Consider the following 61,074-nt stretch of genomic DNA (forward strand, 5'->3'; position numbering starts at 1 on the left):
CCCAGCTCTTTTGAGGACTGAGAGACACAGGGTTCTATCATGACCCCTCTCCTGGAGTGCGGGCACCAGATAACAAATAGAGTCCTTGGCCAAAGTCTGTCTGTCTTTGGGTCCAATGGTCCACAGACCCACCTAGTGGTCATTTCCCCTTCTTTTAATACATAATTAGGATCCACACACTTGAAAATGATAGAAACCCCAAAAATGGGTCCTCAGTCTGTGGTAGTGGAGCCTTTAAGGAACAGTGGAGTGTGAATTATTTTGTGTCACACCAGGTGGCAAAACACTATGTGGTTTATGTAATGACGCTGTAGTTGTGGCCAGAGAGTATTGGTCACATAGGCAGATCACACAGTCATGACAGCAATCCCAACCCACAGGAGAGCAAAGGTCAAAAAAATCGGAAAATTTAAAATGGTATTCCATCACAGCAGAATTTCCTTGGTTTCAACCAAATACTTTTCAGGACATCTAGGTGGCTGAGTCAGTTAAAAGGCGGACTCTTTATTTTGGTTCAGGTCAAGATCTCATGGTTGGTGAGACGGAGCCCCATGTCGAGCCTGCTTGGGATTCTTTCTCCCCTTCTCTCTCTCTGCCCCTTCCCTGTGCATGCTCTTTCTCTCTCAAAATAAATAAATGAATATTAAAAAAAATGTGTTTCTGAGTGGTTCATTTGTTAACCAATCAAGGAAAGCATTTACGAAGGATGAGTTAATTAAATCCTATTTGCTTGCAGCAGCTGATTAAGGAAAAGTACCCCCAAAATAAACTAGCCTTTTGGCAAGAACAGCTGTTCAAAGAGTCGGAGATATTGGGAACAACATTAATACTCGAAAAATGAGGTGAATTATTCAGGTGGCTTCTTGCGCCATTTTGCTCTGAAGTCTACTTTGATTATTAATAAAGTCACTCCAGCTTTCTCCTGATTAGTATCTGGTTTTGGTTTTGTTTTTAACATCTTTGTTATTTATTTTCTCCTGATTGGTATATGTATGGCATCTCTTTTTATATACCTGTACTTTTTTTATTGTGGTCAGAAAAACCCATAACATATAATTTAGCATCTTAATCATTTTTTTTATAGGGTTAAGTACCTTCGCATTGTGTTGAGACAGATCTCTAGAACTTTTGCATCTTGGAGAACTAAAACTATACCTAGGAAACAGATGCTCTTTTCCTCTTCCCTCTGGTCCTGGGAAACACCATTCTACTTTGTGCTTCTCTGAATTTGACGGCCTTTGGGACCTCATGTAAGTATAGACTCATAGAGTGTGGAAGCTGCAGGTGAAGTCCCAAAAACTTGTCCTTCTACATCTCCATGGCATGAAAGTTTCACCTGAGGCTGATAAGGCAATGTTCTGGAGGAGGATTCAACACACTTTTTCTCCAGAGAGCTAGATATGGGGCGCCCGGGTGGCTCAGTCAGTTGAGCATCAGACTTCAGCTCAGGTCATGATCTAACGTTTCCTGGTTCCAACCGCAAGTGGGGCTCTGTGCTGACAGCTCAGAGCCTGGAGCCTGTGTCTCCCTCTCTCTCTCTGACCCTCCCCTGCTCATACTCTCTCTCTCTCAAAAATAAACATTAAAAATTTTTTAAAAAAATAAAGAGCCAGATAGTACGTATTTTAGGCTTTGCAGACCAAGAGGCAAAATTGAGAATATTTAGTTACTTATGTGATAAAAGGGAAATTTCCTGATTTCTTATTGATAAAATTAAAAATATAATAATGAAGTACACAATACCACCTAACTAGCATAAAATAATCAAACTTAAATCTACTCAGCTGTTAGATCTATCAGTTTAAAGGCAATTTGAGTGATATGGGAATGAGTTCAATCATCCTATGAGGAGGAAATCAACCAAATTCAGAATGTGGGATATTCCAAAGCACAAATGACCCAATGTTCTCCTGAATCGATGGGTTGGGGAAAATTGGGGCGGGGATGTCTTTTAAACAAATATATGTAAGGGTTATAACAGCTGCCTGAGGTACTAGATTTAGTTTTGATCCTAATTCTAGAAAACCACTATGGGGACAATGGGGAATTTGAATAGGACTGGGTATTAGATGATATAAAGGAATACTAATTTTGTTGAATTATTAATTTTGCTAGGTATAAACTGAAGATCTCTTCATTTTTTTCTTCTTTTTTGGTTTAAAATTTTTAAAAATTATTTTGCTGGCCTTTTTCTTAAAAATTATTTTTAATGTTTATTTATTCTTGAGGGAGAAAGAGACAAACTGTGAGTGGGGGAGGGTCAGAGAGAGAGGGAGACACAGAATCAGAAGCAGGCTCCAGGCTCTGAGCTGTCAGCACAGAGCCCGACACAGGGCTCGAACCACAAGCCATGAGATCATGATCTGAGCTGAAGTCGGAGGCTTAACCAACTGAGCCACCCGGGTGCCCCATGGCCTTTTTCTAATAATACAAGTAACATGTGATCTTTGTAGAAAAATTAGAAAATATACAACAACAATAAGAACATGAAGGACAATTATCTAATTCCACCATTTGAAAATAATCATTGTTTACATTTAGGGGTATTTCCTTCTAGTTATGAATGTTTTGTTTTACTTCAGGTACTCAGGATTGGGTTAGTCATAATTTTAGTTCAAGCCATATGCTCACTGTTGTTCCTCTTTTATTTCATTATTTATAATTTGCCTTTAAATGTATATTCAGGGGTGCCTGGGTGGCTCAGTCGGTTAAGCATCCGGCTTTGGTTCAGGTCATGATCTCACGGTTCATGGGTTCGAGTCCCGCGTCGGGCTCTGTGCTGGCAGCTAGCTCAGAGCCTGCAGCCTGTTTCAGATTCTTTGTCTCCCTCTCCCTCTGACCCTCCCCTGCTCACGCTGTCTCTGTCTCTCAAAAATAAATAAAAAGCATAAAAATTTTTTAAAAGTATATTTATTTGGGGCACCTGGGTGCTCAGTCAGTTAAGCATCTGGTTTCGGCTCAGGTCATGATCTTGCGGTTCGTGGGTTTGAGCCCCACATTGGGTTCTGTGCTGACAGCTAGCTCAGAGCCTGGAGCCTGCTTCGGATTCTGTGCCTCCCTCTCTCTGTCTGACCCTCCCTGCTCGCGCTGTCTCTCTCTCTTAAAAATAAATGAAACATTTTAAAAAATGTATATTTATAATTTTTTTAATTAAGGCATAAACTTTTGTGGCTCACCACCTAACATGCAGACTAGAACCCCAACAAAAACAGTGTGCGTGGTGTCTTCTCTACCCCAGCCCCCGTCTCCCCACTCCTGGTAACCCCACCCTGCACTCCTTGTGTATCTTTCCCCGCCTCCCTTTGGATTGTGTGTTGATATTTGTCTTTACTTCATAAAAAGCCGCTGCTGTCAGCAATATATTGCTAGGATTCATCCACATTGTGGCAAGAGGCTGTAGTTCATTTTTTTTGTGTAATTTTCCGTATTGGTGTTAGCACAGTTTACCCGCTCTCCAGTCGGAGGGTATTATTGGGATGTTTCCAGGTTTTTTCTGGGGACAGTGTATGAGGATCATTCTTTTTTTTTTTTTTAATTTTTTTAAATGAGATCATGACCTGAGCCGAGGCCGGAGGCTTAACCGACTGAGCCACCCCGGTGCCCCAATGAGGATCATTCTTGAGCAGATCTCCTGTTATACACGTACAGGAGTTTCTCCTGTGGAATTGTCCATAGTATGAAACTACAAGTTTACAAATAAGGTTATATTGTTGTTCATAGAACAAAAATAGGCAAATTGAAACTAAGACTAACCATCTGTAAATATTCTTCTTTTATGCTTCATCTGACACAATTGTTTATTCTCTACTTAAATTTTATACAAGTTTTCACTTCCCCATGTAGCCTTGTCTATTTAACCTTCTCCACAGTGTCTCCCTGTTGAATCTCCTCAGTGAATGTGTCAACTACACTGTCCTTTCACTTCACTGCTTTTCCAGTGCCTTGTAATTATCCTCGAGGCCACTGTTACCCACATTTTCATCCCAACAAACACTGGTAATTTTATTTTTTTAATTTTAAGTAGGCCCCATGCCCAACATGGGACTTGAACTCACGATCAGGAGATGAAGAGTTGCGTACTCCACAGATTGAGCCAGTCAGGCGCTCCCATTTGTAATTTTAAAAACTTGAATAACATGTCTCAGCTCCACCATATTAATGACTACTCCTCAGTCAAAACTGGCAAAGGAGAGTATAATTATGTTTATGGAGGAAATTAAAAACAGAAGCGCAAGTGTAATTATTTAATTGTACATGAGGAATGACCTGTACACGTGTAGGGAAGCAATAAGATTCCCTTGAAATTTTCATTAAGCAGATAGTTATGTGTAAGTTACAGTGCAGAAAACCTAATTCAGCACCCCCAGAACAATCACTGAGAATCCAGTTTTTTCCTCCTATTAGGGAGTTCATTCACATAGATGAGCTGTGAATTTTGTATCTGGTTATATTTCACCCTTTGCTTTGGTTGGTAGGAAGCTTGAAGGTGAACTCCTGGCCCATCTTTAGTAACTCTGGTATGTACTTTGGTGTATGAACTTTTACTCTTGGCTTTTTTTATTCTTAAATGCCTTTTTTTTTTTTGTATTCTGTCATATGTATTTTGGTAATTTATCTCAAATCTTTTCTGGGCCACAGTGTGGTATAAGTAAGTGACCAAATAAATACATGAATTCACGAATGAATGTACAAAAACTAGGAGGCATAAAATGTACCCAGAGCCGATGCACAGTTCAGGTTCCCTGACTCATCCCTAGTTCTGAGCTCTGTGAAGCGTGTTGCCCTGAGAGGTGCAGCCTGAGCGGTGGGCCTGCTGCTCGGCTGCTTTCCCTCCCTCCCCCTCCACCCACCAGGATGGTCCCTAGTTGTATGTGGCATCTTGATTTTATTTAAAGGGTTCTGATGCAACAAAGCACGAATGAGTCCATACACTACACAGTCCATGCGCACCCAGAGGCTGGCTGTATTCTTCTAGTGTCTTATGGTCCTGCCTTACGTTCTTCACGCGTCCAGAGTTAAGGCAGGTGATGGGCACTGAGTCTCTGACAGCATCTCTAAATAGGCAGAGTACTGTTTGAACATGATCATAAAATACCCACCAACCTCAGGAGTATTTTATAGGATGAAGAAGACGAATGACTACTTATCTGAGTCAAATGAAGGGAGGCCTAAATCTAGGGACTAATAAACCATGAGTTCAGTTTTGTCGTTAGAAAGCAGGCATGACTTTTGTGAGACAGCAACGCCCACTTGCTCTCGACTGAGTGTGCGACGCCTTTAGGAGAGGAGAGCGGGCCTCCGGCTCCCGTGTACTTGGACCCACGCTGCACGGCTGCACACACGGGGAAGCCTGGCGTTTCAGGATCCATTCCGACTGCTTGTCCCAAATGAGGCAGGAGGTGTCCATGTACAAGGGATGCAAGCGTTCCCACTGCCTCATTTCCTCCTGACACTTTGCTCCTACGGACACCAAAAACCATGCACGATGGTGGGCAGCTGTACATACTTCCGCTAGACTGAGTTCCGCACGGGTCAGGGCTGTGCACTGTTCATCTTTGCATCCTTAGCCCCCAGTATATGCTTGGCACGCAATAAAACGATAATTAGATGGGAACCAGAGTGATCAGAGGTCAGTTCTCACAGGCCCTCTGTGCTACCAGCTACGATACATTTAATTATTCAGTAAACAAGTTCTTGAGACACCCTGAGTGTGAGGTGTCGTGCTGTGCGCTGGCCAGAACACTTCTGAAACGAGCTGTGATTCGGCAAAGAGCCAGACCTAATATGACTAAGCATGAGCCACAGCCTTAGTGGGCAGGGTTTCTAGAAATATCTACTTTCCTTTCTCATAAAGAGTTAACTGTGGAGCCTCAAACTTGTTTTATCCCCTCCACTCTGGGGTCAAGAGAGACGGCACATGGCGTACGCAGGACCCACGTTCGCCACACTCAACAGAATACTGTAATAAGAACAAATAATAAACTTTAATTTGAATATACTACAGAATATAATTTTTTGAATTACAAAAATAGTTAAAATTTTTTTCCATTTGCAAGTAATATTTGCTACCAACTATAAATAGTACATCGATGCGCTGAACCGTACACGTGACCCTACATCCCTAAGCCTGCACCTTCTTCTCTCCTGCATCACAAAGCACACGCAAGAGAAGCAGCCACGCGACAGGACTCTGCAATCCTGAGACCTCGCCAAGACACTCCAGAAGGATCCTTAATAATAAATGGATGGTATCTCTTTAAAACTAGTCTTTATGCTTTTGTGGCTCAATTCTATAGATTAAAAACTTTTTTTAAAAAACTAGTTTAAAATTCCAGGAATTGCTATTTTTGGAGTATCTGCCTTCCCCCAAAGACAGTAAAATGACAGGGAAAAGCTAGAGTGTTAAATTCAACAAAAGCTCATTTAAAAGTAAGTCGCCATCAGTGGAAACGCTTATGGAGTACATAAGAGATGTGACATTAACAGAAATTAACTGGAAGACAAGTTCCATTGACAAAAGCCACTGAGGACTCCCATCTGTCTTTTCCCACTACTATGTTTCCTAATGTTTTATGTGAGCTGAAGTAAGAATCACAAGATAATTCTAAAACTCATCCTGGGTTCTGTCCAAATCTGATCCACCTTGTACCTCAGATGCTGAGAACCAACTATTGAAAAAGTAGGAACAACATGAGAAGGTAGAGCCTTTGGCATATGAGAAATGATATAATTTTGTTTTCTAAAATGCAGTTGTTCGGGCCAGTCTAGTTTGACCTGTGCTCCAAACTGATCTGACGTGGGTCTAAGATACGAAAGAACTTCAAGTGTCCGGACGCGGACGGCGAGGGCCACCTGCAGCCCCCCTGTGTGTTCCCACCTCCTCCTTGCTCAGCCCCAGCCGGGCGGGGACGCAGGGACAAACAACACGCACTGTCTGCCGGCTGCTTAGGACAGAGTTCTCAGGTGGGGGAGGAATGGCTCTGCACTTTCTACACCTGCAATGCTGGGCACCTTGAGCTAACAGAAACAAAATACACAGGGTAGAAACAAAGGTAATTTGCTACATAAAAACATGTATGTCTATTTTCTGAAAATCAGGTGTGAGTCTAAAAGTGCTCGGTTGTAGGACAGGTCTATGTTACAAGAGCTCAGAAACATGGGGCTAGAATATGACTTGGGGTCCAGCTACTCGGAGGCCCCCCAAAGGGCCCTGCACAACCTGTGCTTTGTCACCATTACGTTAAGAAGCGGCCACACTGCATATATATTGTAGCCCTGCATTCAAAACTGATGCTTCTTCAGCAAAATATACGAAAAAGATTCTTAACCTGTTTAGTTCCCTAAAATATAACAGAGACATGACTAATGAGATTTGCACACTACTTCCTGAATACTTTTAAGTGTACCCCACAGACTTTTTTCATAGTGTGCACCTTTTAAACAGCTGCAACACCTCTGTTTATTTGATGATAAATAACAGGTTATTTGTTTATCATCAAAATTACCGCAAGGGTAATCCCCGAGGTCCATTATCTAGTAATGACTGGACGGTCTGATAAAGGGTCTTCCTGCCCCTCTTCGGATCATATCGTGTTTACACCCTGCGCTCTCCTAAGACCCAGAAAGCGTGACGAAATTCTTTACGGAATGCCCCGGGGAAATGGGACACCCTGCAGATGACTAACACGGAGAGGACAGGCTGACGGTGGCTCTTGGGCAGGAAGGGCGTTGGTTATTGCAGCTCAGGGAAATGCCATGGAATGCCAATATTAAAAAAATAATGCCATTTTCCTTAAAGTCAGCAAGTTACATAAGAGTTCTCTGAGGATTTCTGGAAGAAAAGCACCAGGCGAGTCCAAAGCCTTACTGCGCGTCGGATCGCACACGGGGCCACAGCCCGGACCACGGGGCTCAGTTCAGCCGGGAGGCTGGGTCTCAGCGAGTCAGTCACCCATCTTGAGGCTCAAAGAGCAAGGAAGGAAATGTCAAAAAAATAGAGCAAAGTGGTGACCGGTTAGGCCTCGGGGGCTCCTTTAGACAGGCACTCTGTTTTCTTTGGCCCATTTCTTCATGATCCGGATGATGTACTCCACCTGGGTGTTCCCTGTGCTTCTCAGTAAATGGAGTACTTCTCGAAGGGTCTCTCTGGGGAAAGATTTGAAGAGACAAAGCGTTGCAATAAAGTACCTAAATTAACAGATATAATCAACTCACCCTTGTCCCTCACTAGCTCCAGTGAGGCAGTTTTGGTAACAGACTATTTTACTGTGTATTCACAAACCAGTTAGGGACTCCCAAGCCTTCATTTTTTTTAAATGTCTATTTATTTATTTTGAGAGAGAGGGAGAGAGAGAGAGAATGTATGAGCAGGGGAAGGGCAAAGAGAAAGGAAAGAGAGAATCCCAAGCGGGCTTTGCATGTCAGCACAGACAGCCCAACGTGGGGCTTGATCCCATGGACCAGGAGATCTTGATCTGAGCCAAAGCCAAGAGCTAGATGCTTAACTGACTGAGCCACCAAGGCGCCCCCGAGCCTTCTATTTTTATGATGGCATAGCAAAATGGAAATTCTCTGAAATCCTTCTTACCAACCCAACCCAAGTATCACCAGATACTTACACTATCTATACACATGCTATTAATCTTTCTGGCCTAACATGATGTATTTCTATTTCTATGCCTATTCTGTATGACCAAGTAGAAATAGGGTTGGGTTCAAAGAATTTAAATTCTAGCTCCATGCTAACAAGTTGCGTCTCTGAGTCCGAGATCTCTCTCTCTCTCATTTTAAGATTTTATTTTATTTTTATTTATTTTAATTCGAGTTAGTTAACACGCAGTGTAGTCTTGGCTTCAGGAGTAGAACCCAGTGATTCATCTCTTACATATGACACCCAGTGCTCATCCCAAAGATTTTATTTGTAATGTTTGTTTGTTAGTTTGTTTAATTTTTTAAGTGTTTCTTTATTCTTGAGAGAGAGACAGAGACAGTGTGAGCAGTGGAAGGGCAGAAAGAGAGGAGACACAGAATTCTAAGTAGGCTCCAGGCCTTGAGCTGTCAGCACAGATCCTGACACGGGACTTGAATTCACAAACTATGAGATGATGACCTGAGCCAAAGTCAGCCACTTAATTGACTGAGCCACCCAGGCACCCCGATGTTTATTTATTTTTGAGAGAAACAGTAAGAATATGAGTGGGGTAGGGGCAGAAAGAGAGGGAGACAGAGGATCCAAAGCAAGTTTTGTGCTGGCAGCTGAGAGCCTAATGAGGGGCTCAAACTCATGAAACATAAGATCATGACCTGAGCTGAAGTTAGAAGCTTAACTGACTGAGCCACCCAGGTGCCCCCATGTTCTCTTTTGTTTAAGATGGTAATCACCTTAAACTGGGTGTCACTGCCATATTGTAAAACCTTATAAAGCCAGAGTAATGAATGATTTCTTCAAGAAAATTAATGTATTAGGGTCGCTCAGTCAGTTAAGTGTCCAGTTCTTGATTTTGGCTCAGGTCATGATCTCACAGTTCATGGGATTGAGTCCCATGTCATGCTCTGCACTGACAGCACGGAGCCTACTTGGGATCCTCTCTTTCCCTCTCTCTCTGCCTCTCCGCTGCTCATGCTCTCTCCCTCTCTCTCAAAATAAATAAATAAACTTAAACAAATTTTTAAAAATAAAATTAATATATTAATAAATATGGAAGAGAAGAAAGCTCAGGGCTAAGATTTGGCAAATACCCAATATTTGTTTTATGTAATTTAAATTTAATTAAAATTAAAACTCATGTTTTAAGTAATGCATACTAGGGGCTCCTGGGTGGCTCAGTAGGTTAAGCATCCAACTTCAGTTGAGGTCATGATCTTGCGGTTCATGGGTTCAAGCCCCATATTGGGCTCTGTGCTGACAGCTCAGAGCCTGGAGCCTGCTTCCAATTCTGTGTCTCCCTCTCTCTCTGCCCCTCCCCTGCTCACCCTCTGTCTCTGTCACTCTCAAAAATTAATAAACATTAAAAACATTTTAAGTAATGCATACCAAAACTTCCTTATTACCTTATCAAATGTACAGGTGACCGCCTATTGATCTTCCCCAAAAGTTCACTCATATTTTCTATTTCTGTTTTCTATTTCAGGCATCTTCGTTCACCTAATCAAATTATTTTTATTTTAAGTTCATTTATTTATTTTGATAGAGAAAGGGAGGGAGGGGCAGAGAGAGGCAGAGACAGAATCTCAATCAGGCTTTTCATGGCCAGTGCAGAGCCTGATGTGGGGTTTGAACTCATGAACTGTGAGATCATGACCTGAACCGAGATTAACAGTCCCATGATTAACCGACTGAGCCACCCAGGCACCCCATCATAATCAATTTTTAGAAATGGAATTTAGGATTGGAATCAGATACAAGGCAGAAAGCAATTTTTGAAAGATTATTTATTTATAAAATAATCACATCTCCTAGTCATATATCAGTAACAAATATATTCCATAAAGTTTTTCTTAGAAAACCAAATTTAGTTTTAAGTTTTAAAATTTTTTGTTACAAATGGAGCTGTATGCTACTTAATTTTATGTAATCTACTGTCTCAGTATTTCCTGGAATATAGGAAGGCAAAAAAAAAAAATGTATCAACCATACCCACTCCATTCCTAAATCTTTTTTTAAATGTTTATTTATTTTTGAGAGAGAGGGAAGCAGAGTGTGAGCAGGGAGGGGGCAGAGAGAGGAGACACAGAATCCGAAGCAGGCTCCAGGCTCTGAGCTGTCAGCACAGAGCCCGACGAGGGGCTCAAACTTACAAACCGCAAGATCGTGACCTGATCTGAAGTCAGACGCTCAACTGACTAAGCCACCCAGGTGCCCTCATTTCTAAATCTTTGAAGCCCAAAGTAAAGGCACAAGAAAAAGCCAATAGGCAAAGAAAAGAATAGAAGAGATGGAAAGAGACTGTTTAAATAAAAATGACAATTCATTTGGAGCCTAATATATATCTTGCTCTTCCATTTGAAAGCTATAGTACACTCAATGTTCCCAGTACAAATGATTTAGAACATAAAAAAATTTCTGGAGAGAAAACATCAGATAGACATATAAAACAACTTAATCTTCTATTCATCACAAAACATCATTATAGTTTTGGGTTTTCAGAAGATGTAATACAAGGAGATAATTCTTTTCCCTTACAAACCCCAAAAGAATAGAGCTAGGGTCCCTTGTCAGATTACTTACTTGGGTTCTCGTCCAGCTAAGATCATCTGGAAAATGCCCACACAGGCACCCCTCTTGCCTTCCCAATATTCAGGGTTAGGATCCAGCCTCTCTAAGACGTCAAACGCTTTGGCAGAATAGTAGAACTGGCCCATCTGATTAAAAGAAAGTATTGTGATAATATTTGTATCCAAAAGATTGCACTGAATGAAACAAAATGTAAAGATAGCATGAAACAGAACTGAATTAGAAGATATATGGGTATTAATAACATTTTCAACTAGCAAATTAGATAAATTTCAATTCCTTACCAAAACTAAAGAAGGAAAATCACAAGTTGAGTACATGGTTCAAGTTCTATTAGTTTTCAACAATATAACATTTTTCCTATATATAGTCAAGTTATGCCATAATCAACACATCTGTCATTTCTGCTGATTATAGTGTAAATATTTATTTTGAGAGAGACAGAGACAAGCACAAGTGGGGAAGGGGCAGCGAGAGAGGGAGAGAGAATTCCAAGCAGGCTCCACATATCCAGGTTTCCTCAATACATTCTGTACGTGATTATTATCATTTATTTTATGCTAACTTGATCATTTTCAACCCAAGAGAATATTACTTTCCCTGAGTTCCTAAATTCTTAAAATGCCTAGATGGATACTGACTACTACTCTAAACATCAAATCTAAACATTTCATTCATTTTGACAGATGTCTTTCCTAAATGTCTTACACATTTCCTCGGCCATGTAGAGCATGCCAAATACTATTAAACCGTGGTTAGGTGAGTTTTCTTATTTTTTTTATTAATTTTTTTAACATTTATTTATTTTTGAGAGACGGAGAGAGACAGATCATGAACAGGGGAGGGGCAAAGAGAGACGGACACACAGAATCTGAAGAAGCTCCAGGCTCTGAGCTGTCAGCACAGAACCCAACATGGGGCTCAAACCCATGAACCATGAGATCATGACTTGAGCCAAAGTCAGACACTCAACCGACTGAGCCACCCAGGCACCCCAGGTGAGTTTTCTTGACTGGCAGTCATAAACGTATAGTGTTGCCATTTTGTTGAAGTCTTCAGCCTGTGGGGCAATCCCTCTCACTCGGTGTTGTGCTGTTCCTTCTCCATTCCTATAAGCTGCTGTCCTAAACCTTTGCTAATTCCCTTAAGATCTCTATTGCAATCTTAGCTTAGCATTTTTCTAGCCTTCAGGGAAAACACAACTTTCTTCCCTTCAGTTCAAATTATACTGGTACTTTCATTCATCCTTCCCTCATGTCTGTACATTTCACAGAAAGAAGTGTTCTTATTCCTTCACAAGGTTATTCCTTCTTCCTGTGTTCTCTTCTGAAAATTGTTTTTGGTGAAATAAGAGAGATACAGAATGGTGCATGAAACATTCATGTATAATTTAACACACATAACACAAACACACGTGTAATCCCCGCCCAGGTCAAGAAACAAGACGCTGACAGCTGTTTAGTTCTCTCTGTCTCATTCCCAGACCACAGCCCTCTCCTTCCCTCCAGAAGCAACTACTATTCCAACTTTCTGGTCATCAGTTCTTTGACTTTTTATTTATAGTTTTATTGCCTATGTGTATACTTTTAGACAATACAATTAAACTTTGCCTTTCAAAACTTTATGAAAATCATAAATATGCTTCTGTGTCTTGCATATGTTAAGATGCACCTACATTGCTGGATATAGCTCTAATTGGTTGATTTAAAAAATACTTATTTTGAAAGAATTCTAGACTAATAGGATGTTACAGAGATAGTATAAAGAGGCCCCATGTACCTTTTTCTCTCCCTTTTTTTTTAAGAGAGATTTTATTTTTAAGTAATCTCTACACCCAACGTAGGGCTCAAACTCACACCCCCAAGATCCAGAGTCACATGCTCTACCAACTGAGCCAGCCGGGCACTCCAAAACTTCAGGGTTTTTTGTTTTGTCCCATGTGTACTTTCACTCACATCCCCCAGTTCCAGCTTACTATAGTGTGATATTATAGTACCTAAACCCAGGACATTGACATTGCTATCATGTGTGTCTAGTTCTGTCGTCTCATCAGATGTGCAGATTCATGTAACTATCAAGATACAGAACTATTCCACAGCCCTTCACAGTCATACACGCCCCCTCCCTGTTCATCATCCTTAATCCCCAGCAAGGACTAATTTGTTCTCCATCTCTCTACTTCTCCTCTCATGGATGTTACGTATATGAAATCAAGCAGTATGGGACTCTTTGAGATTGGCTCTTTTCACTCCGCATAATGTCCTTCTTATTCTTTATTAATTCAAGTTATTCTGGTGCAGTATAGGGAATATAGTCAATGGTTCCTAAGAGCACTGTATGGTGACAGATAGTAGCCACCCTTGTGATGACAGCATAACATGTAAAGTTGTTGAATCACTGTGTTATACACCCGAAACTAATGTAACATTGTGTCAATTATCCTTCAATTTAAAAAAAAACCAAGGTGGGGGCACCTGGGTGGCTCAGTCGGTTAAGCGTCCAACTTTGGCTTAGGTCATGATCTCACGGTTCATGGGTTCGAGCCCCGCATCAGGCTCTGTACTGACAGCTAGCTCAGAGCCTGGAGTCTGCTTCAGATTCTGTGTCTCCCTGTCTCTGCCCTTCCCCTGCTCATGTTATCTCTCTCTCTGTCTCAAAAATAAATAAAAACTTTTTTTAAAACGTTAAAAGAAAAAACCAAGGCACTGTGAGTGTCAGTAGATTGTTCCTATTACATGACCTTGAAAAAGCAGGAGGCACCTCCACCCAAAGTCTGGTTTGGATGATGCCATACACACACCAAGAGAGCAGGGAAAGACTGTTTGCTTATCTCTGGGACTCTGGGACGAGCAGGGCAGGCCTCTCCAGGAGAGCTGGGTTTTTATTGCGATTGGGGGTGGGGCTGGGCGAGGGCTCCTGAGCACAAGGAAGGGTCCGTGTGGTCTGAATCACCTGATGGCGCCAGAAAAGGGAGCACCTAGCATTTCTTAGCATTTGTTCAGATGTGGGGCACAGGGAGCAAACGGAAGGGGAAAGCTTAAAAGTTGTCAGCAGGGGTGCCTGGGTGGCTCAGTCGGTTAAGCCTCCGATTTCGGCTCAGGTCAGATCTCACATTCATGGGTTTGAGCCCCGCGTCGGGCTCTGTGCTGACAGCTAGCTCAGAGCCTGGAACCTGCTTCCTGTTGTGTGTCTTCTTCTCTCTCTACCCCTCCCCCTCTCATGTTATGTCTCTCTCTGTATCAAAAATAAATAAAACATTAAAAAAAATTTTTTTTAAAGTTGTCAGCAAACATCAACAAAGGGATGAATGGGCTGTCATCACCATTCCTGCTTATTAATGAGCAGCAGTCCAGGCCAAACCGGTTTGTTTAACCATTCGCTACAGAGGACACTTGGATTTTTTCCAGTTTTGGTTTGTTACAAATAAAGCTGCTACTGACATTGGGAATAGGTATTTGTATGGACACAGGTTTCACTTCTGAGCTAAATGCCCAGGAGTGTGATTGCTGAGTCATATGGTAAGCATGTGTTCGTTTGTTAAAGAAACTGCTTCATTCATGGTATATATTTTTTCTGTCCTTTTACTTTCAATCTACCTACATCATTATATTTAAAATGAGTTTCTTGTAAAAAGTACATAGTCGGGTCATGGTTTCCTATTCACTTTGTCCATGTCTCTCTTTTAATTAGCATATTAAGACCACTTACGTTTAATGTGATTGACATAGTAGAGGACTTAATGCTGCCATTTTCCCCCTATTTGCCCTATTTTTCCTGGACATCTCATACATGTCTCTGTAATTTGCAGCCGGAGAAAGAGATGATTGTGCAATTAGCACAGAGGGAGGACAAAAAAGCCTGGACTTGACCTCTCCAGTCTCCTATACGTATCTCTTTCCTGCTTTTTCGATAGTGTAGTAAACCTTAGCCATGAGCGTCACTTTGAGTCCTCTAAACCCTTCCAGTGACTCCCCCAACTAATGGGTGGTCGTGGGACCACTGAGCCAGCAGGTAAGACTGAACTGTTTTTCAAAGTCATTATCTTCTTTGATTTTAGCCCCATCCACCGCTCATCTCCTTTAGGGCTTTCTTCCATCGGAAATGTTCCCATTCTTTTGAATCTCTAACCTCCCTGTTCAGTAGCTCCTCTGCCTATGCATACTCTTGCTCCCTCATCTAAAAACAACAAAAAACCAAAAATCCTCTCCCTCTACCTGGAAAAATACTCCCCCACCCCATGACCCTAACCCTGCTTTTCCTTTTAATTTAGTGTCACATTTTCCCCCTTATCCTCAGCATCGATTTCTTTGACTGTGGTCTACACTCACTGAGTCTGCTTTCTAGTCTCATTCTCTTCTCTACCCACTACTGTTTTCTCAAGTCTCATGCAGTTCTCTCGGGCTGCAGATTTGACATGCCCCTCCCGTGGCTTTTGATAAAATTGAAACAAGAAAAAGAGGAGTGAAAAGCCCTTCCCCCCACTCCTGGTTCTTTTCTTTCCTTTATGTCCATCTTCATCCTGTCTCTTACACTGATTCTTCTGTCCCTTAAACACTTACGTCCATGTGGCTCCTCACCCCATTCACTGGGTAACCTCACTGTCGTCCACACTCTGCCCCTACTGCTGCTACCACTACCACCACCACCACCAGCACCACCACCAGCACTGACAATTGTCAACTTCTAAAACTGGATCTTCTGGGGCGCCCAAGTGGCTCAGTTGGTTGAGCATCCAACTTCGGCTCAGGTCATGATGTCACGGTTTGTGGGTTCAAGCCCTGCGTGGGGCTCTGTGCTGACAGCTAGCTCAGAGCCTAGAGCCTGCTTCAGATTCTGTATCTCCCTTTCTCTCTGACCCTCTTCTGCTTGCTCTCTCTCTCTCAAAAATAAAAATAAAAAACATAAAAGAAAAGTTTCAAACTGGATCTCTAATCCTGACCTCTTACATGAGTACCTGAACTCCAGGCTCGCCATGATAATCTCCCACCGGTGATCTCTCTAGCGGGAGCCCCAGGCACACTTCGGATTTAATACATCTACAATCGAACGAAATTCCTGTCTGAATGTTTTCTTTCCCTCTGCCTCCCCTAACTCAACGTCATTGCCATCTACAAAGTCATGTTAAACATTTTCAAGTTTCCTATGTTTTAAAACCTTTTCATTGGTGGTGATTCACTTTATTTTTGTAATGATTCATTTTGAAATGAACTATTATTAATTTAACACTAGGCTCTTCTTACCTAAATATTCCCCAATAGGAATTTCCATAATGTGAGACTACTTTGTTAAAAAGCTTCTAATCTATAGGATAGAGCCCTAAAGTTCTCCCTCCCTCTCCCTGCCTTTCCAGCTCTCCACCCACCCACACACAGGCCCCCCCCCCCACAGAACCAGTCCTTTAGAGAATCTGATTGCTTTTTTATTCTCTTTCAACGGTTCCTTTGTCTCTCCAGTCCAGTATTGGCTCCTAAGTATTCTCTAAGGTTGGGTTTGCAACTCTCTACTCTTCTCACTTTACTTCATTACCTGGGTAATCCTGTTTTATCAGGGCTTCAATTACTATTGCAACTGGGCTGATTTCTCCAAATTTATGTCTCTAGATGTCAGAAGACATTTTTCCCGAGCCTCAGAACCAAGTTTCCAACTTCTACATGAATATCTGCCTGGATGATATCTACAGATTCAGAGTCTTTAGAAATCTAAAACAACCTCTCTAAATCATTGTTTCATATATATTATTTCATTTATATGCATACATACTTGATATGTATATAAAATCATAAATACAATCTATCTCTGCATTCATATGTTCATAAAGGGGATGATATTTCTTTTCTTTTCTTTCCTTTTTTAAGATTTTATTTTTAAGTATTCTCCACACCCAATGTGGGGCTTGAACTCACAACCCTGAGATCAAGATTTGCATGCTCCTCTGACTGAGCCAGCCAGGTGCCCCAGGGATGGATGACATTTCTGGTATCACTATGTGAATCTTTTCACCATTTAACCTCTAGGCCATTTCACCTCTAGGACACCCTCCCCTAACACTTGGTGAGTGTAGGACTGTGTGACTGACCTTCCGTTTTCCCGTTAGGTCTCACTCGGACTCACCTTGTAGCAGTCATTAGCAATGAGCTGTAAGAGGCTAAAGGACTCGCCAGAAGTTTCCATCTTGAGATACAGTTCCCAGGCCAGTCTTGGTTTCTTATTCATTATATCTACAAAAAACAATATTTTTGGCTTTTATTTATTTATTGATTAGAGAGAGAAAGAGAGAGAGTGTGGAAGCAGGGGAGAGAGAGAAAGAGAGAAAGAGACAAAAAAAAAATCTTAAGCAGACTCCATGCTCAACACAGAAGCTGACATGGGGCCTGACCCCATGACCCTGAGATCATAACCTGAGCCAAAATCAAGAGCTGGACACTCAGATGACTGAGCCACCAGGTGCCCCAGAGTTTTGCCTTTTAAACCTGCAGGAAATACAATTCTGCATCTTGTTATTCTTTGGTTTTGGTTCTATGTTCCAAACAGACAAAGAAATGTAAACAGCCCTTATGCAGAAAGCTTACAGCGTCCTCATTAAGTTGGTTCTCCATCAGAACTCTACCATACATAAGACATTTAAGTCAGGATTCACATAATTATGTCTTTTTAAAATTGGGTCGATTTCCAGTCCTTCCCACTTTGCTCATCGACTTAAAAGTCCATCTCATTCATTAAATCCTGCTCAGACAGTTTCAGTCTCACTGAGAATATGTGATTGCTGAAAATTTCCCTTGACTTCAAAAACTCTGTGAACGCTTTAAGTCCAAGTGAGAAAAAGGAGCAAGAAAAGATAATGAAGAGGGGGAGGCAGATGGACAAAGGTAGGAGGCTACATAATATTAAAAAAAATTAGGGTTTGTGGGATTGAGTCCATGCTGTAGGCACAGAGCCCACTTGGCATCTTTCTCTCCCTTTCTCTCTCCCCAGCTCACCTGCACGTACACTTTCTCAAAAGAAAGAAACTTAAAAAAATGTTTCCAACATTTTACCACTTTTCAGGCCTTCATCATAATGAAAAGGTAAAATTACCATATTTAACACAGGACACTGTAAGCTGAGATTCTGGAAACTTGAACAGGGCTGAGGGAAGAACCGGCCAATGTTGTATGGCAGAACCAACTACAGGAAAAGGTACGTAATACATGTACATGGCCACCCTTGCTGAGTAGCATTCATGATGCTTAATTTCAGTGCTTATTCATTCTACAAAACAAAATTAGAAATTTCACTGTAGGGGCACCTGGGTGATTCAGTTGGTTGAGTATCTGACTCTTGATTTCAGCTCAGGTCATAATCCTGGGGTCACAGGATCGGGCTCCATGTCAGGCTCTATGCTGGGCATGAAGCCAGCTTGGGGTTCTCGCTCGCTCTCTCTCTCTCTCTCTCTCTCTCCAGCTGCCCCTCTCCCCTGCTCTTTCTCTCTTTAAAATAAAAAAATAAAACAAGGGGCACCTGGGTACCTCACTCGGTTGAACATCCAACTCTTGATTGTGGCTCAGGTCATGATCTCATGGTCATGATCTCCTGAATCAGCCTCTGCACTGACAGCCTGGAGCCTGCTTGGGATTCTTTCTCTCCCCTCTCTCTGTCCCTCCCCTGCTTGTGCTCTCTTTTTCTCTCTCAAAATAAATAATTAAACTGAAAAATAAATAAACAAATGTTAAATAAATAAATATTGACTATAATTTCCATCTAGAAGATTATGCAACAGAGAAGAAAAAGAGAATTCCTCTACAACATTTAAAACAAGACTCACAGGGGCACCTGGGTGGCTCAGTTGGTTAAGTGTCTGACTTCATGATCTCACGGTTTGTGAGTTTGAGCCCCACGTTGGACTCTGTGCTAACAGCTCAGAGCCTGGAGCCTCCTTCAGATTCTGTGTCTCCCCCTCTCTCTGCCCCTCCCATGCTCATGCTCTGTCTCTCTCTGTCTCTCAATAATGAAAATATTAAAAACATTTTTTAAAGAAATACAAAATAAAAAATAAAAGAAGACTCACAGCACCGAGCTAACCAACTAAGGTAAACGTAATCATTTTTCATCTTCTCACTTTGGATTAAAAGAAAAACCTGCAAGAAAAGGAATAAACATGAAAATTTTTTGCAATTAAAGTACGTACATGGGCTTGCCTTAGGTCAATACTTAGTGTAGCCTTACAGAGGATCAAATGCTATACAGGCTGTTAAGAAAAGTAAAGGACAAACCCAGGGTGATGTTAACACACTTCTTTCAGTTATTGATCTCACAAGCTGGCACAAGGTTGGTAAGGATATATAGGATTTGAACAGAATAATTAATAATTGCATTGTACATATTTGTTTAAGAACACATGACCGTGTTACTGGGCAGTAAGACAAGTCTCAACAAATTTGGAAGGACTGGTGTCATACAGGCCACGGTGGATGACCACAATACGATTGAGTTAGAAATCAAAATAAAAAGTCTGGGAAAGATAATATACATATTTGAAAATCATGAAACACATTTTAAATAAAATTTCACAAAGAAGGGGCACCTGGGTGGCTCAGTTGGTTGAGCATCTGACTTCGGCTTAGGTCATGATCTCATGGCATGTGAGTTTGAGCCCCATGTAGGGCTCTGTGCTGACAGCTCAGAACCTGGAGGCCGCTTCAGATCCTGTGTCTCCCTCTCTCTGCCCCTCCCCTGCTCATGCTCTGTCTTTTTCTCTGTCTCTTTCTCACTTGATCTTAGCCAAAAGGCTGAGAAGCAATATCTCTCTTTCTCAAAAATAAGTAAAAGCATTTGAAAAAAATTTCACAAAGAAGACATCATAATGGAAGTTAGGAAATAATTAGAATTTTAATAATAAGTGGAATAATTTGCTAAATAATAACAAAATTGAATTGAATAATTCAACTGAAGTGCTTTGAATGATTCAGACAAATTCTATAGAGTTTGAAGTCAAAATAGTGGTTAGTCTCAGGGGAAAGAGATGGACTCAAACAAGTAGATGAAGGGATTTCTATGGGGCTGGGTGATACTGTTCCATGGTCTGAGTACTGATATTCTGGTATGTTCACTTGAAGAATTCACCAAGCTGTACACTTTGACTTGTATACTTTTCTCAATGTATGTTATGCTCTCATACACTTTATTAAAAAAAGGAAAACAGTTATATAGTTATAAAAATCTATGTCTATTCACATTTTACTTTTTAACAGCCTAAGAACAAAAGAATTTTTATAATCCTTTGCCCTTGAACATTTTATTTCAGTGACAAAAAGATAGCAATGTTTTTATTTCTATCATTTATTTTCAAGTTTTTACTTAAATTCCAGATAGTTAACATATCGTGTTGTAGTGGTTTCGGGTGTAGAACTTAGTGATTCATCATGTCCATCCAACACGCATGCTTACTGCGTGCCCTCCTTAATACCCATCAGGCATTTAGCCCATCCCTGCCCACCTCCCCTCCGGCAGCCCTCAGTTTGTGGTCTATAGTTAAGAGTCCGTTTTATGGTTTGCTTCTCTTTCTTTTTCTTTCCCCTATGTTTATCTGTTTTGTTTCACTCTGGAAAACAGTACGGAGGCTCCTTAAAACGTTACAGATAACAATAATATTTATAAATTGAATCATTCGAATGCATCAAAAGCAGGTACCCACCTCTTCACCCTCGCTGGTGTTGCCTGTTGCAGCTTTGGCTTGGGCGTAATTAAAGTTAAAGATGTCATCATTGTAGAAGTAACTCTGAAAAACATCCCAAAAGTAGGTCACGTTGAGTATTAACATACACAAAACATAAAAACATCAGTTATACCAGATAAACTCAGAGATCTCTTTAAGGCATGAGCTGACACCACCAATGTCACCATTGTAGAAGGGCCATCTCTAAGAGCGTCATACCTCTGACACATTATATTTAGTATTCTGTATAAAACTCATCTAGAAAATTCTATACTGACCTTAAAAGAGTTGAGGTAAATCAAGACATCATCGAATTGCTTCAGCAGAAAGAAGCAGGAAGCCATGCACTGCCTCCCAGGTATTGTATCTGAAACGGAAGGGAGAAGGAACCAGCTATATTCAGGAAACCGAAAGTTCTTTAGCTGAGATTTGAGTTACTTTATAGTTTAGAGATAGGAATGTATTCCAAGACCTCCTTATAGACTCTGAGATTACAGACTGGTCAGTGGACAAGACCCCAGCATAACAAAGGTGACACAGTACTTGAGAGTGACCAATACTGTCGCTCAGGCCTAAGTCACAGACTCCAGAATGAACACACTGCCTGCAGCCTACGGTATTCCTCGGAAGCTCTTCCAGGCCTTTGCGTCTCTCACTCACTCCAACACGTGCACATCAACTAACACGGCTTAGTCTCCATCATTACCGATCTATAAGACAGCCTAGCACTTCCATACCAAACGGAGAAGTGTTTTGTCATGGAACCATCTGGTCCTGATCCTGAACAGCCTTCTGTCTGATATCAGATGCCTGTTTGAGATGGTAGAGAATTAGTATGGCCCCCTCCCTTGACACTGGCACTCCTATTCGCTCTTGCCTGGTTCCATTTCTCCCCCACAGCACTTGTCACAGTCAACATACCATATGATCTGTTTCTCTACTGTGTTTATTGTCTGTCCCACTAGGCTGTACACTCTACAAGGAAGGAGGACTTGTTAGTTTTGTTTCCTGCTATATCTCCAGTACCTCAACAAATTTTTGTTGTATAAATGAATGAAATGAGGAAAGGAAGTATTATACGACAAATGGTTTTGGTGAAACATTTGAAAGAAAATGAATACTCAGGGGTGATAAATATTTAACAACTAGTTCACTACGAAAACCATCCATCAGAATAGACGCTGGTGCACACAGCCCTCTCAGCTCATCTGGCTAAGCCAGCCCTTTTTATAGCCTTTCTCAAACCTTACATCCAATCTTGACTGATGAAATCAATACTTCAATTAAAAAAATGAAGTAACAAAACTACTAGTGGGAAATATAAGTGAATATTATATAACTGTGTGGTACAAAGGTATTTTCTAAGCTAGATAGCCATGAATAACATCATCATAAAAAGATAAACTTAATTAAATGAGATTTAAATATTTTTATATGTGAAAAAATACCATGGGCAAATTAAAAGGCAAATGACCCACCAGAAAAAATACCTATGACATGATAAAAGTTGAATACATAGGGAGCCCTTGAAAAATCAATGGATGTTAACATTTCAAATCAAAATCAGAATTGGGGCTCCTGTGTGGCTTGTCGGTTAGGCATCCAACTCTTGATTTCAGCGCAGGTAATGACCTGTTTGTGGGTTTGAACCCCACATCAGGCTCTGGGCTAACATCATGGAGCCTGCTTGGGATTCTCTCTCCCGCTCTCTCCGCCCCTCCCTTGCTCACACTCTCCTTGTCTGTCTCAAAAGAAATAAGAACTAAACATTAAAGAAAAACAATCGAATTTTAATAACTCTCATGAACTAAAGATTACATTTATTCTCCTCTCCTTATTTATTCTCTTATCCCACTTTAGCTGAGATGTTGGGAAGAGCTAACCCAATATTCCCTCCCGTGTCCCTTCCACAGGACTTCCTACTTAATTCTTTTTATTCAAGCCTGACAGATATATCCCCGGACAGAAACTCAAACTTCACCAGGCAATATATGACCAATTCCAACAAGCACGAGTCACGTGAATGAGTACAGATTTCAGCCATACATACCACACTCACTCGCTGACCCTCCCACCAGCTGGAAGAACTGCTGGGCGATCTTAATATGGTCCCTCTGAAAAACAAAGCAGAGCTGAGAGAACTGATATGAGCTGAAAATATTTTATTTGTATTACATGTTATGGTTTTAAAATATTTGCCAGGATTTAATATATACCCTTCTTTTAAATCCTCTCGTAAACTAATTCTTACTAGCATAAGCAACTAGAGACTCATTCCCTGAAACTGAATTAAAATCTACCCAGGGTGAGATAAAAAAGAAAAAAAAATTCCAATCCCCAAACTCTATCCCAAAAGTACCTTCATTAAATGAACTCATTCATTTAGTCGTTCATTCACACGCTGAACAGATATTTACTGCTCTTTTATCTTATATCAGACGGTGTGGTAGGAGCCATGGATATAGCAAGGGGTATTAATTAAATACACTCATTCATTTTGTTCAGTAACTATTTAATGCCTATCCACCATCGGAGGCATTGTAGAGTGAGCCAGAGATAAAAAGATTTATTTATATCCATTTTGTTCCAAAAGGAACATAATGTGCCATATGCATATGAATAAGAACTTGATTTTAGACAGTGTTTATAAAAAATCTTTGTCAAAGAAACAAGTATCCCCATCTTACAGATGTCAATATTACAGCTCAGAGGTGTGCAAGGTTAATGCAGCTCACTGAAAATAAGAATGAAGATGTGCGATGATTTGTGGTTGTTATTAGCTATAAACATTGCTTTAAAATTGAGTTTTTAAAAGATGAAGCGGCAATACTTGGGTTAAAGCTTTCTTTTTTTTGGTCTTTAAATAACAGAATTCTTTTCACAGTGAAATCTTGGCTGGGGGGGTATGGAGGAATTAAAGGAACTACAGGTGAGCCTAATCGTAAGCTTATTGCTGGCTGAACTAGAACATTCATTTTGGTCTTTCCCAAGACACTGTAACCGCAATCCATAGATTACCAGTGATTTCCTACTTACCGAACCCATTTCCTGGCCAAGGGCCGCATTGACCACTCCCTTGAGGATATACTCCTGGCAACATGGAATAACACTAATTACTGTTAAAAGAATGTGTAGCTATGAGAAGTCTTCCAAATTAATTTCAACTTAATACTTTATGTATATTATCAGAAGTTACCCGGAATCACTTTTCTCTTTTCCATCCTTGGCTTGAATGAAAGGATTAGGAGACTTTCATTTGGTTTTCAGGAAAGTGTCCATATAACAGAATTCACCATATTTGTAAATTCTCAATCTTAAGCAGGAGAAACTCAGTGGAAACTTCAAGGAGTTAAAGTTTTATTTCAACTCAATGGAAAAAATTAACAATAAAATATCCATGTAATAGTCTTTATCACCTTTTAGCCCCTTGCATTGTTCATAACCAAAACATATATAGTATTTTCTCTTTCCAATAATATAATTTTCTTTTCATAATAATCCTTTTCCTCAAAGGAAAAAGGAAGAATATCCTCTGATTTCCATTTGTAAGGTATTCTCTCTTTTGGAGCTCTGGGGCCTCACTTTTATCCCGTTCAGACATGGCTCTATTCTTCAAAAGACACCTTCCTTAGCAGCTATCAATTTTTTATGTAGGTACTATTTTTATTTAAAAGGACTCATAAAAAGAACATAAAAGATGCTGGAGCTTTTATTTTAATTTTTTATATGAGAGAGAGAGACAGCGTGTGTGAGTGGGGTGGAGACCAGAATCCTAAACAGGCTCCAGACCCAGCACGGAGACCAGTGTGGGGCTCGCTACCATGACCCCGGGATCCTGACCTGAGTCAAAATAAAAAGCCAGACGCTCAATCAACTGAGCCACCCAGCCGTCCCAATGCTGAAGTTTTGAATACACTTGAAGCTACACCTGCTTAGATTTCATGGGGTCTAGAAACATTTTCAGTCTTTCATTCGGTAAGTGCAGTGTTGACTACATGCTTGTAGACAACAACGGTCCCTGACTGCCAAGAGCTAACAGTCTAGCAGGGAGGAATACAAATTACAAACACTTATACCAGTGAGATAGGTTTCTATACCTTGCTGTTAGGTCCATTGTAATCCTAGATTTTCGTTTTTTCAAACCTCAACCCTTTTGAGGAAATGACCACATATAAGGAAGTTTAAAAACGTAAAAAAAATCCAGAATATTCATTCTCATATCGAAAGTCTCACAGGACATTCCTAGATCAAACTATATGGTCTTTCCTGAGATTCTACAAGCAGGAATCTTTTCTAGTACGCCTTCTCACTGCCTTTCTGAAATTCCACTTTCAGCAGAAGTTGGTTAGTAAAATGGTAACACATTTTCAATTACCTGAGGAGTAGTAGGTTCCAGATCCTTAATTAAGTTATAAGCTTCTTGCACATCATCTGAAATACAAGGAATAAGTAGCTATACTAGTCTCTATTCCAGCAAACTCTTCTGAAATAGTTCCCAAAAGATAAGATCTTCAGTACTCAAATGTTCACGGAAAGTGCAAGTTGTTTTATCTGTCTTCTAACTCTCCATCAAGTTCAATGTGGAGTAATTATCCTAAAGATAACCAAATATCTTAGGAAACCCATAAGCCATGAAACACCTAAAACAGGGTTCAAGCTAAGTATATGCCGATGGCATTATAATTATACAAGAAAAACTACTGATTTTTAAAAAGAGAATATATATTAAGTATGTAGGAGTGAAATGACACGAAGTCTGAGATTTCCTTTAAACCCTTTCAGCAGTAAACCAGAGAAAGGGAGGATGAATGAAAAATAATGGCAATATCTTGAAGACCGTTGAATCGGGAATGAATATCTGGCTGTTCTTTTGGGTGTTTATACTATTGACTTTTGCTTAGTTTGAAAATTTCTATAATAAAAATTAACTTATAAAACATATTTAATTTTTGTCCAAAAGCCTATTTCGTTGTGTTTACATATCAGATAGAACTCTTTGCAAGTTCATGTTCTTATTTTAATAAACACACTTTCCTCGATGAGGAATACGTGGTCTGGCTGGTTTCTACAATGCGCCTATAAAGGCCCACACTGTGAGTGCAGGTCCATGCCACGCGCCGCCACCAATGCGCGGTAGCTCCTACCCTGCTCTCCCCGCTGTCAGATAAAAGACCGCATTAGGCATGTGTCTAACAATTTTACCCTGACTTAGGGGCAGTAAATGTCACCTTCTCTTTGAATCATAATATTTCTCATAAGAAGCTGGAGGTAGAAAGAAAGAGAAAGGCAGATAACTATAGTAAATAAAAAATAGTTAATGATAAAGACTCGAGAAAATGTGATGTACGTTATACACAGGGGAACACTAGAAAAATAACAATAAGGACAGGGAAGGAAAAGCAATGGAAAAACGGGGTAGAGAACAAAAGACAGAAAAAATAAGAGAAAGAAAGAAAAACAGAATGAGGGAGAAGGTTGGAAGCAACAGAGACGGAAAGAGAGGATAAAGAGAAAAGGTACAACAAATAAGCACCAATAAATTTGTTCTATCCTATGAACCTGCTGCAAATAAATACATTTTGGGAAGTATTTTGGGTTTTAAAAGCTAAGCAGGTAGTTCAATTAGAGATTAGATGTTCTACCATATCTCGTTATAAGCAAGACCAAGACAAATTTTTCTTACCTTGACGAAGATAGTAAATCACTAAATTTAACCGAGCTTCAGGAATGACATCAACCAGGGGAGGCAAAACCTGCAAAGCCCCTTCACCTCCTCGGAAAACAACCTAACGACAGAGAAAGTCCATCATTATGGCATTAAGTATGAATGTATTTATTGGGGGAAATGTGGAAGGAGCTGCCACCTATAACTCAGTTATTCTTTGGAAGGATGGATATATTTTTGAAGCTCTCAATATACACACGATGATGCCCTCATTGAAAAAAGCCATTATCTAAATTATAATAAGTGTAAGAAACAGAATAAAGGCATAAGCCTATTGCATACATTTCCTTTTCATAAGAACTACAGAAAACTCTTAATGTACCCAATAATTAATAATAAAACTTCTTTCTAGACAAATATTCTATGTCAAAAACTCCAGGAAGAAATTTATATAACCTTTCTGAGCCTTTTTCTTCATTATAAGGATTGAATGAGATAAAGACGGGTAAATGTGTGGTACATAGTAGGTGACATTTAATTAATTCTGTAAACAGTGGCACCTATTGTTTGTCTGGGATTGTAGTAAGCACTGGCATTGCAGCAGGAACAAGTCACTTCCTTGTCCCTATAATATAGCTACACTCAAGTGGGGAGACATATAAGAATGTTGTCATATGCTACAGAGAAGAGCTAAAACAGAAATACTACCCAGGAGAGCAGTTTCGTGCACTGTAGGACACCCAGAGCCTAGCACGGTGTCTGGCACATAGCAAGCTGTTTCACAAATAAATATAAAGAGATCAATGTCATCAGGCATTAAGTCTCTAATCTCTCCCTTCTACCTCAAAAATATCCATTTGGTTATCTTTCTTGATTCTTCCTTGTCTGAAATGTTCCCTTCTTTTGCCAAGATTAATTCTTTCACCCATTTTCTTGATTTCATGACTTGAAATAAATTCATTGCACTACAGTTAACATCAGGTGTACAATATGGTGATTCAACTATTCCATACAGTATTCAGTGCTCATTGTGACAAGTTAGTGTAAATCTCTTTCACCAATTTCAACTGTCCCCTCACTCATCTCCCCTCTGGTAACCATCGATTTGTTCTCTATAGTCAAGAGTCTGTATTTTGGCTGGTCTCTTTTTTTCTTTGTTTAATTTCTTAAATTCCACATATGACTGACATCATGGAATTTGTCTTTCTCTAACTGACTTATTTGGCTTTATACACTCTAGCTCCATTCATGTTACCCGAAATGGCAAGGTCTTATTCTTTTTATGGCTGAGAAATATTCCATTGTATATATATACGACCTCTTCTTCATCCACTCATCTATTGATGGACACTTCGGTTGTTTCCATAATTTGGCTGCTATAAATAATGCTGCAATAAATATAGGGGTACATATGTATTTTTGAATATTTATGTGTTTCTCATGTTCCTTGGGTAAAGACCCAGTAGTGGAATTACTGGATCACATGGTAATTCTATTTTTAATTTTTCGAGGAACCCCCACCCTCTTTTCCACAGGGGCCGCACCAATTTGCATTCCCATGAACAGGGCGCAAGGGTTCCTCTCTTCCCACATTCTCACCTGCTGGGAGCCATTTCTGGAGTAAGGCAGGTTTGCAAAGCCTCCCACCGTCAGATGGCAAAAGGCATCTATGCCCACTCAACCCCCACTCAATTTCTGCTTGAGCTCTGACCCCCAAGGCGCCTGAATGACTGATATCAGGAGTGACTTGCCTTCTTTATTGCTAAAAATATGTGAATTGTACCTTGTGAAAAAACTTGTTATAGGAGTTTCTTCTTTTGTGATTATAGGAGCAAATGTTACATTTCCTGAGAAAACCTGTTTTTCTTTCCCTCGGAAAACAAGTTATAGGCCCCTGCTCACAAAGACCTAACTCTTGCCTTTGCTATGCTAAAAACTTTGCCTTGTATTTGAATGCTAAAGATCCCTTCCTATCCCATATGATAAACATCTAGTCACCTACTTCAATCTCTATTGGTAAAAACTATGCATGAGCCTTCCACCTATCCATGTTCTGGGAAATTTTTACATACCAAAGAATTTGTTACCAAAAATCATTGTCTAAGGCAACTGCCACTTCTGTTTTGTACCCCATCCATTTTTTCAGTAAATAAAGCGGACTCTCCGGTCAGTACAGAGTTGCCTGCCTGGTGATCAGAAAGAAAGCCGAGGCTCTCTCGCTCCCTTTCATCAACACTGTCCATCCTTCAGGGACCTGTGAACCTGCCCGAGCTGGACTCCGGCACTCACCAACACTTATGTCTTGTGTTTTTGATCTAGCCATTCTAGCAGGTGTGAGGTGATATTGTGGTTTTGATTTGCATTTCCCTGATGATGAGTGATGCTGAGCATCTTTTCATATCTGTTGGCAATCTGGACGTTTTCTTTGGAGAAATGTCAATTCATGTCTTCTACCCATTTTTTAATTATTGGATTGGTTTTATGGGGGTTGAGTTGTATAAGTTTTGTTTTTGTTTTTGAGAGAGAAAGAGCACAAGTGGAGTAGGGGCAGAGAGACAGAGAAAGAATTCCAAGCAGGCTATGTGCTGTTGAACAGAGCCCCATGTGGGGCTCAAACTCACTAACTGTGATACCATGACCCGAGCTGAGATCAAGAGGCAGATGCTTAACCAACTGAGCCACTCTGGCACCCCAAATTGTATAAGTTCTTTATACATTTTGGATACTAACCCCTTATTAGGTGTCATTTGCAAAGATCGTTTCCCATTCTGCAGGTTGCCTTTTTTGTTTTGTTGATTGTTTCCTTGGCTGGGCAGAACGTTTCATTTTGATGTAGTCCCAATAGTTTATTTTTGCTCTTGTTGCCCTTGCCACAGAAGACATATCTAGAAAACTGCTACTATGGCCAATGTCACAAAAATTACTGCCCGTGGTCTCTTCTAGGATGTTTATGGTTTCAGGTGTCATATTTAAGTTCTTAATCCATTTGAGTTTATTTTTGTGTATCGTGTAAGAAAATGGTCCAGTTTCATTCTTTTGCATGGAGCAGTCCAATTTACCCAACACCATTTGTTGAAAAAACTGTTTTTTCCCATTGCATATTCCTGTTTCCTTTGTTGAAGACTAACTGAGGGGTGCCTGGGTGGCTCAGTCAGTTGAGGGTCCGACTTCGGCTCAGGTCATGATCTCACGGATGGTGGGTTTGAGCCCCGCATCGGGCTCTGTGCTGACAGCTAGCTCAGAGCCTGGAGCCTGCTTCGGATCCTGTGTCTCCCTCTCTCTCTGCCCCTCTCCTGTTCATGAGGAACTTAAGAGTTGTGAGGAACTTAAAAAATTAGACCTAGGCAAACCGAAACTTAACTGGTCTGTGCTATTTCTGTAACAGTATGAGTCCCAGGAAAAATAAAACTTAACCTGCCCCGCTTGTTCTGCTTCTGTACATACGCTTGGGGCGGGGAGTACTGGATATTCAAATTGTGGCGGGATCCAATCAGGGAATGTCGAATGTCTGAACTTAGATATTGACCAATGTAAGCGCTGTAACAATGGAACGCCCCTGACTTGTTTGGGCCGGCCTATAAAAAGGACGTGAGCCGCCTGCACGGGGCTCTCTCTCCCTCTCCGCTTCACCAGCTTGGAGTGAGCAGAGGTCTGGGTTCGAACCTGAAATAAACGACCCTTGCTGTTTGGCTTTGAATCTGGACTCTGGTGGTTCATTTCTGGGGGTCTCCCGAGTTCTGGGCATTACATTCACACTGTATCTTTCTCTGTCTTTCAAAAATAAATAAATGTAAAAAAAACAACAACAACAAAACCCAAGACTAATTCATCGTGTAATTGTGGGTTTATTTCTGGCCTTTCTATTCTGTTCCATTGAGTTGTGTCTATTTTTATGCCAGTACCATACTATTTTGATTGCTACAGATTTGTAGTATATCTTGAAATCTGGGATTGTGATATCTCCAGCTTTGTTCTTCTTTTTCAAGATTCCTTTGGCTATCCGGGATCTCTTATGGTTCCATACAAATTTTAGGATTGTTTGTCTGGGTTCTGCGACAAATGCTGTTGGTATTTTGAAAGGGACTGCATTAAATATATAGGTTGCTTTGGGTAGTATGGACATTTTAAAGTTTGTTCTGCCAATCCATGGATCTCATAACTTTTTACTCAGCTGGGGTCTTGTTTTTCTATTAGTGATTCTATCTTCTTTGCTCCTGGTCCTACTTCTCAATTTTAAACATACACAAGGATTTTTGCTCTCTTGAAAAATCTTCCTCCCTCTGCATAGTACCCGATTTCTTCCCTTTCTTTCAGTGCCACACACTTTTGAAGTGCCTTCACTGCTTCAACTTTATTATCCTTACTCCTAACCTCCTGCTCTCAGCACACTAGTAAACTTACTCTCACGAGTCACAAATTAACCCCTTTAACTAAATTCAACAGACTCTTCTGTCTTCTTGCCCAGAGCTGTTTCTGCAGTTTGGACTAACGGCCACAGCATGATCACAAAAACATGATTTACTAAATGCTTACTATATGCTAGATACTGTGCAAAGCATCTTACACACATTACCTCATTTGGTCCTCACAAGAAAATACAGTAAGTACTGAAATTTCCCATGGTGCCCATGAGAACACTGAGTCTCAACAATGCTCAGTGACTCACCCAAATGTCAAAAGCTAGAATAGGCTGATTTTGACCTCAAGTCTGACCGCAAAAGCCAATGCTCATAATAACCATTTATATTGTGTAGTATTTTTAGGCTTTGTTTTAAACTATAAAAGTATTATATGTTCAATGGGGGTAAACTCACATGTTACAAAGGGAAAAAGGAAAACTTCCACATTCTCCTTTCTCTCTTTAATCTCACTCTCAGAAATGAATCTCTATTTACTAGCTGATCTACCACTTCCAGTCATATGTACATATGGTGCTTCTTTACTCTGGCTGTACATTATATCCATCTGGGAAGCTTTTAAGAAAAGCTCCTTAAATATAGATGCTCTCTTGGGATCGTATTCTCTGTTTTTAATCTTTCTTTCATGTTTAGTTGTCAGGACTTCGGCTATCATTTCTTTTATAAAACTCCTAAACCTATTCTCCGGTCTTGATCTCTCTCCAAGCTTGATTTCCAGACTATTATCTCTAACACATCATTCTACACAAAAATTAAGTTGATAAACTAGATAAGAAGTGTAAAGGGGAAGAAGCTCATAAAAGAAACTATCCAGAGAAAGTTCTATCTGTGGTAGAGGACTGAACTAGAGAAGGAATGGAATAAAGACAAGACATTGCCAAAAAAAATCAATAGGATTAAGTGACCAAGCAGATATCAGAGATAAAGGGAGCAGAGAGTTTAAAGCAGTTAGGGTTTTTAGCATGTGTTCTAGGGAGAACTGGTGTTAAGAAAAAGAAGGAATAATCAGAAAGAAAAGGCATAGTTATTATCACTGCTGATTTTAGATGAGGAACCTGAAGTTTGGCAAAATGACACAATTCGTCCAGTGTCCCCAGGTGTCTGGGTTGAAAACTGCCACTCTGTACCCGCTGTATTGCTGGTCAACAGAATCAAAGTGAACACTGTTTTTATCAATGGCTGTCATAATCCTGCCTTATACCGGACTGCCTCTTTACTTTTTCACTATGGCTTTAATCCGCACCATACCCCAGTGCACCCTTTCTGTTACAGTAAGCTCAATCTGCTCACAACCTTTTACACCTGCCATTTCTGCTCTAACTCCATATCCTTGCCTCCAGCGAACTCTCTAAATCTCAACCACCTTTCAAAGATGAACTCGAGTTTGATTTTCGCCAGGATATCCTTCCACTTGCTGTAATCCACAGGGATAGATGTTCCTTGATCTTGGCCAACAAAATGAACCCTTGGACCTATACTGCCTTGCACATCTTTCTAAATGTGCAAACCCTCCCAGTCAGGGTTCCTTGAGGAAAGGACCTCATATCTAAACTTATTTTCTGTCTCCCGTAGCAAGGAGGGGCTCACTTGGAGCAAGAAGGGTTTGTTGCCATGTCTCCCTCCACGTATCCTTCTAACTGCTGTGATGTACCAAAGAAGGATAAGACTCAATCAAGTCAAGACGAAATTGCTATTCACCAGATTGTGCCTGATGAGTTCTTTGGCAAATTCAAAGGAAGAAGAAGCGCTGTCCATCAAGCTTTTGAGTTCTGCCTGAAATCGAAAAAGGAAAAGTTTAGGAAAAGGGCAAGTGTACAGTTCTTATACCACATATTTTTTTATAACGCTTTATTGTTTACAAAGAATATAACACACTATTTCATTTGTTTCTCAGGACTCTGAGAGTCGGTGTGACTATCCTCATTTTACAGATGAGAACATTGAGGCTTATAAATATTAAATGACTTGAACCTTCCAATAAGCAGCAAGTTTGAAACCGGTAAACCCAAGTCTGAAGACTTCTACTTTGCAGAATCAAAGGTGACAAAGGAGCTAAGCTTTTCAAAACTGCGGTTGATTCTTCAATCTGATCATTCTACCTATATCCTGAACTCTCATATTACCGCCTTGCTGCTGAATTGGCCTTTATTAACATACCATAATTAAAATACCTTCTCCTATTATTTATTAGACCTATCAGATCTCTTCTGTGTTCTCTCACCCTTTTAGCTCCTCATAGAACAAATGGTCAACCACTTCTAGCATCTTCACTAACACCTTGGACTACCTTAGCCCTTCCTCAGCTTTCTGTTTTTCCTGACTTGCCAATCTATAATTCTGAGTAATCTTCCTCTCCTCCTTTTTCTACTTCTATCAGTAGGTAGCCAAGCTTTTCAGGACAAAATAATTAAATTTAATATTTTTTTATTTTAGAGACAGAGAGGCAGCAAGCAGGGGAAAGGGGCAGAGGGAAGAGGAGAGACAGAAAGACAGAGAGAGAGAGGGAAGAGGAGAGACAGAGAGACAGAGAGAGAGAGAGAATCTTAAGTGGGCTCCATACTAAGCACAGAGCCTGATGTGGGACTCGATCCCATGACCCTAGGATCATGACCTGAGCCAAAATCAAGAGTCAGATGCTCACCCGAGCCACCCAAGCACCCCACTATTTAAATTCTTGATTGTTCTCACTAACCACTACAAACTTGTTCTACTTGATCTCATATGGGATTGTGCATCTACCCCAGCAACCATTTTGCTAATCCTTTCTTTTGTGCACAGCAGCAATTCTGAACTGCTTGGTTATATTAAGCTAGATCAGCAATTTTCAAACTTTTTGATCTCAGGTTCTCTTTTATAATCTTAAAAATTATTAAGGATCCCAAAGAGCTTTTGTTTATGTGCATTATAACCCACATAAATAGTGCACACTACAATATATATTGTATTAGAAATTAAAACAGAAATTTTAAAGTATTCAATTAATCAATAATAATAATAAAACCACCATATATTAACATAAATATGTTTCATTTTTTTAAAAAACTACATTTAGGGGCACCTGGGTGGCTCAGTCAGTTGAGCATCTGACTTTGGCTCAGGTCATGATCTCACAGTCCATGAGTTCGAGCCCTGCATCGGGCTTTGGGCTGACAGCTCAGAGTCTGGAGCCTGCTTCAGATTCTGTGTCTCCTTCTCTCTCTGCCCCTCCCCCACTCACGCTGTCTCTGTCTCTCTCAAAATAAATAAATTTTTAAAAAACTACATTTACCAATGCAAAAATTTAGTGAGAAGAGTAGTACTGTTTTATACATTTCTGCGTATCTCTTTCATGTCAGGCTTAAAAGAAGACAGCTAGATTGGCATGTCTGTATCTTCATTTGATCTATTTTGAAATCACGTTGTCTCTGGGAAACTTCAGTGCACACTTGAGCAAATGAAAGTGAAAAAGGAAGATCTTTCAGTAAGCTGAGGATAGTTGTGATGCGGGCAGGGCCAACCAGAACTCAGGGTCAGGTAAGCGAGGTGCCGAGGGGCCAGGATTTAAAGAAGTACTCATTGTACACTCAGAAGTGGTCTACACCGTTAGTCATCAGAGAATCAAAACCACAATGAGATTCTACTTCACATTCAATGTGATGGCTAGCAAAAAAAAGTCAGATAAAAACTGTTGGCAAGGAGACAGAGAAACAGAATCCTATATATGGCTGGTGAGAATGTAAACTTGCACAGTTACTTTGTAAAACAGTCTGGCAGTCCCTCAATTAAATAGAGAGTTCCATATAACCCAGCAATTCTTCTAGGCATATACCCAAGACAAGTGGAAACAGGTCCAAAACATGTCCAAAAACATGTACACAAAATGCTTATCACAGCATTATTCATAACAGGCAGAAAGCGGAAGCAACCCAAATGTCTCTCACTGATGAATGGCAAAATATAATGAAGTACATCCACACAATAGAATATTATTTGATCATAAAAACTAATGACATACTAATCCATATCACAGCGTGGTGAACTTTATAAACATTATGCTAAGTAAAAGAAGATAATCATAAAAGTTTACATATTGAGGCGCCTGGGCGGCTGTCGGTTAAGTGTCTGACTTCGCCTCAGGTCATGACCTCACTGTTGGTGGTTTGAGCCCCGAGTCGTGAGTCTGCTCACAAAGTGCAGAGCCTGCTTCAGATCCTCTGTCTCCCTCTCTCTCTGCCCCTCTTCTGCTCACATGCTCTCTCTCTCAAAAACATTTAAAGAAAAGTTTACATTTTATATGATTCCTTTCATATGAAATATACAGAACAGGCAAATCTGTAGAGACAGAGAGCCGATTAGTAGCTGCCTGGGTCAGGGGGATGAGGGCCAGGGGCTGATAGCTAAGAGGCATGGCGTTTCTTTTTCTTCTTCTTCTTCTTTTTTTTTTAATCTTTAATTTTTGAAAGAGAGAGAGTATAAGCAGGAGAGGGGCAGAGAGGGACACAGAAACCGAAGCAGGCTCCAGGCTCCGAGCTGTCAGCACAGAGCGCAATGCGGGGCTTGAACTAATGAATGGTGAGATCATGACCTGAGCTGAAGCCGGAGGCTTAACCAACTGAGCCACCCAGGCGCCCATGGCATTTCCTTTTGAGGTGATGCAAACGTTCTAAAACTGTGGTGGTGAATACTCTGGTTTCTCTTCAGATCTCATAAATCTTTCGCCTTTTACTAAAACTGTGGTGGTGATTGCACGTACCTGTGAATATACTAAAAATAAATGAATTGCACACTTAAAAAGGATGACATATATGGGCTATGTCTTAAATCTCTATGAAGTTGTTAAAAACATAAAACTTGAACTAGAAGACAAGGGTCATCTTATCCATGTTAGAGTGAAAATGACCTTTCTGGAAGCATGACACTAATGATAGAAACCACATAAATATTCTGCATTCATGGGGTGCCTGGGTGGCTCAATCAGTTAAGTGTCCAACTTTGGCTCAGGTCATAATCTCACATTCATGGGTTTGAGCCCCACATAAGGCTCTGTGCTGACAGCTCAGAGCCTGAAGCCTGCTTCCAATTCTGGTCTCCCTCTCTCTCTGCCATTCCTCGCTCATGCTTTGTCTCTATCTCAAAAATAAATAAAAAACATTAAAAAAAAAAAGAAATATTCTGCATTCAGGGTGCCTGTGTAGCTCAGTCAGTTGAGCACCCCACTCTTGATTTCGGCTCAGATCACGATCCCAGGGTCATGGGACCGGGCTCAGCATCAGGCTTCAGGCTGAGCATGGAGCTTGCTTAATATTCTCATTCTCTCTCTCTCTCTCTCTCTCTCCCTTCTCCCACTCTCTCTCTCAAATTTAAAATTAAAAAAAAATTTTTAATGATTTTTATTTATTTTTGAGAGACAGAAAGAGACAGCACGAGCAGGGGAGGGTCAGAGAGAGAGGGAGACACAGAATCCGAAGCAGGCTCCAGGCTCTGAGCTAGCTGTCAGTGCAGAGCCCAATGCAGGGCTTGAACCCACGAACCATGAGATCATGACCTGAACCAACGCCGGAAGCCAGATGCTTAACTGACTGAGCCACTCAGTCGCCCCTAAAAATTTTAATAAATTAAAAGACAAAATAGTCTACATGAAACATGTCTTTATACATTCAAAAGTTCTGTGCCCTTATATTTAAAACATATATTAGGGTTTTGTCCTTTAAATCTAATTGGCCAATCTTTGTTTTTTAATTGAGAAATTAAACCTTTTAAATATAATATAATTAGGGGTGCCTAAACTGGTTCAGGGGGTGGAGCATGTAACTCTTGGTCTTGGGATCATGAGTTCGAGCCCCACTTAAAAATATAAAATCTTTGGGGCACCTGGGCGGCTCTGTCAGTTGAGCATCCAACTTCAGGTTAGGTCAAGATCTCACAGCTCATGGGTTTGAGCCCCATGTCAGGATCTATGCTGACCACGTGGAGCCTGCTTAGAAGTCTCTCTCAGCCTCTTTCTCTGCCCCTCCCCTGCTCATGTTCTCACTCTCCCTCTCTCTCAAAATAAATAAACATTTTTTAAAAATAAAGTCTTAAAAAATAAAAAAGTATATAATTATAGATAATTTAGATTTGAAAAAAAGCAAAACAATGAGGTTTTTAGAAGATAATATCAGAGAATATGATCTTGATCCAGGAAAGCCTTTAAAACAAAATAGAGAAAGCACCAAACAGAAAGAAAAAAATAGACAGCTTTGACAATGTTTCTGCCTACAAAATCTTTGATAAATGTGAATATTTACTGAGAGTTTACCATGCAGATCAAGTCAGGGACTTTACATACACTACATCACGTAATCTCCACAGCAGCCTATAATAAGTCCACTGATTACTTTCTTTATTTTGCAGGTGATGTTTCAGGAGATTGAGCAGTTCACTGAAGGCCACACAGCTATCACCCAGGAGTGGAATTTGGGTCTATCTGATTTCAAAGCTCCTGCTCTTAACCACTACCCTGGAAGCCTGCCTGGTTCAGGAGGGAAAGTTCTTTTAAGTCTTTATTCTCTGAAACTAGCACTGTCCTTCCCTCCAGCAGCATCTTATATTCATTGCTTCTATTGTTTCATCATCTGTTTGTCATCCTGCTGCCAAATCTTTTATGACAAATTCCAGTCCAAGCGATTACTCACCCACTCCTCAACTCCTTGTCATCTAGATCCACGTCCCAATGATCGTGATATGCTAATCGTCAGAGTGGGGAACTGTAGGAAATCCTAGTTATCGTTTTTTCTCAGTCTTCATCGTTATTGACCTCTTTGAAGCTCCTCCTTCTTTGAACACGATTGTCCCTTAATTTCTAAGTCATACTTTAAGTTTCTCATTCAACCAATATACTTAGTTGACACCAACTTTATGTGTGCTTTGTGTCAGGTTCAAGAATACAAACATCAAAAGACACTTTTAATCCTCAATAAACTTGTCTAGATTAAAGACAATTAGGCAACTACCAAATAGTATGCATGTGATATTATATATGTGTGTGTGTGTGTGTGTGTGTGTGTGTGTGTGTGTGTGTATACATATGAGGTAAAAAGAAAGTACATCTGAAACTGCAGTTAAGTCTGTGGGCTTTAGAGTCAGATAAACACGAGTTTGAGACCTGAATTCATCTCTTATTTTAAAACGTTGGGCCAGTTATTCAAAGTACTTTAAGAAGTAAGTGAATCATTACAGATTATGTCATGCTTGCTACAGAAGAGCGGAATGCTACTGGTGCTCATAGAGAGAATGAACCCTATTAGGTTGAATCCATTATACAAATTACTAGAGGAATGCCTTATTATTAAATGGTTTAATAAAATTATAAGTAAACACAAACAGCTAAAGCTCCCCCCGCCAAAGCTCGTCAGGGTACATTTGACATAGTCATCTACGGCTGGGTACATTATAATATGTAAACTGCACAGACACCATTTCAAATGAAAAACCATGCCTTCTGGAGACACGACATGCAGCTTGGTGCCCCAGCTTGGAGAACGCTCGACCTGCATAATACTGGTTAGCCACGCTACCCACACCAGACTACAGAGACAGCGTGCGCAGACACAATGTAAACATTTAATAGACTGGAAAATATTGGGAAAAGTCCCCAAGATTAAATCGAGGTAGAAAGGCAAGGATATATTTTGTTTATTTGTTCTTACTATAGGCCATAAACCCTAAAGAGATCAAACTGCAAACCAGTTTACTACTATTAAACTGTGAATGCTGGAAAGCAGCCGGTGAGGCTGACTGCAGGGACGACCTGGTAGAAATGAGCACGCCCTGTTAGACCTATGAGTGCAAACATATGGTATCTGTCCTTCTCTGCCTGACTTATTTTGCTTAGCATGACACCCTCGAGGTCCATCTACTTTCCTACAAATGGCCAGAAACCTAACAGGGGACCATGGGAAAGGGAAAGGGGGGAAAAAGAAAGTTAGGGAGAGGAAGGGAGACAAATCATGAGAGACTCTTAAATACTGAAAACAAACTGAGGGCTGAAGAGGGAGAGGGGAAGGCAAGGGGGGTGATGGCCATGGAGGGGGGCACTTGTGGGGAAGAGCACTGGGTGTCATATGGAAACCAACTTGGCAATAAACGATTAATAAAAAATAAAAAAATAAAATAAAATAAATCATGCTTTTCCCATTCAGAAAAAAACAAAAAGAAACGAGCACACCCAAGAACATACCTTACGTGACATGTAAAGGGACTGCTCAGTGGCAGGTGGGGTGGCGGGCACCCGTACTGCCCAACAGACCACTTTCATCAACATCGACCACAAACAGTACACCTCCCCTCTCCCCTGTGGCACTCAGGGGTGGAATTTGCTGTCAGCTAGAACACGTTAATAATGTTCCTCGCTGTTACATTTTCATAGTGAATTTTGGCTCCGATAGAGTCAATTTGCCGGTTTCAGTTCCTTCCCCTCCTCCCCCAGTGGCACGATGCCAGCTGGATCTGTGTTTTGGGCAAGGTTGGGATTTTAAAATTTCGACACGTGCTCAAATTTTACATTTGAATTTTGGTGGCTTCTGACATCAACTAAAATAACAGCAGAGGAAGTAGTTTCCAAGTGTGGCCTCCTTCACACAGTTAACCTAAAACTAAGCTGGATGAGGGCGCCTGGCTGCCTGTGGAATGTGCGACTCTTGATCTCGGCGTTGTAAGTTTGGGCCCTATGTTGTTGTAGAGATTACTTTTTAAAAAATCTTAAAAATAAAACTATATATATTATGTAAATAAATAAAGAAATATCTGTCAATATAGTATAGAATACGCCTTCTCTCCCTTTTTCTCTGTGTGTGTACATGTATGTGTGTGTGTGCAAGTGTGTGTAGAGTGCTAAATAAAAGGGAGTCACATATATGGCCTCCTATCTACTCTGTTTCCTACATAAAGACAGCTACAACAGGGGCGCCTGGGGGGTTCTGTCAGTTGAGCATCCAACTTTGGCTCAGGTCATGAATTCACACCTCATGGGTTCCAGCCCGCATCAGGCTCTCTGCTGACATCCCGGAGCCTGGAGCCTGCTTCTGATTCTGTGTCCTTCTCTCTATCTATCTGCCCCTCCCCTGCTTACCTTCTGTCTCTCTCTCTCTCTCTCTCTCAAAAATAAATAAACATTTAAAAATTTTTTGAAAAAAGAGAAAGAAAAAAGACACTATAACAGATTTGATCCACAGAATTATAAGGGAAAATAAATAATATATACCAAGCACTTTGCATAGTGCCTTTAAGTTACTCAATTTCTAAATTTCTTTTCTTAATTTAAAAACACTCTAATTATTTTATCTATTTTGAGAGGGCCAGAAAGTGTGCACGGTGGAGGGGCAAAGAGAGAGGGAGAATCCCAAGAAGGCTCTGCGCTGTCAATTAGAACTCATGAAACTGTGAGATCATGATCTAGGCCAAAATCAAGAGTTGGAGGCTCAACCAACTGAGCCACCCAGGTGCCCCTAATATAGATTTTTTACATAGGTTTCATGCTCAACGTGGGCTTGAACTCATGACCTGGAGATTAAGAGTCATGCTCTACTGACTGAGCCAGCCAGGTGCCCATAATTTCTAAGTATTTATAAAACGTTTACCAGTATTGCCTCTTGGGATAACCCTAAAAGAGACACTGAATTGTACCAAGCAGAATAAGGCACTCCAGAAAATGAGCATGTTACATGCATTAGTAGCAGAGTAAGGTGTGTGGAACAGCGTCACTGGCTAGACTGGAGAGGACCAGGCTCGAGGCAGGGAAATTATTGAAAGAACCTAAATAAGAGAGATGAGAAGTGCCCAGACAAGAGCAGTGGCAGAGGAGAAGAGATAGATCAAAGAGGTATCTAGGATTCAGAATTTATAGGAAGTGGTAGATGATTAGACGCGGGAGGAAGAAAAAGACTGATGGAAATCCTAGGTTTGAGATGAGATTTACATGCTAATAACAACGAACCACACAGCCACAAACGTATTTTAGAGGAAGAAGCAGAACTGTTTGGTGTTGATTTATTTAACTTAATGTAAAGCATCCAGGTAATGATCAGCTACTATATATTAGACATAGAGAATTCAGAAGTCAACATTGTTTTAGAATATCTATCTAATCACTCTAAATATTTATATAATTGGTTCATATAGAATCACCCTGGCAATATCAAAGGGATATTAATCCAGAGTTACAGATAATAGAGTCTTATGACTAATCCAGAAAGTATAGGGTTATTCAAACTGGAATTAAGTAAATTAAAAACAAATTTCCATCACTACCTCAGCTGCTTTGCCGTTGTAAAGGCGAAAATGGTTACAGGCCTTAAGATTGAGTGCGATGGTGCTATCAGGAATTTGCTGAAGGTAAACTGCCAGAACTTCCTGGGACACATCATAGTAATCCAACTTGTAGTAACACAGGGCCACATACACATTGAGGGCAAGGTATTCCCTATTAGATGAAAGAATAAAGGGTTAACAGTTTAAGTCTACTTTAGAGAAGTGTTGTCAAACTAAAGAGACTTTTTCTAAAGGTTCAAATGGACAGCCAGACAAAGAAGACATGAATTTGCCTTTTGAAGAAAGAAAACAAGGTATCATCAGTGTGATATTTTTCTTTTGTAATATTTGGGTGCTTTAAGTAGAATGAAAGATGACAACTAAAGGAGAAAGGGAAACATTAAGCTTCTACTGGTTCATGTTAAAAAAAATGAAACTAACGTATGCTGTAACTGGGCAAAACTGTAAACGAGCATATGGGAACAGAGGACGGACACACAAGCGCGCAGACTCATTGGCTGAGGGGGGAATGGGTGGGGGCAGGTAAAGCAAAAAGGGAAAAGGCTGGTGGATGAGGTATTTTGGGGAAGTAGGAGATGAAAGTTGGAATGTTAATTCTCCAGGATGGTTTATTTCTAATTTTCTCGGAAAGTTACCTACCATGTAATACAATGCTGAGATGATACATTTAGACTATGAATTTTCAACAGGGGCCATATCATCCCCAAAGGGTTAAAAATTCTTATGAATAAATGGAAAATCGTACTCATTTTATATATAAAGCATAGATATATGCTCAATATGTAATGGACACACAGTATATCTGTGGTTTTAACATTTCATAAGAAGGCAATTGGAGGGAAAAGAAGTCCAGAAAGGCTCCTTGGAAGGGTGATAATGAAATAAAGGTGGACAAGTCCCGATCTGGAGAATAAGGAGTTCTTAATGTGACCAGATTATTAGCTAAGCAGATTTGAACACATGGTGATAAGAGAAGGAAACCATACTAGGTCCTCAGCCTAACTGGTTTCAGAAAAAACTAACAAAATGAGATTCTGAGTAGACATAAAAGGGCACAGACCTGTTATCTAGCAGTATTCTTTTATAAATATCAATGGCTTCTTGGTAGTGAGATCGCATGTAGTGGATTGAGGCCAAACTGAGTTGATCTTCTGTGATATCCTGAAGATTCTGATGGAAGTTCATCAACTTCTTCTCATCATTAAACTAAAATTGTCAGAGGGAAAAAGACATGAAAAGACTCATATTAGAGAACAGTTAATCAACACGTACGGTGCAGAGATTTTAACTCCTCCTTCAGCCATCTCGTCTCTCTGTTCTCCTATTTCCCTTCAGTTCCTGATCTTCTCCTCTGTCTCCTTCAGAGAAAGAATGAAAACGGCCTCTGGAAGCATAGACTTGACAACGGAAAACCTTAAGTCACAGGTAATAACAACCCCCTTCCTTCTTCTTCCTATTTTTTTCTTTTTCTTTTTTTTTTTTTTGTCTCTGTATTGCTTTCATTTGCTGTTGGCAAGAGAGACATTTTAAAATATAAAGACACATGGGGAGCCTGGGTGGCTCAGTTGGTTGAGTGTTCAACTTCAGCTGAGGTCATGATTTCTTGGTTTGTGGGCCCGAGCCCCTCATCAGGCTCTGTGCTGACAGCTCAGAGCCTGGAATCCGCTTTAGATTCTGTGTCTCCCCCTTTCTCTGCCCTTACCCTACTCGTACTCTGTCTCTCCTTTCTCAAAAATAAATAAACATTATAAAAAAATATTTTTAATATTTTTATGTCTTTTTAAATTTATTTTTGAGAGACAGAGAGAAACAGTGCAAGCAGGGGAGGGTCAGAGAGAGGGAGACACAGAATCTGAAACAGGCTCCAGGCTCTGAGCTGTCAGCATAGAGCTCGATGCAGGGCTCGAACCCACCATCCGTGAGATCATGACCTGAGCCGAAGCCAGTCGCTCAACCGACTGAGCCACCCAGGCTCCCCTATAAAAACTTTTTAAATATAAAGACACAATAAGATAGAAAGTTTAAAAGTATGTGAAGAGACATAATAGACAAGTACTATATAAAAGAGAGCAGTGTAATTATACAAATATGACAAAGTAGATTTTATGTGAAGAGGAATTTCTAGAGATAAAGAGAGGCATTTATTTCATAATGATGTTTCAATCCACTAGACAGATATAACCATTCTAAATTTGTATCCACTTAATGATAGTCTGGAAAACATGTAAAGAAAAACTGAAAGAACAAAAAGAGAGATAATTATACAGTGATACTTTTAAATGCACCTAGAACAATTATTTTCATATATTGCCTATGGGTGATTTGATAGACTTCGTGTAAAATAATTTAGCAATATCAACGAAAAGCTTTAAAGTTGTTCAAATGAGCTCAGTAAGCTCATTTCTAGGATGTTCAGAATAACATTTTTGCAATTAAAATTAAAACACTCTAAATGAAAAAATAAATAAAACAATCTAAATGGCACTGATTCCTTGATTTCTTTTTGTGCTGCTTCATTATTGGTGTATAGAACAACAGATTTCCATATGTTGATTTTTGTTTCCTGTGACTTTACTGAATTCATGTATCAGTTCTAGCAATTTTTTGATGGAGTCTTTTGGTTTTTTTTTTTAAACTAGTGTAATTTTATCTACATTGGAGTAAATGTCATCCTGTGTATCAGACATTGCAATACTGTTCATTTCCCTTTTATCATGCAAAAATGCCAATTTTGTCATTAAAAAAAACCCTTTAGAGGGTCATATTAATATTGCCTTTCCACCCAAATTAAGGGAAAAACCAAAACACAAAAATTATAAGTCCCAATAAAAGGGCTCTTCAAGATTTCATAAACTATGGACATAAAGTTGCTAGTTAAAGTAAAGGCGGAATTTTCAGATTTGTATAAAAAATTCCCATCATTTAGGTATTTTCCTCGGCCATCGCAAATCTTTGCAACACGATGTAAAGTTATCCTATTCTAAGGTTTGTAGCAACTATGCAAAAACAAAAGCAAGGGACCATGGGAAAAGATGTGTGTGTTCTTCATGGCCTGAGAGCGTACACATTTTTGAGTAATTTAAAAGGTTAACTGTAAGAGCCTGACGTGTTTTTCTGTATCTCACCTCTTCACCTATCTGCAGTATCCTTAAACAAAAGTCAGTAACATCTTAATAGCAGAGGTCTACCTATCTCCCTCTTCCTCTCTCCTAACTAATCCTACTCAATTTTCTCTCATCTTCCTGAGTACCTTCCATCAACAGCATCACAAGTTGGTTTAAAAAAAAAAAAAGGAAGGAAAGAAAGAAAGAGGGGGAGAAAAGAAGAAAAATAAAGTGAGTTTTACAAGGGTTTTGTTGGTTAATTATTTACCGGCGGAGTCACTCCACCAGTTTGATTTCATTGGCTAGCAGCTGGTTCATGTTGAACAGGCCCCCTGGGAGCTTGGTGAGCAGCTCTCCCGTGCTTTCAGGGTCGCTGTCAACAGAGCTGGAACTTGCGCTCATGTTGTCGACAGCAGTGCTGGCTGGGGGACCCAGCTCCGGCTCACTAGTCTCACTGGCCGTGGACACCACGGAGAGCAGGGACATACGCCGGGTGAGCCGGCCAGAGGGCAGGAGGGAGGCGGCATAGTCCGCTATGACACCAGCCACATCTAGATTACAAGCCTTATCAAAGGCGATGAAACCTACATTTGCATTGGCCTCACAGACACAGAAGAAGCCGTCATCTTTCATCAGTAGGTCAATGCCACACACGTCCGTCCCCAGGATATTAGACACCTGGATGGCTAGCTGCCTCCCTTGTTCACTCAAGGAGCACATCATCCCCACACCACCTAGTGAGCAGTTACTTTGCATCCTTCCATCAGTTGAACAACGTAACATGGTGCCAACCACATGGCCTCCCACAACAATGACACGCACATCCCGTCCAGGAGACTCTTTAACATACTTCTGGAACAGGTATGGAGCTTCATGGCGAATAAGATGGCTTAGATCAGCCAAATGGTGCTTATCTCGAGCCAAGAAAACAGCTTTGCCTCTATGACCTCGTGTATTCTTCACTACCATGGGAAACTCCAGGACTTCTGCTTCAGCAATCATTTTAGCAAAATTTTCATGACCACCATAAGAGAAAGTATCTGGCAGAGGAACACCATGGCCAGCCAACTCTTGAAATGTCCAGAACTTATTAACACAGTTCAGGATGGCTTGAGGTCGGTTCATCAACCGGCATCCCATCTTCTCTAGATGGCGCAAAACAGTGATGTCACTATCTGCACCCAAGAGGTGGGTACTCTCACTACCACCACCTGGGGGTAGGCAGTAATTAGTTCTCCATTGATCCGCAGACCCAGGTTTCTTTGCTCGATTGTCAGTACCACCTCATCCATCACCACAGCTCTAAAGTCCAATTCCTCCTCACAACATTTGGCCTTTAATGCTCGTAAAATTTCTTTTTGGGGATAGTCTTCCCTAATTCGACGGTCTGTCAAAAACCACAACTTGGCTGCCATAGAGCTACGCATCTTGATCTGCTTGTTCTTCCTTTTCCTGGAGTATTTCCTCCTGAATGCCGATTCGTTATAATTGTAGACTCAGCAAAGCAAGTCTAGACTCTAAATGCTGGCTGTCTGAAAAGGCAGGCAGGAACCAAGGCAGGAGTCGAGATGCTTCATTCCTCTTTTGGTTTTTTTTAAACCAAGTTTTCTATATAGAGTATCATGTCATCTGCAAATAGTGAAAGTTTTACTTCTTCTTTGCCAATATGGATGCCTTTTATTTCTTTTGGTTGTCCAATTGCTGAGGCGAGAGCTTCCAGTACTATGTTCAGTAACAGGGGTGAGAGTGGACTTCCCTGTCTTGTTCCTGACCTTAGAGGAAAAGCTCTGGTTTTCCCCACTGAGGATGATATTAGCTGTGGGATTTTTTTTATGGCCTTCATTATGTAGAGACATATTCCCTCTAACCCTACTTTGTTGAGGGTTTTTATCATGAATGGATGATATACTTTGTCAAATGCTTTTACTGCACCTATTTGAAATGATCATCTGGGGGGCGCCTACGTGGCTGAGTCGGTTGAGTGTCTGACTTGGGTTTAGGTCATGATCTCGCGGTTCATGGGTTCGAGCCCTGCGTCGGGCTCTGTGCTGACAGCTAGCTCAGAGTCTGGAATCTGTCTTTGGGTTCTGTGTCTCCCTCTCTCTCTGACGCTTCCCTGCTCACGCTGTTTCTCTCTCTCTCTCAAAAATAAAGAAAACATTAAATAAATTGAAATGATCATCTGGTTCTTATCCTGTTTTATTAATGTGGTGTATCACATTGATTTGCAACTACTGAACCACCCCTGCAGCCCAGGAATAAATCCCACTTGATTGTGGAGAATGATTCTTTAAATGTACTGTTAGATTTGGTTTGCTAGTATTTTTTTTTCTGAATGTTTATTTAATTTTGAGAGACAGAGACATAGAGAATGAATGGGGCAGGGGAAGAGAAAGGAGGTCACAGAATCGGAAGCAGGCTCCAGGCTATCAGCACAATGCCCAACATGGGGCTCTAACTCACGAGCCATGAGATCATAACCTGAGCTGAAGTCGGACGCTAGCATTTTATTGAGAATTTTTATATCCATGTTCATCGGGGATATTGGCCTGTGGTTCTCCTTTTTAGTGGAATCTTTATCTGGCTTTGGTATCAGGGTAATGCTGGCCTCATATAATAAAATTAATAAGACAAGAAACAACAGGTGTTGGTGAGGATATGAATAAAGGGGGACCCTCTTACATTGTTCTTGGGAATACAAACTGGTGTGGCCACTCTGAAGACAGGATGGCGGTTCCCCCAAAAGTTAAAAATAGAACCACCCTATGATCCAGAATTGCACTATCAGGTATTACCCAAAGAATACAAAAATACTAATTCAAAGGGATATATGCACCTTGATGTTTATAAAAGCATTATCTACAATGGCCAAAGTATGGAAAGAACCCAAATGCCTACTGACTAATGAATGGATAAAGAAGATATATATTTACAATAGAATATTATCCAGCCACCAAAAAATGAAATCTTGCCATTTACAATGATATGGATGGAGCTAGAGAGTATTATCCTAAGCAAAATAAGTCAGTTGAAGAAAGACAAATACCATATAATTTCACATATATATTGCATTTAAGAACCAAAACAAATGAGCATAGAAAAGAGAAAGAGGGGCAAACCAAGAAGCAGATTTTTTTTTTTAATTTATTTTTGAGAGACAGAGACAGCGTGAGCAGGGGAGGGTCAGAGAGAGAGGGAGACACAGAATCAGAAGCAGGCTCCAGGCTCTGAGCTAGCTGTCAGCACAGAGCCCAATACGGGGCTTGAACCCAAGAACCGTGAGATCATGACCTGAGCCAAAGCTGGACGCTCAACCGACTGAGCCCCCCAAGTGCCCCCCAAGAAGCAAACTCTTAATGATGGTTACCAGAGGGGTGCATGGGGGATAGGTTAAACAGGTGATGGGGATTAAGGGGCTTACCTGTGAGGACCACGGAGTATAGAATATAAGTATTAAAAATGTAAAAATAAATAAATATATAAATATAATCTAAAAGTCAAATAACTAGGAATTGTTAAATAAATTATGATACATGACAATGAAATGTTATAAAAAATTTTTAGAAAGTTACAATCTTGGGGCATCTGAGTGGTTCAGTTCGTTAAGCATCTGACTGTGGTCCAGGTCATGATCTCATCGTTCATGAGTTCAAGCCCTGCGTTGGGCTCTGTGCTGACAGCTCAGAGCCTAAACCAGCTTCAGATTCTGTGTCTCCCTCTCTCTCTTCCTCCTTGCTTCTACTCTGTACTGCTCTCTCTCAAAAGTAAATAAAAACACCAAACCACAAATTAAAAAAAAAGTTACAGTCTTAAAGACTATTTGTGACTCAAGGATATGCTCATTATAAGGATGAGTAAGAAAAAAAGCAGAATATAAAAATATATATTCAGCATGAATCTCACTCTTGCAAAACAAATAAATGAACAAAAATAAAATATGTATATAAAAAGTAGTTATTCTAAAAGGAGATAAAATTTATCAAAAGATTAAAATGTTGTTACCCCTAAATGTCCATCAACTGATGAATGGATCAAGAAGATGTGGTTTAGGGGCGCCTGGGTGACTCAGTTGGTTAAGCATCCAGCTTCGGCTCAGGTCACGATCTAATGGTTCATGGGTTCGAGCCCCGCGTCAGGCTCTGTGTTGACAGCTAGCTCAGAGCCTGGAGCCTGCTTCCGATTCTGTGTCTCCCTCTCTTCCTGACAGTTGTCTCTCTCTGTCTCTCAAGACTAAATTTTTTAAAAAAACGTTAAAAAATTAAAAAAAAAAAGAAGAGTGGTTTATATTTACAATGGAATACTACATGGCAATGAGAAAGAATGAAATCTGGCCATTTGTAGCAGAGTGGATGGACCTTGAGGGTGTAATGTTATATGAAATAAGTCAGGAAGAGAAGGACAGACACCATATGTTTTCACTCATAGGTCTAACAGGAAAAACTTAATAGAGGACCATGAGGAGGGGAAGGGGGGAGAAAGAGTTAGGGAGAGGGAGGAGGCAAATCATGAGAGACTCTTGAATACTGAGAACAAACTGAGGGCAGGAGGGGGAGGGGGAGAGGGGAAGGGGGGTGATGGGCATGGAGGAGGGCACTTGTGGGAAAGAGCACTGGGTGTTACATGGAAACCAATCTGACAATAAACTATAAGTAAAAACTATAAAAAAATAAATAAAAAATGTTGTCACCTTTAAATATGGTAGTTATTTCCTTTTTAAATTTTTGCTTAGTTACATTTGTCTAATGGAATTAACGTGTAACTTCTATAATATGGAAAATTGTTTGGAAAAACATTTTATGATGATGACCAAAATTATTGCTATAAGGCAATTTTGAAAAGTGCATATGTTTTTCAAGAAGTTAATACAAGGTATCTGTGAGTATGCTTCCAAAAGACAATAGTACAATAGAAGACTACTACTTAAGAACTAAAATCTAACATCTCTTAATAAATTAGTAGGGTAGGGGCGCCTGGTGACTCAGTTGGTTAAGCATCCAACTTCGGCTCAGGTCATGACCTCACGGTTTGTGGGTTCGTGTGCTGACAGCTCAGGGCCTGAAGCCCACTTCGGATTCTGTGTCTCTCTCTCTGACCCTCCCCTGATCACACTGTCTCTCTCTGCCTCTCAAAAATTAATAAAATGTTAAAAAAAATTTCTTAATAAAAAAATAAATTAGTAGGTAAAGAACATTAAAGGGAAGAGAATCCTATAAAATTAATACCCACATTCTATTTGTTCTACAAATATCATTGACAAGCATTTCTATTTAATTATCCTTCACCAAGGGCGCCTGGGTGGCTCAGCTGGTTAAGGTCAGAGGACTTTGGCTCAGGTCATGATCTCATGCTGACAGTGCAGAGCCTGCTTGGGATTCATTCTCTCTCTCTCTCTCTCTCTCTCTCTCTGCGCCTCTCCAGTTGCATATGCTTGCATGCTCTCTCTCTCTCAAAATAAATAAAACTTAAAAAAAATTTAAATTATCTTTCATTGCTGTTTTTAACAAGAAGAAAGAAAAAATATTTTAAAAACAGAAAGTGTGAAATGAGAACATAAATACCTTATGAGCCAAGTGGAAGAGGAGGCGATTTTGAAGTCGGCTTTTGGGAGCTAGAAAAAAGAGTTCAAGCTACTTACTCATTGTCAATGACACTTAGTCCCCTGCAAGAATGACAGGAGATGAACATAAAACTTCCAAATCCTTACCTATGTGAACATGATATACCTCTCCTATAACATAGATTATTTTAGTCTGTTCTCTACTTATAGTAGTGGGAACAGCATCAAGAACCAGGAGAAAACCGTAAGGTTCTAGTCTTCCCCAGCTCTGGTTCTACTGGGTTCTATCACGTCACCCCCAGCGCAGCACGCCACACACAGCCTCCCGCTGAGCTGTTCACGCACTGATCAAACACTGGAAATAAACAGCTATGTTCATCCCACTTCATGTAGGGATCCACTCTCATTCAGCTGTTCTTCCCAGTATTTTTTGTCAATTCCTTCCGAAATCTCCTTTTCCACAATTATACAGCCATATTTTCTTAAATATTAGACCAATCTCTACTCCATAGATCTAGCATGATAATCTGCCACCCTGAAAAAGCCAACCAAGAGAAAAGGTTAACATCTTTCGAGTTCCAAATCCCCTTTGCATTGTTAGAGAATTTTCCTAATTCTAGATATCTAATTCTGTATTTCTTTACAGATAAAAATGATACTTCGATGTATAAAAAAATGTATATGGAAAGGATAACTACCTTGATCACTTTCTATGTGTCTAATACTGTTCTCACAGATGAAATCTAGAAACATGTAAAATAAGTGACTGACTCAAAGCCCCTTATAACAAAATTAAGAAAAACTATGTTAGTACATAGGAAACACTTTGGGTACAAATTAAGAAAGGCTTCGAGTTCCACATTGTCCATGAATTTGAGCTAGAATTGTCCTAAATATGTATGTATCAGTTAATTCTCTAAGAATTCTACCCTGGAATATCTTCTTCCCTAACAAATTTCATAACAAACGTTCCCTTGACCACTTTCTCTACATTTCTTTGAATTTAATTTGATTCGGGGCACCTGGGTGGCTCAGTCGGTTGAGCATCTGACTTCCACTCGGGTTATGATCTCATAGTTCATGAGTTCGAGCCCCACATCAGACTCACTGCTATCAGTGCAGAGTCTGCTTCAGATTCTCTATCCCTCACTCTCTCCTCCCCTTCCCTGCTCACACTCCCTTTCTTAAACATAAAATAATAAAACACTGAATTTACTTTGATTCATACTGTCATTATTTTTCATCTTTCCACCATGTTCCTTTCCACCCTATTCTAATTTGCAAGTTGATGCCCAGTTCTCCTTAGATGGCTGTCAGGCCAGGTCAAGCAGACAAAAACAAGTCTGCATTTTTTAAGCAGAAATTACTTGGTTTCTAATTGGGAAACAGAGAAAACAGCTATCAAATCCACATCCATAAGGGCTTAAACAACTACCCCCAATTCCTACAACAACATGAACATCCTACCATGATGGGGCGTAAGAAAGTAACTTGCTGGCCTTTTGCTTCTCTCGGCCTTTTCTTTCAGCTTCTGGGGAGGTGGGCAGAGAGGAAGCGGCACAGCGATTAACTCTCTCTTTAAACATAAAGTTGCTAAGGCTCAATGTTCTTTGAAGACTAAAGCTATTTTTTAGTTTTCTTTTTTTAATTATTATTTATTTTTAAATTTTAGTTAGTTAGTTTTTAGTTTTATCATAGTACTTGGTTTTTCCTCACTAGAAAAATGATTTGGGGCTCCTGAGTGGCTCAGTTCATTGAGCGTCTGATTCTTGATTTCCGCTCAGGTGGTAGTTTTACAGTTCATGAGTTCGAGACCCGTGTTTGCCTCTGTGCTGATAGTGCGGAGCCTGCTAGGGATTCTCTTTTCCTCTCTCTCTACCCCTCTCCTGCTTGCAAGCACGTGCTCTCTCTCTCAAAATAAATAAATAAACTTTAAAAAAAAGAAAAAGAAAAAGGAGTTATACAAGTTTTAAAATCCCCAAAATAACCCTTACCATTAATGATGAATACTAGATGTTAAAGGGGCCATTTTTGGGACGCCTGGGTGGCTCAGTCAGTTAAGCGTCTGACTTTGGCTCAGGTCACAATCTCACAGTTTGTGGGTTCAAGCCCCATGTCAGGCTCTGTGCTGACAGCTAGCTCAGAGCCTGGAGCCTGTCTTTGGATTCTGTGTCTCCCTCTCTCTCTCTCTTTGGCCCTCCCCTGCTCATGCTGTCTCTCTCTCTCTCTCTCTCTAAAAATAAATAAAAACATTTAAAAAATGATAAAAGGGGCCATTTTACCTTTAAATCCAGCTGCTTCGGCTTGTTTATACATTCCAAGAAAAAAGTAGGTACAGGCTAGGTTCACCCAGACTTCAGGATTGCAATTTTCCTCTTTTGTTGCATTTTCATATTCCTGAAATATATATTAAGGAGGGATTTCATTTCAGCAGTAAAGCGATGGATAAGCCATTCTTCTATAATGGAATAGGATCTCTTACTGAGATTGGACAACTTCACATGTAGGGAATCCTATATCCTCCTCAACTATTCAATACCTGCAAGTTAACAGACTGAAGCTACTGCTCAGTCCTGCCCACGTGGGCTGTTGTCCACACAATTTGTAAACTTGGTTTTCTCCCCCCTTTCAACATTGATTTGTGAGCTAACAAATTACAAAATGAAAAGTAACTCATTTTTGCTATCTAAAACGAAACAAAACAGGAGTGCCTGGGTGGCTCAGTCAGTTAAGTGGTCAACTCTTGATTTCAGTTCAGGTCATGATCTCATGGTTCATGAGTTCGAGCCCTGAAATGGGCTCTATGCTGACAGGGTGGAGCCTGCTTGGGATTGTTTCTCCCTCTCTCTCCACCTCTCCCTCTCCCTCTCTCTCAAAATAAATAAATAAACTTTAAAAAAAGCTACCTTATAAGAAATGTATAGGTTCAGTTAACTTAAAATCTCCTTAATATACTACAAATATTGTTTCATTCTAATTGTTTTCTGGGTTAGTTTATTTGGCTTTACATTTTGTTTATTTTATTATTTTTTTTTAAGTAGGCTCCCTGCCCGACATGGGGCTCGAAGTCACAACCCTGATTTCCAAGAGTCCTATGCTCTACTGACTGAGCCAGCCAGGTACCCCCATTTGGCTTTACATTTTGTTTTATAATTTTTAATCTTTATTTGTTCATTTTGAGAGAGAGTGTGTGCACACATGCAAGCACGAAGAGGGGAGGGCAGAGAGAGAGAGAGGAAGAGAATCTGAAGCAGGCTCTGAGCTGTCAGCTCAGTGCAGAGCCTGACGTGGAGCCTGATCTCACAAGCCTGAGATCATGACCTGAGCTGAAATCAAAAGTTGGACACTTAATAAACTGAGCCACCCAGGTTCCCCTTGGCATTATATTTTAAAAAGTTCTTTTTTTTCCTGCCAAGAACACCTCCTGAGATTCACTTTGTCGACCACATTGTCCACACACTCTGGCTACCACTCTTTACCAGGTGTCTTTGATTCTTCTTCTTAAAACATAAGAGCTACTCTCTTTTCTCTATACCTTTCACAAATACCACCAGCCTCTATTCCGTCTTTTTCACATCTTCCGTTTGCTCTAGTTGATTATGTTGTTGTTATTGTTGTTGTTGTCATTTTGTTTATTTTTGAGAAAGACAGACAGAGTGCAAGTGGAGAAGGGGCAGAGAGAGAGGAAGACACAGAATCCAAAGCAGGCTCTAGGCTCTGAGCTGTCAGCATGGCGCCCAAAATGGGGCTCGAACTCACAAACCGTGAGACTATAACCTCAGCCAAAGTCAGACGTTTAACCAACTGAGCCACCCAAGCACCCCAGGTTTTGTTGTTTTAAAGTTTATTTTGAGAAAAAGCATGTTCGAGCAGGGGAGGGAGAGAGAGAGAGGAAGACAGAATGAATACCAAGCAGGCTCCATGCTATCAACACACAGCCTGATGTGGGACTTGATTTCACAAACCATGAGATCATGACCTGAGCCTAAATCAAGTCTTCTGCTCAGCTGAATGAGCCACTCAGGTGCCCCTGTTGTTTCTGTTTGTCATCTTACCTCCTCATTGCCTAACCTTGAACACTTTCATTTTAGTTATACAGGTTCTATAAACATCCTTAGATTACATTTTGGGGGTAAGAATATGTGGTAGATATTTAAACAATTTCATTTATGATTTAAAAACTGTTTGACTAATGGCATCTAAAATTTTATCCAGATTCATAATCCTGTACATGGCTCATTAAATAGTTTCTACTTACAATGATCAAGAAAAATAACTTTAAAAACTGTACTCGTAGAAATATAAATATGATATAATCTTTCCTATGACTAAAATTAACCAAGCAAAATAAAAATGAACTTTTAAGAAAAGCATCATGGAAATATTATCAAGAGGGTTTTCTTCTTCTCCTGAAGCTTTCCTTAAAAAATACTAATATTAAGGGGCGCCTGTGTGGCTCAGTCAAGCGTCTGACTTCAGCTCAGGTCATGATCTCGCTGTCCATGAGTTCGAGCCCCGCGTCAGGCTCTGTGCTGACAGCTCAGAGCCTGGATCCTGCTTCAGATTCCGTGTCTGTTTAAAAACATTTTAAAAATATATTTAAAATTTTTTTCTTATGTCTTTATTTTATTTTGAGACAGAGAGAGACAGAGTGTGAGCAGGGAAGGGGCAGAGAGAGAGGGAGACACGGAATCTGAAGCAGGATCCAGGCTCTGAGCTGTCAGCGCAGAGCCTGACGCGGGGCTCGAACCCACGGACTGTGAGATCATGACCTGAGCTGAAGTCGGATACTTAACTGACTAAGCCACCCAACAGCCTCTAAAAAATATTTTTAAAAACACTAATATTAATAATTTGAACAACCTCACTAGTATATATGTAAAAGCAGAGTAAACACTACACACACACACACACACACACACACACACACACACACACACACTTGTACATACATGAAGCAACACATCAAACAAGAGCCAATGGCTGCCTCTGTCAAGAAAGAAATAGGATTGGGAAAGGCAGGCAGGATGACTTTTTCCATTTTATTTTGTTCCCTTCTGTATTGTTTGAATTTTACTAAGAGCATGAATTATTATAATATAGAGCTTACTTTTTCAAAACCCTTCTGTTATAATTTTTAAAAATGTTTTAAAGTTTTATTCACTTATTTTGAGAGAGAGAGAGAGAGAGATCATGAGCAGGGGAGGGAAAGAGAGGGAAAGAGAAAGAATCTGCACTGCCCTTGCAGAGCCAGATATGGGGTTTGAATCACCAACTGAGAGATCATGATTTGAGCCAAAATCAGGAGTTGACGCCCCATCAACTGAGCCACCCAGGTGCCCCATCTATCTATCTATCTATCTAGATTTTTTTTTTTACTGACCTCCAAAGCTCTCTTGTAGTCCCCCAGGTGAAAAGCACAGTATCCGATCCACAAGTTAGTGTCCTCTTCTTGTTCTCCAACATGACGTTTGAACTTCAGGTTAAAATTTCATTTTACAAAAAGAAACAGAAAAACAGTACAAAGAAACAAAAACATGAAAAACTTTGAATTAACCCTCTTTAAAAAACTGCTATATTAAGCTACTGATGAACAATAGGAAATTGGAAGTAACAGAACCAAGACAATACCATTTACTTAAGCCTGTACCTAAGGAACTCAGCACAATTACCTTCTAATTGTCACAGAGAACGTAACTGTGTATTTCTTGAATGATGCAACAACTATCAGAATCGAAATATTATTTCTTTCAGGAAGCATCGTCAAAAGGCTGGAACAATTATTGCTACGTAGCAACTGAAACAGGCTGTACTGAAACAACATGTATAACCATGTGATCTTCTCAATTCCTTTCAATGTTAGGAATTAAAAGAATTTTAATGTTTGCTTCTACATTATCCAAGAAAACTATAGCACAGATAGACCATTTCTTACGTATTCACAAGATGAAAATTTCTAGTTCATTTAACATTTCCAGTTGAAAGAAATGCCTAATTTCAAATACTTGATGTTTTTCTTTTTTCTCTTTTTTTAAGTGTTTATTTAGTTATTTATTTATTTTGGGGGGAGAGAGAGACAGAGAGACAGAGAGACAGAGAGACTGCACATGGGAATGGCAGAGAGAGGAGGAGACGTAGAATCCCAAGCAGGTTCTGTGCTGACAGAGCCCCAATGGGGGTTCAGACCTGAGCTGAAATCATGAGTTGGATGCTTTTTCTGTATTTACTGACACTTTATCCCAGAGAGCATCTAGGAGTTATCCCCATAACAGTTCTGGGGTATATTAAGGAACACAAGAAGTGTTATGTGAAGTATCTAATGCCAAATAGCTTTAAGTTAGAGACTAAACAATGAACTCAAGGCTACCACAGCCAGAGAAGGTAACAGCAGGGACCCCCACAGCCCACTGCCTCCAATGCCTGTGCTCTCACCCTCCATGCTCTATGCATTCAAACTGACATTAGTGCACACACATATCTCTTCATAGGTTATGACCTTCTGCTGAGAATAAACCATTAAATCATTCTATAATCCTTGAACAGGTTTACCACGACCTATGAGAATTAAGGATATTCAAAAGCCTGGCCTCATTTCTGTCCATTGTGAGAAAATATATGTGAATTCCCCAGCCAACAAAAGTCCTACTGCAGAGGAAACAAATGAGACTTTGAAGAAAGAGTTTGATCTCCCATGGTAAGGTGAGAATTAGGCATTCCACAGGCTGATAAACCAAAAACATGGATAAAAATATTAAACAGGGAGCCAATACATATCTGTAGATCATCGCTACAGAACACTGGGTGTCTTCACTGTTAAAATATGAAGATGGGGGCGACTGGGTGACTCAGTCGGTTAAGTGTCCGGCTTTGGCTCAGGTCATGATCTCACGGATGGTGGGTTCGGGCCCTGCGTTGGGCTCTGTGCTGACAGCTAGCTCAGAGCCTGGAGCCTGCTTCGGATTCTGTGTCTCCCTCTCTCTCTGACCCTCCCCTGCTCACACTGTCTCTCTGTCTCTCAAAAATTAAAAAAAAAATTTTTTTTTAAATGAATACGTCCATTGATACTTTCTGGCCTAGGATAAGAACATTATCCTGTAGTTAGCTCTATAACATTAGAAATCTTCCTTTCACAAAATGCTGTGGATTTGAGTACAGTATTTTAAGTCTGAAGACATTCTTATTTGAAGTCTTCCTGAATTATTCCCAGGAAACAAAGGAAAGCTGAACAGACTTCCTCACCCCAGACCATGGCAGCTCCCATTCCCAAACATCACGGCACTTGACAGTCTACCTAAGTATGTAAGCATAGAGCAGAGTCTCTCTGACCACATGGAAGTAGTGCAGGATTACAGTAAGGAAAATGTGGTTGTTGACTTAAAAGAGAGAAGAGAAACAGACTGACAAAAATTAGACATATACCTACCACCTAGTCCATCAGCTTATAGGGCTAGAAGGTCCTTCCATGTCAACTTTCCCATTTCATATATTTTTTATGTTTTTTATTTATTTTTGATAGACAGAGAGAGACAGCATGAGCAGGGGAGGGTCAGAGAGAGAGGGAGACACTGAATCTGAAGACAGTCTCCAGGCTCTAAGCTAGCTGTCAGCTCAGAGCCCGATGCGGGGCTTGAACCCATGAACCATGAGATCGTGACCTGGGCTTCACCCCTAACTTTCCCATTTTAAAGATGAGAAAGCTGACACCAAAAAAGTCAAACAAGGTGCTCAGTATCAGAGCTAGTAAGAAACACAGAACCACACATGAAAGACTGAGAAATACGTAGCGCTAATCAATCATTGTTGAGAGATTCTAAGTAAGGGAGCTGGAGTAGTGCTTTAGAGAAATGATTGGCACAACACAACTGGGCTATGCTGTCAAAACTCAACTCTTCACTCTTTGCTGTGCTCCCCTAACATGTCATTCCCACAAAGCAGTTTCTCAAGGTGTAGTGTCCTTGGATCATCTACATCAGAAGCACTTGGGCTCTGTGACAAAAATGCAGGTTCCTGAATAGCACCATAGAGTGATTTGTAAAGAATCAGAATCCCAGGGTCTCGGGAGCCACCAAGTTTTCTGGCTGCCTCAGGCAAGGATATTCCCTCTCCAGGGAGAACCGAGAAAAACAAGATTTGCATCTGGAGGCTGGAGATTGCCATTTCCTGGCCCAAATAATTTTGGCGACTGTCTTGCTGCACCAGACGTAGATTTGGCCAAGGTGCACAAAAGATCAAAGCCTTATTTCGGGTATTCAGCGCTAGCTCCCCCTCCCCAGCATTGCAGAGGCAAGTCTGGGCTCTTCTTTTGATATTCATTTGACTCTGTTACCTGGCAACCAACCTGGGTCAGTTCCCCGCCCCAAATTCTATATAAGAGTGAATTATTTTCTTAATAAAAGACAGAGGCTTGATCAGAAACCATGTGCTGTCTTTACTCTCTGCGTCTCCCTCCTGCCCTGTTTTCTCTCCCTCCCTCAAGAAGGACCCGAGAGGAGGCGCGCTCAAAGCCGGGGACGAGCGCGCTTGGACCTGGCGAGCTAGCGCACCGCGGCACCTACTAGTGCCACCCCAACCCGGGGTGGAAGCGGACGGGCGGACGAGCAGCCCCGATCTGCGGGAAACGACACCAGGGCACCTGGATGGCTTAGTCGGTTAAGCGCCCAACTCTTTCTTTTTTTTTTTTTAATCAGCTTGTCCTTTTCTTTTTTTTTTTTTTTTTTTAAATGTCTTTATTTTCAGAGAGAGAGAGAGAGAGAGAGAGAGACAGAGAGTGATCTGGGGAGGGGCAGAGAGAGAGGGAGATGCAGAATCTGAAGTAGGCTCCAGGCTCTGAGCTGTCAGCACAGAGCTGAATTCGGGGCTCGTACCCACAGACTGTGAGATCATGACCTGAGCCGAACCGATGGAGCCACCCAGGCGCCAAGCGTCCAACTCTTGATTCAGCTCAGGTCATGATCTCACCATCTGTAAGACAGAGCCCCATGATGGGCTCTGTGCTGAGTGTAGAGCCTGCTTAGGATTCTCTCTCTCCCTTTATCTCTCTGCTCCATCCATGCTCTCTCTCTCTCTGTCAAAAATAAATATTAAAAAAAGAAAGGATCATAATCCCTAAGGCAGGAGTCAGGAATATACATTTTAATAAGTACCCTAAGTGATTCTGATGCATACTAAAAGTTGAAAACTACTGCTATTGAGATTTGAAGTACTTTCTGAAGATATAGTATTCTAGACAATAAGCATGAAGCACAATAGTATTACTTAAATGATCCAAATCTTATAACATACAATAGGAATAAATCATAGATTGGTCAGGGGTTGGGATAAACAATGTGTGAACTGATGCTGTATCAAATATCCCTCCCTATTTTTAGCTGAATTCACCATCAGTGGGACTGACAAGTGTCCCTCAAGAAATAAGTTGATCTTAGTTATCTTTAATCAGGTTTATCATTAACATGGAATCTGGAATCTGTGCCTGACTTGATTTATAGGAAGCCTCCCCCCCCCCAAAAAAAAACATTCCACCTATTCCAACAACATAGCATCCAGCATTCACCCAAGCATTCATCCATATTCTGGTATTCACCTCCTAAGAAGCAATCTTCTTAGGACATTACCTCCAATAGGGTAATAGCTCCAGTGAAATCCCTTTGTGAAAGTAGCTCCTCTAGTTTTGGAATCTTCCTACCTTTCTTCTTTCTCTTGCCAGTGTGCGGTAGGTCCCCGCCCACAGCAGGCTTGGCCCTTGAGAGCATCTGTGAAAGAAGCAACAAAGACAGCTGTATGACCCAATTCCGATGGTCAGTTTTAAACTCAGTGACAGCTCCAGGATGTGCATGTCAAATCCTTAACAACGAACCCCACGGAAGCGCATTGAAACGCTTTGTAACAAATATTTTACTAAAAGGGCCATCACCCTGTACTTGGGCTGAACTCGACAGCTACTACACGGTATCTTCTTTATCAATTCATTAGAGTGGGGCAGGAGATGGGTTGGCGCAGCTTGTCATCTCAGCCTTCCCTTGGTCTGCTTTCCATCCCTCGCGCAGCTTAGAGGTGGGGAAATGGAGAAGCAGAAGGGAAGAAAGCATCGAGGTGTTTACAGTTGCATCCTTGTCTCCAGTGAGAACGTGGGTAGGGCGGGGAGATCATCCTGCGCTGACACTCCTGGCCTTAATCCAGAAGTTGGCTGGGAACCTCCGATCTCCAGTCCTAGGATCCACTCAAAGTTCTCCTCCCTCACTGTTCAGAGATACTAACCATCTTGGGAGTTGGTTCGGTGAGCCTCTTCCCCAGACGGACAGAAAAGGCCCAGCCTTAGCGCGTCTAGGCATCCACACCGCTAGCTCCGTCTCCACGGCAACCCCGCAGGGCTGGGAGCGCCTGGTTCGCTGCGGAGAAGCGCCCTCCGGGGAACCGGTGCCCTCCGCCTTTTGGTTCCGCTCCCTTCGGCCGCTGCGGGAGAATTTCTCCTCTCAGGAGGAGAGGTAGGGTTTTCTATGCTGGGAGTGAACGTCTGTGTCTCTACTTTGGACTTGACTTTAAGAAAAGGCGAATTGGAAAGGCATTCTTTTTCCAATGTAAGTTTCCCGGGAAAGTCATTTTCAAGGACCACTTCCGATTTGGACCTTATTGGGTTCCATAGCAACCCGAGGCGCTGACTGGCACGTGATCTGCGGCCTCCGGTTTCAGGGACACTTCCAAAAAATCGCTGAACCTGGGAAGGTTTTGTTTATAGGCGGGCGTTCACCGAAATACAGTTTCTTATTTACATAGTAAACACAGAACTGTAATAAATATATGTTGGTTGGACGATTTAGTTTATCTACTTTACTGGTGACACGGGTTAATCCTTTTGCAGGCGTGGGATGGAATCACCGCGTTGTGAAATGTTAGACATCCACTCCGATCTTTGTAACCGAAACAGATGAGAGTTGTCTGCTGGATGGGCCGCAAGCCAGTAACAACTGACACGGAGGGTTCGCGGTTGAAGAAAGGCTATTTACTGAAGAAAGGCTATTTATTGCTATGGCGCCACCCAGGAGAAGAAGCAGGAGCGAATGCTCAAAAGTCCCAAACAACACCGTGGTTTTATAAGGAGGGTTTTAATTTTTTTTAATGT

The 61,074-nt window shown here is 40.7% G+C and overlaps 1 protein-coding gene and 1 pseudogene across 1 annotated transcript; both read right to left on the minus strand.

The window, feature by feature from the left end:
• Positions 1-6,701: 6,701 nt before the first annotated feature.
• Positions 6,702-60,311, minus strand: TTC26 (tetratricopeptide repeat domain 26). Its single transcript, XM_029922821.1, has 18 exons — positions 60,213-60,311; positions 59,570-59,707; positions 55,339-55,431; positions 52,238-52,352; positions 49,957-50,006; positions 42,355-42,500; positions 41,274-41,445; positions 32,706-32,780; positions 26,608-26,710; positions 25,300-25,355; positions 23,961-24,014; positions 22,975-23,038; positions 21,203-21,291; positions 20,904-20,987; positions 19,278-19,347; positions 17,345-17,451; positions 11,228-11,361; positions 6,702-8,145 (listed from the first exon to the last, which is right to left on the minus strand). Exons 1-18 carry the CDS (start codon positions 60,213-60,215, stop codon positions 8,034-8,036), a joined length of 1,665 nt encoding a protein of 554 aa, XP_029778681.1. The 5' UTR covers positions 60,216-60,311; the 3' UTR covers positions 6,702-8,033.
• On the minus strand, positions 44,675-45,825 carry LOC115278384 (annotated as a pseudogene).
• Positions 60,312-61,074: the final 763 nt, after the last annotated feature.

This window comes from Suricata suricatta, chromosome 2 (assembly GCF_006229205.1).
Source record: "Suricata suricatta isolate VVHF042 chromosome 2, meerkat_22Aug2017_6uvM2_HiC, whole genome shotgun sequence".
Lineage (NCBI taxonomy): Eukaryota > Metazoa > Chordata > Mammalia > Carnivora > Herpestidae > Suricata > Suricata suricatta.

What these genes read in the sequence shown, in the direction of transcription:
- TTC26 (XM_029922821.1), bottom strand. An exon ending in TTGGCCAGGAAATGGGTTCG is followed by an intron (nt 23,039 to 23,960) that starts GTAAGTAGGAAA and finishes TTTGTTTTTCAG; the next exon opens with AGGGACCATATTAAGATCGC. An exon ending in TTTACCTCAACTCTTTTAAG is followed by an intron (nt 20,988 to 21,202) that starts GTCAGTATAGAA and finishes GATGTTTTTCAG; the next exon opens with AGTTACTTCTACAATGATGA.